Source organism: Pelobates fuscus, chromosome 12 (assembly GCF_036172605.1).
Source record: "Pelobates fuscus isolate aPelFus1 chromosome 12, aPelFus1.pri, whole genome shotgun sequence".
NCBI classification, from domain to species: domain Eukaryota; kingdom Metazoa; phylum Chordata; class Amphibia; order Anura; family Pelobatidae; genus Pelobates; species Pelobates fuscus.
In genome coordinates, this window is record NC_086328.1 from 121,167,378 (window position 1) to 121,239,466 (window position 72,089).

Sequence of the window (72,089 nt, forward strand, 5' to 3'; positions counted from 1 at the left end):
TATACTGTGCCAGTCTGTATTAATAATTCCCAGCATACTGTGCCAGTCTGTATTAATAACTCCCAGCATGCTGTGCCAGTCTGTATTAACTCCCAGCATGCTGTGCCAGTCTGTATTAATAACTCCCAGCATGCTGTGCCAGTCTGTATTAACTCCCAGTATACTGTGCCAGTCTGTATTAATAACTCCCAGCATGCTGTGCCAGTCTGTATTAATAACTCCCAGTATACAGTGCCAGTCTGTATTAATAACTCCCAGTATACAGTGCCAGTCTTAATTAATAACTCCCAGCATGCTGTGCCAGTCTGTATTAATAACTCCCAGCATGCTGTGCCAGTCTGTATTAATAACTCTCAGTATACAGTGCCAGTCTGTATTAATAACTCCCAGCATGCTGTGCCAGTCTGTATTAATAACTCCCAGCATGTTGTGCCAGTCTGTATTAATAACTCCCAGTATACAGTGCCAGTCTATATTAATAACTCCCAGCATGCTGTGCCAGTCTGTATTAATAACTCCCAGTATACAGTGCCAGTCTGTATTAATAACTCCCAGTATACAGTACCAGTCTGTATTAATAACTCCCAGTATACAGTGCCAGTCTATATTAATAACTCCCAGTATACAGTACCAGTCTGTATTAATAACTCCAAGTATACAGTGCCAGTCTATATAAATAACTCCCAGCATGCTGTGCCAGTCTGTATTAATAACTCCCAGCATGCTGTGCCAGTCTTTATTAATAACTCCCAGCATGTTGTGCCAGTCTGTATTAATAACTCCCAGCATGCTGTGCCAGTCTGTATTAACTCCCAGCATGTTGTGCCAGTCTGTATTAATAACTCCCAGCATGCTGTGCCAGTCTGTATTAATAACTCCCAGCCTGCTGTGTCAGTCTGTATTAATAACTCCCAGTATACAGTGCCAGTCTGTATTAATAACTCCCAGTATACAGTGCCAGTCTGTATTAACTCCCAGCATGCTGTGTCAGTCTATATTAATAACTCCCAGCATGCTCTGTCAGTCTGTATTAACTCCCAGCATGCTGTGCCAGTCTGTATTAATAACTCCCAGTATACAGTGCCAGTCTGTATTAATAACTCCCAGCATGCTGTGCCAGTCTATATTAATAACTCCCAGCATGCAGTGCCAGTCTGTATTAATAACTCCCAGCATCCTGTGCCAGTCTGCATTAATAACTCCCAGCATGCAGAGCCAGTCTGTATTAATAACTCCCAGCATGCTGTGCCAATCTGTATTAATAACTCCCAACATGCTGTGCCAGTCTGTATTAACTCCCAGCATGCAGTGCCAGTCTGTATAATAACTCCCAGCATCCTGTGCCAGTCTATATTAATAACTCCCAGCATACTGTGCCAGTCTGTATTAATAACTCCCAGCATGCAGTGCCAGTCTATATTAATAACTCCCAACATGCTGTGCCAGTCTGTATTAACTCCCAGCATGCAGTGCCAGTCTGTATAATAACTCCCAGCATGCTGTGCGGTGTCAGTCTGGGCTAAGGACTCCCAGCATGCTGTGCGATACCAGTCTGGACTAAGGACTCCCAGCATGCTGTGCGGTGTCAGTCTGGGCTAAGAACTCCCAGCATGCTGTGCGGTGTCAGTCTGAGCTATAGACTCCCACCAGAATTCACAGAAATGGAATGTTGGGTGGTAGCCACGCCCTTTGACTGCTTTGCACCAATCGCACTCGGCAGGGGCGGAGAAAGCATAAAGTGTCACTGTGGTCAGGTAGAGGGCGTGCTGCGTATGCGCACTGTGTCTCCACCAAGATGGCGGGGGCTGGAGAGCTCTGTCTGGGGGAGCTACCTACTGACCCTCTGCTGCTCATCCTGTCCTATCTCGACTTCCGGGATCTCATCAGGTACGGGCAGCACGGGCTGTGTGTGTGATATCCTCCTGGGAGAGAGCGGCATGGACGGTCCCCGGCTCGCTGTATACAAATAAAAACAATAACATGCGGGAAACTGCTGCAGTCCTAGCCACTAATATCCCCTTCACAACAACCTCCCCCCTGTCTGCAATATTACACCCCCTGTCTGATACCCTGCCCCCTGTCTGCAATATTACCCCCCCTGTTTGATACCCTGCCCCCTGTCTGCAATATTACCCCCCTCCCCCTGTCTGATACCCTGCCCCCTGTCTCCAATATTACCCCCCCTGTCTGCAATATTACCCCCCTGTCTGCAATATTACCCCCCTGTCTGCAATATTACCCCCCTGTCTGCAATATTACCCCCCCTGTCTGCAATATTACCCCCCCTGTCTGCAATATTACCCCCCCCTGTCTGCAATATTACCCCCCCTGTCTGCAATATTACCCCCCCTGTCTGCAATATTACCCCCCCTGTCTGCAATATTACCCCCCGTCTGCAATATTACCCCCCCTGTCTACAATATTACCCCCCTGTCTGCAATATTACCCCCCCCTGTCTGATACCTTGCCCCCCGTCTGATACCTTGCCCCCCGTCTGATACCTTGCCCCCCGTCTGATACCTTGCCCCCCGTCTGATACCTTGCCCCCCGTCTGATACCTTGCCCCCCCGTCTGATACCTTGCCCCCACCGTCTGATACCTTGCCCCCACCGTCTGATACCTTGCCCCCACCGTCTGATACTTGCCCCCCCGTCTGCAATATAACCCCCCCGTCTGCAATATAACCCCCCCCGTCTGCAATATAACCCCCCCCGTCTGCAATATAACCCCCCCCGTCTGCAATATAACCCCCCCGTCTGCAATATAACCCCACCGTCTGCAATATAACCCCCCCGTCTGCAATATAACCCCCCCGTCTGCAATATAACCCCCCCGTCTGCAATATTACCTTCCCTGCCTGATAACCTGCCTCCTGTCTGTAATATTACCCCCCCCCCGCATGCTAACCTGCCCCCTGTCTGCAATATTACCCTCCCTGCCTGATAACCTGCCCCCTTTCTGCAATACTACCCTCCCCGTCTGCAATACAAAAAGTAAAAAAAAGTGACGTTATCTTGCTTATTTTGAAGTAACAAGAGTGTGCTCTTCACTTTGGCTGACAACTGGATGATCTTAGTCAACGCCAATTCAGTTCCCATAGGAAAACATTGGGAGGCTATTGCGCATGTGTGGCAAAACGCTGCGCTTCAACTCACCAATCAGCATCTCCTCATAGAGAGGCATTGCAAATCCTGGATAAACATAACCAAGCAGCAATAATTCTATTATAATACCACTAACCATTAATTTAGACACGTGAAAGGTCTTGTAACATACTGCATAAATTGCATACACTGGCACAGTGCTTGGAGTGGGTAAAGAAGTCTGGATTAACTGGCTATACTAAGAAAAAATAAATAAATTGTACAGTGTTTGTGAGGAGAAGTCTAATTTTTAGAAGTGAACCAGGATAATTTCCCATGTTTTACCTCATCACATGCGAAAGGAGAGGGGTACAAAATGGGTAGGAGTCCCTGGAATACTCACAACAGCTGGAAGGTGCAGTGGACCTAGCATTAGGCATAATATTACAAATCAAATTGCTGTGCTTAGTGTTTTTGAGGAAAGTGTGAACTTTGTAAAAGTTTTATTAAATGTTGCAGTAAGCCCCCCTCTTCAAGTATTTAGTTATATTTGTTTTCCTGTTTCTTGTATTTCAGTTGCAGTTTCGTCAACAGACGGCTAAACCAGCTGTCCAGCCATGACCCTCTCTGGATGCGACATTGCCGGATTTATTGGCTGGTGGCCAAGTAAGTTTTTATTTATTTTTCGTTTGTTTGTTTTGTTTTTTTTAAGCTGGGTTTTGGAAAACTGTACATTTTCCATGAACTCAACAAATATGTTGCTACTCTTTAAAGGGGGGATTCTCACTTGTGGGGTCTCATCATTTTTCAGCCAAACGGTTAAAATCGCTATTGAGACAGAAAGGGGTATTTTTATGATACTCTACACACTTATTATCCCTTAATATGGTAAACGTAGGGTGTAGGGCTGCACTCCAACATGGCTGTGTAATACAAAAGCAAATGCAAACATTTATTGACAGAGCTGCCGCCCACTCCTTGTTTTAAGTGTGTAGGGATTCATAAAAATACATGTTTCTGTCACATTAGAGATGTTTAACTTTTAGCAGAAATAAACAAGGGGAATTGTTAGTGTAGGACTCACCTAAGAGGTTTTCCCTTGACGTGACAGGTGAGCTTACACTTGAATGGCCATTGGATTGATGCTAAACAACCTCCAGTTTTTTAAATGTGCATAGGGATTTAGGATAGAGCACAAGTCATTCTTTTGTTTCTGTATATAATGTTGCATCATTTGTCTACACTGATCAGCCACAACATTATAACCACCTGCCTAATATCGTGTAGGTCTAAACAGCTGTCATGTGTTGAGGCATGGACTCCACAAGACATCTGAATGTGTCATGTGGTATCTGGCATCAAGACATTAGCAGCAGATTCTTGAAGTCCTGCAAATTGCGAGTGGGACCTACATAAATCGTATTTGTTGTTCCAGCACAACCCATAGACTCCCAATTGGAACGAGATCTGGGGAATTTGGAGGCCAAGGCAACACCTTGAACTCTTTGTCAAGTTCTTCAAACATTCCTGAACAGTGTGTGCAGTGTGGCAGGTTGCAATAACCAGCAGAGAGTGGTCACTGCCATCATTGCAATGAAGAGATTGTGCAACAATCTCTAGGTAGGTGATATATGTCAAAGTAACATCCACATAAATGCCTGGACCCAAGGTCTCCCAGCAGAACATTGCTCAGAGCAGAACACTGCCTCCATGGGCCTGCCTTCTTCACATAGTGAATCCTGCTGCCACCTCTTCTAAACGATGCACACACCCCCAGCCATCCAACCCGATCTAAAAGAAAAGGTGATTCATCAGACCATGCAACATTCTTCCATTGTTTCATGGTCCATTTCTGACGCTTATGTCCCCATTGAATGCACTTTCAGGAGTGGACGGGTCATTATGGGCCCTCTAAATGGTCTGTGGCTATGCAGCCCAAACAATGCACTATGTGTTCTAAAACTTTTCGATCGTGGCCAGCATAAATTTATTTTTGTAATTTGAGCTACAGTAGCTCTTCTGTGTTTTCAGACAAGACAGACTAGCCTTCGCTACCTTGGGCAACCATTACCTTGACATCTGTTCACTGGATGTCCTTGCTTGCACCACTTTTGGTAGGCACTAACCCCTGCATACCGGGAACACATGTTCTGACCCTGTCATCTAGCCCATCACCATTTGGCTCTTGTCAAAGTCACTCAGATCTTTTTGCTTGCCCATTTTTCCTGCCTCCAGCACATGAAATTGAAGGCCTTGTTGTTCACTTGCTGCTCAATATATCCCACCACTTGACAAGTACCATTGTATGGGTATAATCCTTTCCCCTGTCAGTGGTTTTAATGGTATGGCTGATCAGTGTATGTAGCATGATGGACAGATACGTTGTGTTCTGAAGGGTCAGTAAAGCAGGTAGTCTTTCATGAGTGTTGGATTTCTCTTATAAGGAACAAGAAGGCACCAAAGTACCAAAAATGGAGGGCAACATTCATAGATTACTACAACAACCTGGGCCGATATATAAATCACTATGCCACGTTGAAGGCCGCGTGGGATTCGCTCAAGGGGTTTCTTACAGAAAGATGTCCACGGATGCTCAGCTCACTGAACGGTCTGTATGAAGTTACCTGGAGTGTGCATATCTGAATTGGTTGTATTGTAGGCTTATGTATGTATATATCTAATTCTTTTCATTATCTATAGATATCATTTTTAAATTTTGAGCCTGTAGAATAATTGGCAGATATGTTCATCCATCCAAATATGGATTTATTTTTTTTTACAAATTTCTCGAATATTTACAGAATAATTCACAAAAGCGAGAATTGTAAGACATTCACAGAGTTATTTACTGAAGTTAGAATTCAAAGTGAGTTTCACATTTTAAGTCCAGAGTAGGTGCACTGAAAGCAGAGCTGACGTAGAGAATTTGTGCAGTCTGGCTGCTTTTGCCTTTAAATTCCCTTTGTATTCTCGTTTTGGTAACCCTGACAGAGTGACTTTCAAATGTAAAGCCAGAGTAGCTGAATTGGTAGAATTGAATTCCCAACAACCGTGATCGGAATATAATCTCCTGTCCATTTAATTTAGAGGCTTAAAATGTATGTAATCTGATATCTTTAATTTAATTAACAGGGAAATAAGAAACCGAAGTATGGTTGTATTTTTTGAGCTTCTTGCACTTTTCCATTTCTGCGACTTTCTTGGCGCTGCTTACCTCTCAGCCTCCCGCGACATCACAGATGAGCAATGTCCTTCTCTAGTGTGGTCCTATCCAGTGCTCCTCATAGAGGACCTAACTCACGTGCGCCCATTCACATTCCCCATAGGAGAGCATTGAATCCATGCTCTCCTATAGGGCTTTCACGTCATGTGATAGTTTTCGCGCCTCTAGTGGCTGCCAACTGACTTAACCCTTTTGAATTTGGTTTTGAAAAAAACTGCAGTCTTTTACATTGTAGGGTTAACAGGACAGGGAAATGTCACCCAGAGCACTTCATTGAGTTAAAGTGATTTGGATGACTCAAGTGACACTTTGCGTTTTTAATCCAATTCTTTCTAAAGACATTTAAGTTGGAGGAAGATGAATAATCACATCCTGAAATGTTGTTTTTCTTCTGATACTTTTTTTGGCAAGTCTGTATGTGAGTGAGAACGTGGGCGTTTATTGGGTTGTGTAATATTATAAAATCTAAACCACTGTGTGCATAAACAGATGAGTCAGGCTTAGACTTGGCCAAAATAGAAATGTAGAATATGAGCAGATTGAAATCTTCACTTTGGGGGAGTGTCTCTATCCATGGGCGTCTTTGCTTCTGGTGTATGAGAGATAAGACCCAATATAAGGTTTTGTAGAATGTTTCTTGGTGTTTCTGTACGAGACGTGCACACCTAAAGCAATTCATTAAGAATTAGTTTGCGTTTTTGGGACTTTGAAATAGATGAAATAATCTTCTTTCTTCTGTCTCATTTATAATTGTAAAGTTCCGTATCATGCCAGTTTCTGATGCTTGATATGATCTGTTTTTCTTTTTGTTTTTTCATCTCTATGTGAATGTATAAAAAACGGAAATGTATAGTGTAATTCAATTGTGCTTATGGATAGGTAAAGTGGAAACATTATTTATTTTTATATAATGTTGTCACTTTGCCCCTCTGGCTATATGCAGATGGTTTCTTCATTGTAGCTCGTTGGTTGAGCCAGCACTTGTAAAATAATTTTCCCTCTAGTTTTATATACACTTGTATTTTATTTATTTATGATGCTGTACAGTCATTCACACAGTTAAGTGACTGAGTCCCTTGAAATATCTACCTCTGTGATAAAGCAGGATTAGTCCCGTCATAGAAACCAAGTTTGTTTGGATCCCTTTTACGTACGAAGCTGAGACCGGAAACGGTTGCCTATCTGTACGTTAGGTGTTCCTATAGCACTTGTGATGAAGTCTCTTATTTGTATAGTGGGATTGGTGCAGCTATTACACTCGTGATTACGCAGTAGTAATTACTTCTATCGATAGTTTATCCTCCTTACCTGTAACAAAGCTAATATGTTCTTGCTTTTGCTTAGATGGAGTGAGTGACGAAGATCTAGATGCAGTGGAAAACCGAATAGGCTGCAAACTCCCAGAGGATTATCGGTGTTCTTTGCGGATTCACAACGGACAGAAGCTTATGGTTCCTGGGTGAGACCTAAGAGTTCATATCTGTCCTTGTTTTGAGGCTACTCTTGATTATATTGGACTTCTCTAGAGTTGCACTTCTTCTGGAATTTTCCTCCTATTCCCTATGCTTTAGTTCTTTTAGAAATACTGATAACCAAAACAAAAAACCTTTCTCTCGAAGACATATCACCTAACCAGTTAACATCCTTTCCCTGCCACATCTCCTGTTTGTCTTACTAATCCCAGCCCATCAAACATACAGTTTATATAATCGAGTATATGTAAATATGTGTAAATTTAAGATACTGTGGGTAATTCCTGCTTCCTTTTCTGTTGAAAACACTTCTTGTTCCTGTAAGTCAAATTTGTCTGGTTGAATATACTTGTATTTTGTTCACCCAATGTACAGCGCTCTTGGCACTTTTTGAATAATAAAATATTGACTGCACACTGGTCTAATACAATATTGTTTTGTGTTGTTCTCACAGGCTAATGGGCAGTATGGCTCTGTCAAATCACTATCGATCTGAGAACTTGCTGGACATAGACACTGCTGAAAACGGATTCCAGCGCAAGATGGGCCTTGCTTACTGTCTACCGATAACCATCTGCATCCACACTGTGATCAGTCAGTACATGGCTTTGGCAAATACTGAAGGAAGACATCGCGATGAGATCTTCTATCAGTGCCCAGTAAGGAGGATTAGTATAGTGACGTATTAGAAATCTTACTGAAATTAAAATAAATAACAATCCACTAATCAGCCACAACATTAAAACTGGTGAAGTGAATAACATTAATTGTATCGTTACAATGGTACCTGCAAAGGGGTAGGATATATTAGGCAGCAAGTGAACAGTCCATTCCTAAAAGTGGGCAAGCAAAACGATTGAAGTGACTTTGACAAAGGCCAAATAGTGATGATTCGATGACTGGGTCAGAGCATCTCCAAAATGGCAGTGGTTAGTACCTACCAAAGATGGTGCAAGGAAGGTGAACTAGCGTCAGCGTCATGGGCGCCCAAAATTAAAGTTCCATAAGGAACCAGGATATTTGGAGTGACAATAATGGATAGAGCTAAGCCGGATAACAGTGGAAGAACATGCCTATACAAATAAGTGTACAAAGTGCCGAGTGAAAAGAATATTCAATTAGATACACCTTCGCAGGCCAATGCTAAAATAGTGGTCTGTGACCGTTAATATATTGCTTGGAATACCATGCGTGGTGTATCTACTAAATGGTTAAAAGGAGAGGAGGAGCGTCCTAAGAGATAATCGTAAGGATAGATGTATAATCTGAACCACCTCCTGACTATCTCACATAGTGCTCCACTTAAGTAAACTATGTGTGGAGAAAATGTAGGACTTTATCTATTGAATAATATAACGATGAAACTCAGAGTACCGCTACACACACTAGGATTCTGCTTGAAGACAGATTGACAGCCTATATTAGCCAATAAAATAGACTAAGTCCAACTCTGGAGTGCAAGGACGCAACCTGATACTTTAATAGTATAGAAAAAAGTATCAGGTAAGCCTCAAGCTAGTCGGTAATGATCGAAGGATAGTTTGTAACTCATATTATTAAATGTAGCAAAATACCACAAGAAAATAATTGCGTACAAATCTGCCTGGTGATAGAAAAAGGAAACCGGATTACAATAAAACAGATATGCTGTCTAGATCTCCTTGGTGGGTCTAATTGCTAAACAGATGGAGCTATAGTGCACTGTTGACCCTCAGTAAATCCAAAATCAGTAAATAGATCTATGGTACATTATTGCCGTCGATTGATCTAAATATTAAATAAATAGATCAGAAGCACAAATTGGAATCTCTCAGAGCTCCCTATCTAAAGTGCCAGCTGAGTGAGCGCGAACTGTGAAATTGATTCTAAACAAACTTAAGAGCTAGGTCTAATGGTACCTATAACCAAAATAAACTGAAAATCAAAATAAGCGTTTTATTTAGATTTCTAGTTTATTTTGGTTATTTATTTTGGACTTTTTGAATATGGTGTTTTAGTGTAAATTTTATTTTGGTAGAGGAGCAGCTTCAACTTAGGATTCTGGGCTCAGACCTTCCTACCCTTGGGGGGTCTGGGCCTCGGACAGTGTTTCCTGGGTATCCTTAGCTCTTACGTTGACCAGTGATATATTTATTGGGGCGCATATTGGTACAATTTAGTAGATACACCACGCATGGTATTCCAAGCAATATATTAACGGTCACAGACCACTATTTTAGCATTGGCCTGCGAAGGTGTATCTAATTGAGTATTCTTTTCACTTGGCACTTTGTACACTTGTTTGTATGGGCATGTTCTTCCACTGTTATCCGGCTTAGCTCTATCCATTAAAGTCACTCCAAGTTAGGGATCGTCCGATTATCGGTTTTACCGATATTATCGACCGATATTCTGTATTTTCGTCAATATCGGTATCGGCCAATAGAGATACCGATATTGCCGAAAATACATACCAGGACCGCCGGGCTTGTAATGGACCTGGGGTGGCCCGCAGCAAGCTGTTACTTACCTCCCTTCAGCTCCCTGTGTAAATCTCGCGAGTCGAGGTGGCCGCAGAGCGTTGCCACTGGTCACCATGGCAATGCTCCGCGCAGCACGCTGGCCGCGAGATTTACACAGGGAGCTGCTGGGAGGTAACAGCTTGCTACGGTCCACCCCACTGCCCAGTACATGCCACTGGACCACCAGGGAATGCCATAGCCCTCCTCCCTGGCCAGGTAACAAGCGGAGAGGGTGGACAAAAAATAATATTAAAACCTATAAATATTAAAAATTTAAATTAAAAAATGGCCCCCTCCTCCCGCCCATTTCACACATTCCATCCCTTCACAAACACAAACACACACACACTCTGCATTATATACACACTACATACACACTACACAAACTCACTGCATTCACTTTATGCACACTACATTCACTATACACACTACACAAACACGCACACTCTGCATTCACTATATACACACACTACACAAACACACCCTGCATTCATTATGTACACACTACACAAACACACTCAGCTCCCCTGTCTAAACACACTGCATCCACTACATGTGGCATGTATATTTAGTGCATTTTAGGGATCGACCGATTATCGGTTTTACCGATATAATCGGCCGATATTCGGTATTTTCGGCAATATCGGTATCGGCCAATAGGGATACCGATATTGCCGATAATACCTCCCAGTACCGCCGGGCTCATTACAAGCCCGGCGGTCCTGGGGGGGCGGGCAGCAAGCGTTTACTCACCTCCCAGCAGCTCCTCCAGCTCCCCAGTGTAAATCTCGCGAGACCCGCGGCCAGCTCTGACGGCCGCGGGTCTCGCGAGATTTACACTGGGGAGCTGGAGGAGCTGCTGGGAGGTGAGTAAACGCTTGCTGCCCACCCCACCCCCCCTCCCCTCCCCCAGCTAAGCCAATGCCACTGGACCACCAGGGATTAACATATCCCCCCTCCCTGGCAAGGAAACAAGCAGGGAGGAAGGGACAACAAAAAAGAAATAATAATTAAATATATATTAAAAAAAAAAAATGTTTTTTAAAAAAATGCCCCCTCACACATACACTATTATTATACACATACACTACACGAACACACTGTGTATATAATTCAGTGTGTTTGTATAGTGTGTGTGTATATATAATGCAGTGTGTTTGTATAGTGTGTGTATATAATGCACACTACACAAACACACTGTATTATATACACACACACTATACAAACACACACTACATTATATACACACACACTGCATTATATATACACACACTATACAAACACACTGCATTATATACACACACTGCATTATATACACACACTGCATTATATACACACACTGCATTATATACACACACTGCATTATATACACACACTGCATTATATACACACACTGCATTATATACACACACTGCATTATATACACACAATGCATTATATACACACACTGCATTATATACACACACTGCATTATATACACACACTGCATTATATACACACACTGCATTATATACACACACTGCATTATATACACACACTGCATTATATACACACACTGCATTATATACACACACTAACTATACAAACACACACACTACATAAACACACACACACTATACAAACACACTGCATTATATACACACACACACTACACAAACACACTGCATTATATAAACACTACACAAACACACTGCATTATATAAACATTACACAAACACACTGCATTATATACACAGTGTGTTTGTGTAGTGTTTATATAATGCAGTGTGTTTGTGTAGTGTGTTTATATAATGCACACTACACACACACTCTGCATTATATACACACACTATACAAACACACACTCTGCATTATATAAACACACTACATTCACTATACACACAACACAAATACACACACTCTGCATTCCTTATATGCACACACTACACAAACACACACACTTTGCATTTAGTATATACAGCATTCACTTTACACACACTGCATTCACTTTACGCACACTACCCGCACACTACACAGACACGCTGCTTTCATTATATACACACTAGACAAATACACACTGCATCCACTACACAAACACACACTGCATCCACACCACTCACACTACACAAACACACACTGCATCCGCTACACACACACTGCATCCGCTACACACACACTGCATCCACTACACAAACACACACTGCATCCACACCACTCACACTACACAAACACACACTGCATCCGCTACACACACACTGCATCCGCTACACACACACTGCATCCGCTACACACACACTGCATCCACTACACGTGGCATGTATATTTTGTGCATTTACCTTTAGAAATAGTTTTTTATTTTCCAAAATGGTAAATGTACAGAATATCGGCAAATTATATCGGCTATCGGCCTGAACGTTCACAGAATATCGGTATCGGTATCAGCTCTAAAAAATCAATATCGGTCGATCCCTAGTGCATTTACCTTTTTAGAAAGTTTATTTTTTCAAAATGGTAAATGTACGTTATCGGCTATCGGCCTGAAAGTTCACAGATTATCAGTATCGGCTCTAAAAAACCCAATATCAGTCGATCCCTACTCCAAATACCCTGGTTCCTTATGTAACTTTACTTTTGTTGGATTCATATAGGGTTAGGCCCTCATAATTTGGAGGACATATAGAGACTTTACTTCCTTTTATTTTTTTTTTCTCATGGGTGCCCAAGCCTTATTGCTGCACATAAAGACAAAGGCTGGTCTTTCTGGTTCGATCACACAGAAGAGCTACTGTAACTCCAATGGTTGAAAAACTTAATGCTGGCCATAGTATGAAGGTTTCAGAATACACAACATATAGATGTTGTTGTCTGTGCATGGGGTTGCAGACTGGTAATGGTGCTCATGATGACCCCTGTCCACTGCTGAAAATGCCTTCAGTGAGTACGTGTGCATCAGAAATGGACCATGGAGCAATAGAAGAAGGTTGCCTGGTATGATGCATCATATTTTCTTTTATCAGGTGGATAGTTGGGTGTGTGTACGTCATATACCTGGGAAAGAGATGGCAGCAGGAGGAACTATGGGAAGAAGGCAGGCCAGCAGAGGCAGTGTTATGCTGTGGGCAATGTTCGGCTGGAAAACCTTTGGTCCTGGCATTTATATGGATGTTACTTTGACACGTACCACCTACCTATAGATTGTTGCATTGTTTGCACCTCTTCATGGTGTTCCCTGATGGCAGTGGCATCATCAAGCAGGATAATGCACCCTGCCACACTGCACAAATTGTACAAGAATGGTTTGATGAACATGACAAAGAGTTCAGGGTGTTGCCTTGGCCTCCAAATTCCTCAAATCTTAATCCGATTGAGCATCTGTGGGATGTGCTGGAACAACAATCCAATCCAAGGAGACCTCACCTTGCAACTTGCAGGACTTAAAGGATCTACTGCTAATGTCTTGGTGCCAGATGCCACAGGACACATTCAGTATGCCTCGATTAAGCAGAGTTGTTTTTGCAGCATGGGGCGGATATTACTAAACAATATTAGGCAGGTGCTTTTAATGTTCTAATGATCTATGGATTAGATTTTTAGATAACAGAAATTTAGACCCATGCAGGTGGCTCGCAAGCCAGTGACATTTCACAGATCCAGAAATTCAGCCAAAACTGTGGGAACAAGATGAGTGGAGTGCCAACTAGCCTATATAATGAAACCAGAAACAAAAACATACAATGCAAAACAGACATCCATGTGTCAAAGGTGAAGTGGTGGGTGGGGGTATAGAACTGCTGTGTACTGGCTACTTTGCAAGGGAGGCAGACCGTCCCGTGAACCATGGGGTCAGTTCTAAAGAATCTTTGATCTGCTGTTGGAGAGACGAGTCCAGTGTTAAGATGTAAGGTTTCCAACTCTGAACACCCTTTTTGGCCCTTGGATGTTAATCCAGCCCATTTTGAATGCAGGAAATTGTTTCTTTGAACAAGTAGAGGGATAGGTTGCTTCGACTTTGTGTAAGGTTCTCCTAGCCACCGCTGCTAGAAGTCAAAATAAGTTTTGCTGGGTAAAATAAGAAATATCCAAAATTCTGGTGTCAGTGGGAATTGTGGGAGTAAATGACGATGACAGTTTCTGACCATAGTGTTAAAATATATTGTGAAGTGTCTTTTTTTTTTTTTCTCGTTTTTTTTTCATGTTTAATATGTAAATTTTGTCACGCTTTTAGACGTTCAGTTTTTCAACCCTCCAGACTGCCTGTAATTGCAATTTGGTAAATCTGATTGTAATGCGAGATAAAATTTGGATTTGTAATAAATATTTTTTGTTCTTTGTTTAGGATCAGACAGCACACAGCCCTCATGTCATTGACTTGTTCATTACAGGTAGGGTACATTTAATGTATTTTTTGTATATTTCAGCAGATTGTTTGTCTGTAATGGGTGGTTTTCATAGTGTTTTCTGGTCTCACATTTCCAAATTCCCGTTTTTTATCTAACTGGGCTGAAAAGAATGTGGCCCTACGATGGTACTAACATTTCTCATTTAACTGAAACCATGTCTTCTCTGTTCTGTTAGGTACTTCATATTCCCAGTGGTTCACATCCTATGTGGAACGTGTTGTCTCAGGTTACTATCCAATCATCAGGGACCAGGTCTTCAGGTAGTGTGAACTGAACACCTCCTTTAAACAGCTTCTTTGTATCTGTTTCTGGAAGGGAATCTTCAGGCTGCCTGGTGGAATCTGGCTCTAGAGCTGCAGTGTTAATTACTCAAGGACTAAATGTCGCTCTCACAAGTTATCACAATCTAATGCAGAAAGATGTTTGGTCGTCATGGAAAAGAATACTTAAAGGAGAGATTGCTATGGTAGCACAAACTATCACTGGTCCTTAAAGGTTAGGACCATCATTTTAAAATGGGTTGAAACTTAGAGACAAGACTTTCCATTGTTTACCTACAGATTTGTGGGCATCTGGTGGTGTATGCTAGCAGGGCCATACGTAAAATTGTGGATAATTACTCACTCACACATGCTGTAATAAAGACTTAAATGGACACTATAGTCACCAGAACAACTACAGCTTATTGAATTTGTTCTGGTGAGTGAAATCATCCCCTTCTGGCTTTTTGCTGTGAACACTGACTTTTCAGAGAAAATGCAGTGTTTACATTACAGCCTAGTAATAACTTGACTGGCCACTCCTTAGATGGCTGCTAAAGCTGCTTCCTTGGGCAGTGCTGCAGAGTAAGCAGTACTGCCATTCAGTATCTCCTCCCTCTGCATGCAGACACTGAACTTTCCTCATAGAGATTCATTGATTCAATTCATCTCTATGAGGAGATGCTGATTGGTCAGGGTTGTATTTGACAAGTGCTGTCTCTGCCCCTGATCTGCCTCCTTGACAATCTCAGCCAATCTTATGGGGAAGCATTGTGATTGGCTCAGACCACCACTTCTGCTGATGACGGCAAACCGGGGCAGGTCAGAGGCAGAGCCAGCAGTTACTGACTTGAATACAAGTAAAATTTTACTATATTTAGGTAGGCAAAGGGGGCTTAAGGGAGCGGCTAGGTTGTGGCTTTAACACTGTAGAGTCAGGAATACATGTTCTGTTCCTGGCCCTATAGTGCTCTTAACACTCCTATCCCCTAAAACCGAGTGGCTGAGCGTGTTGTTCGGAGACTCCTACGTAGCTGGCTTGGACCAGAGCCATTGCAATTTAGTATTATTTTCCATATTGCATTGTGGAAATATCTTTTATTTTTATCTTCCAGTACGCTTGGAGAGCACACTATTCACGCAAGTGAAATAGATGTTCTACCTGAAAATATAACCGTATCACTAAAGTGTAACAAATAAATCTACTCCTGTAAATGTAACAAACAAAGAATCAAATTCCTCATGTGAATAGTAGTACTAGCCTTATAAGGCTTCTCCAACACCTAAGTAGAGTTATCAAATAGAATAAAGATGACTGGAATAGAGACCAGTAAGCACTATTATAGAATAGACAAAATCAGGTTAAGCTTTATTACAAATGGCCAGTTGACGAACCTTGATCTCATTTCTTTTTTGACATGGAATTTAGGATGTTCTGTAGCTATGAAACATTAAAGTGCTTTGTTGTGGTTTCACTAAAAACAACTAAATACTATAGTAGGAGAGATATTGTGCCGCAATTTACAAATGTACGTATTTATAAAATAATTGCCACTTCTCCATCATAAAAAAAACACACGATATATCAAGGGGATTTATTTAAGCAGATTTTTATTTGATTATTTTCAAAACAGTGTTTTTTGGGGGGGGGAAGGGGGGAGAAGAGTTTGCAGGTTTCTTTTTTTTTTTTTTTTATTAGTGTAAAAGAAATCTGCAGAGGGAAAATAATAAATTGCAAGTTTAAGCCCTCCTGGAAAGTGGCGATGGTGCACAACACCCTTTATAGAAGGACCGGTCGCTGTCCAGACGTCCTTGGCTGAGAATTGCTGGCATATGAGCCATTGACTCTTCCTAATTTAAACTTCTTAATATCGGTTTAACATACTAGGTTGGGTTTGTTCGCATGCCCCTGTAGTCTGCTGCCTAATTTTCTGTGTGCAGGAGATGCTTCTTACACACATGTGCTCGTCTTCCAGGTATGAACATGAGAGAGACTGTGTGGCAGTTACTGATGAGATCTCTGTGTCGGTGTCTACATCTTTCCTCCCCGAACTGAGCTCCATACACCCGCCGCATTACTTCTTTACTTACAGAATCAGGTGAGTAGAAAGACTGACATCCTGCATGTAATCATGCCATGTGAGTGTACTCAAGGTGACCATTCAAATGCCAGTGGTCAGATCAACAAGATACACTTATCAGAGCACTATTCAGACATCCACTGTTAATGGGAGACTATAAGCAAAATACACATAACTGCTTATTGTAGCTTTAGGTGCAAGAAAGCTTTAGGTGCAGTTCCTCCATGTGTTTTCTAGATAATTTTCAGGCAGTTGGAGGAAACAGGGTAAATGTGAGACAACTTCTGCTGTGTACTAATACATGATGGGAAGTGCGGTCTACAGTACCTAGAACGATTGGTGTAAGAAAAACTTTGGCATTTAATTTACTGTAAACCGTAGAACCCATCCGTCATGATCCACATCAAAGGTGCACACTGCTACTTAATTTCTTCCTATATTTACTTTTGTATAGTGGTACATTAAATGGAGTGCACTTACCCATGTACTCTCCTTATTCAACTACAAAAATCTGAATTTGTTATGGGAGATATCCCAGTTTCTCATGGTCTTTGCAAATAAACCTGTGCGTTTCCATCTAAAAGCAGAAAAGTTAGATTTCAATCTATAATTAGGATTTGATTAATAGTGTTTACTTTAAAAAACAGAAGCATTGATTTAACTACTGAAACTTACTTTTTTCCCTTCAGATTAGAGGCAGTGCTTATACCACAGGGGATATCCAATCTGGAGGGAAAAAACAGGCAGGCAAATCTCCAAACATTTAAACCCTCCCCTAATTACCTCCTTTCCCATAAGTAGCAGCTCCTCCTGATCATACCCAGTTCTTTGCCTGCCTCCGGCAGGGGAGGTTAGACAGGAGGTTCTCCAGGAAGCAGGTGAGAAGGGCTGAGGCTCTGGGGGCACTGCTTCCTTCATGTCCGGGTAAGTAGCCTTTAACACGCCGGACGGCGTGGTCCCTCAAGTTTTATGTTGCCGTCTAATGCCGTGCCAGGTGCCGGTCTGACGAAGGACGCAGGCGTGCGTCGGCTGGGAAGTCCTGCGGTGGAACGCACACACAGGTTGCGTTGCGTTCCACTAGGGAGTCGCGGAGCGCTATGCGCATGCGCAATGCGAACCTTGATTCAGGCGCCAAATTTGAACTGGGCGTTCTTTGGTTTCAGGACTTATATGAGCATTTACCAGCAGCAACCTCTGTTTGCCAGGAGCTCTCAGATCGGTTGTAAAGAGTGTTATCTCACCTGCCCTCCAACACACTCTCAGGCCATTTAAGGTAAGACTGATTAAGTTTTTAATTAAATGGGTCCTAGCCTGAATCGATAAGGAGAAAAATTTGATTGTTTTCCCTTTTTTGTTTTCTCTTTTCAGTATGTCTAATCCGGAAAATTTGGATAAAGTTGCTGAAAAGGGGAAATGTTCATCTAAAGCCAAGCATTTAATCTGCTCTGTGTGTAGCCAACCTATGCCAGATGGTTATAAAAAGAAACTTTGCTCAGTGTGTTCTAAAGAAGCTTCAGAGGAAGCAAAAAGAACAGAAATGTCTACTTTCCTCAGCTGGTTGCAACATAGTATGCAGCAAACATTTGTGGATATGCAGTCGGCTGCATTACAGTCAGTCCAGGCCTCGGTTGCCCAAGATTCGCAAGTTGTAAAACATGCTAAGAAAAGACTGAGATCTTGGGAAGCTTCTGATACTAGTTCAGTAACTAGTGGTTCTGAGTATGAGGAAATTTCAGGTGGTGATTCTTCAGATGAGGAGTTTGCCTTCCCAGATGAAGCAATTGGGAAATTGATTAAAGAAGTGCAGTGCATTTTTGGAATTGAGGAAACAGGGAAAAAGTCCAAAGTGTTTCCTTTTCTCCCACAGATTAAGGAATTGATTTTAAAAGAGTGGAAATTCCCTAGTCACAAGCCGTTTCTGTCTAGACATTTTAAAACTCTTTTTTCCTTAGCATCGGAACAAGACTGTAAGCTGGATACGGTCCCTGTAGTGGACGTTCCTATTGCTCAAATCTCTAAGAAAACTACTTTACCGATTGGAGACACAAGCGGGCTCAAGGATGTCATGGACAAACGCATTGACTCCTCCTTAAAAAAGTTGTTCATATCTTCTGCAGCCCAAGCTAAAGCTTTGATTACGGGGTCATCTGTTGCCAAGGCCCAAAGACTTTGGTTGGAAGAACTAGAAAAAGTTTATACGGGAGAAACTAAGGAAGACCCGGTAAAGCTATTAAAGAATATCAGGATGGCATCTGATTTTTTTGGTAGATGCGTCTGCAGAAAGCCTAAAAATTTCGGCCAAGAGTATAGGTACTTCAACAGTCGCCAGAAGAGCGCTTTGGCTCAAAAATTGGTCAGCAGATACAGCATCTAAGAATTCACTGTGTGACCTATCCTTTGAACCAGGAAGACTTTTTGGTTCAAAACTGGATGAATTGTTAAAACAGATGAAGGAAGGAAGGAAAGCTTTACCGGAATCATTTAAGAAGCAGTTTAGAAGACGTAAAGCGGAGTCGCTTCCCTCATTTAGAAGTTCCTTTCGTAGAAACTATTTCAGGGGTCAGCATAAAAAAGCCTTTGATTATAGGAAGAAGGAAAGATTTTCTGACAGAAGAAATAAAAAGTTATGACGCCAGGCCTGTGGGTGGAAGGCTGAGTCACTTCCTAGAGCACTGGAAAGGAACAACATCAGATCGCTGGGTTCTCACAGTGATAAAACACGGATACGCTCTAGAATTATCACAAGCCCCAATGGAAATGTTTCTATGTTCCGAGGTTCATTCTCTAGAGATGGAACTCTCTCTGATGCGAGAAGTATCGACTCTATTACTGAAAAGAGTGGTGGAAGAAGTTCCTCTCAAGGAAAGTTTTCGGGGCACCTATTCAAGACTTTTCTTGGTTCCAAAGCCAGATGGTTCGTTCAGACCCATTTTAGATCTAAAAGCCGTAAACAGGTGGATTATCAAAAAGAAGTTCCTCATGGAAACAATAAAGTCCGCTACTCTGCTTATTCATCCAAAAAGTTGGTTTGCGTCCCTGGATTTAAAAGATGCCTATCTTCATGTGCCCATAGCAGAATCCAGCAAAAGTCTTCTAGGTTCGCTGTGTGCTGCCGATCAGTAATCAAACATTACCAGTTCAGAGCATTACCTTTCGGCCTGTCATCAGCACCCAGGGTATTCACAAAGCTGCTAGTAGTCGTTTCAGCTTTTCTAAGAGGTATGGGCATCTCTGTCATTCCGTATTTGGACGACTGGCTGTTGATTGCAGAGTCCCAAGGTCAACTACAGCTAGACCTGGGGACAGCGATAGAATCGCTAGAAAAGCATGGCTGGCTAATAAATTTCAACAAATCGGAACTAGTGCCAGTTCAAAGGATCCAGTTCCTGGGTCTGATTTTGGATTCTATCGCAATGAAGATATTCCTGCCAGAAGAGAAGTAACTAAAAATCAAGCGATTAATTCGGAATCTCAGAAGAAAAATTGTGTTTTCAATCAGAGAAGCCATGGGCTTACTGGGTCTGTTTACAGCCTCAATCCCGGCAGTCGGTTGGGCAAAATCCAGAATGAGACCTCTACAAAGAAACATTCTGCAAGTCTGGAATCGACAGGAACTCGGCCTGGATGGGCTTATGAGGTTCAACAAGCTAACTTTGAGAAGTCTGCAGTGGTGGACATCTTCTCGATTCCTGCACGAGGGTCTGTCATTCCGGATGAAGTCCTTCACTATAATTACGACAGACGCCTCTGCCCATGGCTGGGGGGCCCATCTGGGAGACATCAAGAAGCAGGGGTCCTGGCAAGAGAAGGATATGAAAAATTCCTCGAACTTCAGGGAATTAAAGGCCGTGTGGATGGCACTCTTGGCATTTCAGATGCTTATCAAAGATCGACATATTCAAATCCGCTCAGACAATCGAACGACAGTGGCATATTTGAACAGACAGGGAGGTACGAGATCAACAAAGTTAGAAAGCCTTTGTTCAATGATCATGCTGTGGCCAGAAGTGCACCTGATGTCAATTTCAGCAGTTCACATTTCAGGGAAATTCAATGTGGTGGCAGATGCCCTGAGCAGGCATCATTTGAAACAAGCAGATTGGTCCCTGTCATGCAGAACTTTCAAGTTCATCACAGACCGCTTCGGTGTTCCGGAGATAGATCTGATGGCTTCCAGAATGAACAGGAAGACAGGACGTTTTGCATCCCTAAATCCAACAGACAGGCCGGATATCATAGATGCCCTGTCAGTTCCATGGAAGTTCAACCTGGCTTATGCCTTTCCGCCAGTAGTGCTTATTCCCAGAATACTTCAAAAAGTAAGACTGGAAAGTGTACGTATTATCCTTATCCTTCCATGGTGGCCAAGAAGAAGTTGGTTCTCGGTTCTCCTGAATTTTCCAGGGGCCACATTTTGGAAGCTCCCACTTTCAAGAGAAATACTAGAGGACGCCATGGTGCCTCTGCCGACCCTTCGAAGATTCCATTTGACGGCCTGGTTTCTGAACGCCAGATTCTAGAGAGCAACGGTCTGGATACTGAAGTGATAAAGATCCTGTTGGCAACTAACAAGGAATCTACTTCAAAGATCTACGCTAGAATTTGGAAGATATTCTGTCAGTGGTGTTGTAGATTTAAAGTCAACCCTGTTTCCGCATCCATCCAGAAGATTCTAAGTTTCCTTCAGATGGGATTTGCTAAAGGTCTTAAACCTGCTTCATTGAAATTGCAGGTTTCTGCTATCAGTTTCTTCTCCCTCAGATGCTTGGCCTCTAATATTCTGATTTCGAGGTTCTTCAGAGCTCTAACTCGTTTGGTGCCCTATGTTAGGGAAACCTATCCTCCCTGGGATCTTAACTTGGTTCTTTCAGCGCTTTGTGAGCCGCCCTTTGAACCATTGGAGGAAGCTTCCCTGAAGATTATTTCGTTAAAAACTGTCTTTTTGGTGGCTATTACATCAGCTAAAAGAATTTGTGAGATTCAAGCTCTTCGGGCGAATTTTCCTTTTTTAGTTTTCCATCAGGACAAGGTGGTTCTAAAGCTCGATCCTTCTTTTATACCTAAAGTTTTTCGGTTTCGAACGTCAACCAGGAAGTGGTCTTACCGACTTTTTGTCAGAATCCATCTAATGCCTTGGAAAGCAAATTTCACTGCCTAGACGTAAAGAGATGTCTTTTACAATACCTAAAATCTACGGAATCCTTCAGGAAGGATAATAGTCTTTTTGTCCTATTCAGAGGCACTAGGAAAGGCATGAAGGTTTCGAAGAGTTCTCTGGCTAGATGGCTGAAGGATTGTATTCTGTTGGCTTATTCCAAGAATGGCATGGAACATCCAGGCCCTATAAAGGCCCACTCTACTAGAGCGGTTTCGACGTCTTGGGCTCTCCGAGCAGCTGCATCTCCCTCTCAGATTTGTTCGGCTGCTACTTGGTCCTCTCTCCATACTTTCTCAAGACACTACAAGTTGGACATACTGGCCTCGGAGGATGCTGCTTTTGGGCGCAAGGTGCTTCAAGCTGTAGTGAAATGAACCCGCCCTCAGGATCTGCTTTATTATATCCCTGTGGTATAAGCACTGCCTCTAATCTGAAGGGAAAAACATAAATTTTACTTACCGTAAATTTCTTTTTCCTGAAGATTAGAGGCAGTGCTACATTCCCGCCCCTTTTTTCTAATAAACTCAGTAATTTTGCAGCTATTTGGCTTATGTATTTTCTGGGTATGATCAGGAGGAGCTGCTACTTATGGGAAAGGAGGTAATTAGGGGAGGGTTTAAATGTTTGGAGATTTGCCTGCCTGTTTTTTCCCTCCAGATTGGATATCCCCTGTGGTATAAGCACTGCCTCTAATCTTCAGGAAAAAGAAATTTACGGTAAGTAAAATTTATGTTTTTTTTTTCTTTAAACGGTAGCTAACTTACCTAGGCCCTCTTTCCTTCTAAATGACGGTCTTTTATCTACTAGTTTCAAGCTAAAGGAACTGTATCCTCATTATTGTAATTCCTTTTTCTGGAATGCCAGTCTCCTTCCTTGTAATTTACCTCTTCTTCATTCCGCCTGCCTGGTTAATGTTAAATTAATGTTGCGAATAACTGTAGGGTTACCGTTTTTTTTTTTTCCCTCTCTATTATATTCAATTTAGAAGTTCCTTTTACCTGTTAAAAAAAAAAAAAAAAAAAAAAAAAATGTTTTATGTCTGGTAGGCTTGAAATGTCCGCAGATGCATTGCCTGAAAAAGCGTGTCAACTTGACAGCCGCTACTGGAGAATAACAAATGCCAAGGGGGATGTTGAAGAGGTCCGAGGTCCAGGAGTAGTAGGTAATGATGGCTTCATACATGTCGAATACAAAATACGATTTCAGGCCTAGAGGTAAAATATGAAGAAAAAAAAATCATGTTCTGCCACTACTCTGTTTTGGCCTATATTTAAAATGTTGCTTATCAAATAACCACTATATCCTGTTTAGAGTAATGGTCTCATTGGGAATACATGATATAGATATATATAGATTGATTGATTTATTTCCAAAAATAAGGCTGCCCTCACGGTCTTCATAAAATCCAAAAATGCTAAATAAAATCCACGTTTCAGTCCACATGTAGGACTTAACTCAGGATCAAAAGAGTGTGTGTGTGTATATATATATATATATATATATATATATATATATATATTTATATTGCTTCAGCCGGTGTTATCTGTGCTGTGTTTTGAAAGTAATCTGTAGAGCTTACAAATTGCTAATTACGAGTTGTGTACACCACACCGGTGTGCAGCACAGTGGTTTAAAGACAGTGCTCTAGCGGACAATGTAATTTTCTCCAAGTTAATTCTAAATACACATATTGCAGTTTAAAGACACATTGCTGTGAGTTTATGGTTGAGAAACTCTGCTATATGTCCGAGCACAATAAATATTTTTGAGTTATCAGATGAGAGGAACAGACTGATTTGGGCCCAAAACATCCCCTTTGTAAAGATAGAGATTTAGTAGGTCTGTGCTACTATTGCGTAACCCATTAAGCTTTGTGTGGCACCTTGGTAGTAATAATTTCCTCTGTAATTGTGCTATTTCAGGGGATTACCCCGAGCTCAGAGCAGGCCGTGTTTATGAATATACAAGCTGCACCACCTTCTCCACAACGTCTGGCTACATGGAGGGATACTATACATTCCACCGCGTGCATAAGAAATCAGAAGTCTTCACTGTTGCCATTCCCCGGTTCCACATGAAGTGCCCTGCTTTCAAAGTGTCTACTATTACAACTGTAAGTATCATGATGGATTCACTAGTTGTTCCTTTTTAATTCAGGACGCGCTGGTAAATCTGATGGCGAGCGCACTACCATCAACTTTTCAGTTTACCGTTTTTTGTTTTGTTTTTATCATGTTAAAGTGTTTGGTGTACTTTGGCTCTGATCCACCCTCTGGAAACAAAGAAGGGTGAGGAAAAAAAAACTCAAAAAGGAAGTGGCTGGTAGCTACCATCTGATTCTGGTTCTCCTATAGAAATAAGTGGGAGATGGACTACCACCACTAATAGTGCACGCAGACATTGGGCAAGGCTTTCACTGTTGTATTCTTTGAAAGACAGTTGAGGAGAACTTTCCCATTGAACATCTACACTGACATAGCAATGCTATTAAGTGCCACACACTGAAACCAATCTGGCTGTTTATGCACATGCAGTATTGTTGAAGTACAGCTGTATGCTCACTACTATTACAGCCAAATAAATGTCAGTGATGCCGGTAGGTGTATACTAGCAGCTATATATCCTCCTCCTAGTTTTACTAGCATGTAAAATAACCTGCAGTAGAACAGTGGCTTGTTCTGAAAAGTCGGCAAAGAGGTGTAAGGTGTGGAGTCACCAATGGAATGTGTCTGTGGGTACCACTGGTTTCCATGGTGATGGACTCGCTCTTAGTACTTTGCACCATATTTCAGAACATGGCATTTTGATAAATCACACCCTTTCATTTTATCATTACAGGCATGGCCACACTGATTGCACAGAGATATAAGCTGTCTGTCTGGTGAGATTACATGCTGTCTACTTAGTTCTCTTTAGAGACTGTTGAATTGTCTTAATTATTCCTACTACTAACTTGGAATCGCCATGAAAACTAGTCTAGAAAAATGCAAATATTGACACTATAAAATATATATTTTTGCGTAAATATTTTTATTAGGAGTAAGAGTCAAGTACAACTTATTTTATGTCCCACATCCGTGGCATATCATTTACAGGCAATTCAATTCTGCAAAACAGGAAAAACATTTACAGATGTCCCTACGTTACCATCCAGCTCCAATAAGGGTCAAAGGAAAAAGAGAAGCATTTGACATTAGAGCAGTCCTTAATGTCAACCTTCCAAATATCCATTATTTCTCCACCTGAACAATCTAAAGCCATTAATGGCATCAAATTTTAATTGTATTAAAAAAGAAATCCGTAATCTAAATTTTTTTCAAAATTTTTTTTTTAATGTATCGATGGAGAGGGGTGGGTTCTGAAAGATGTAGTAATAACTTGTGTAACAACAAAAAAAAAAATCATTATACTCATTAAAAAAAAAAAAAAAAAAGTCATACAGGTAGACATTTCTAATTATACATAATCACCACTGTCTGAAACTATAGGATTTTAAGTTTGTCAAGAAAGTCTGACACGGGATACGCTCTGTGCAGCACCTGTAGGTACCACGCTTTATTCATGAGTTGCCTGCTTCCTATTTCATTTCGTAGTCAACTCTTCCATGTCATGTATAAATGTGAGTTTAGCTTGGAGATTCTCACTGTCCATTCCCTCCCCCCCCCCCCCCCCCCCAGTAGATTTTTTTCTGCATTACAAATCTTATATAATTTACGTGTAATTGGATACAAGTTGAAATGATTAGTATAAAGGTGTTTGACAGGCAACATATGGCTTTGTTTTATCTTAAATCTTAAAGGGACCCTATAGTTACCAGAACAACTACAGCTTAATGTAGTTGTTATGGTGTCTGTCTGTGCCTGAAGGCTTTTTAATGTAAACACTGCCTTTTCAAGGAAAATATAGTGTTTCTATTACTGCCTAGGAACAACTTCAGTGGCAGTCACTCAGATGGCCACTAGAGGTCCTTCCTGGGTCAGTGCTGCACAATGTGCAGCACTGAAGTTCAGTATCTCCATGCACTTCATGGAGACGCTGAATGTTCCTCACACAAATGCATTGATTCAATGCATCTCTATGACAAGATGCTGATCGGTGCAGCATGCAATCGACTCCCAATGCTTTCCTATGGGCAAGCATTGAATTGGCTGAGATTATCAAATTTGATGATCTCAGGCAAGAAGGCTTTAGTGGGGGCTGGGTCAGTCGCGAGGAGACCCAAACGGCGCTGGAAAGAAAGGTGAGTAAACCAACCTTTTTAATGGAGGTTTAGGGGAGCTGTAAATGTAATCACAAATAAAAGTACCTTTTTCTTATAAGTCGGCAACCAGCTCACAATCCCACCACATGAGTTACATCCTCAGAAACCACCTCTGTCTCTGTCGAGGTCATTTTCCCGAAGTTGTAAAAATGCTCTTTATGAGACTATTTTGATGTCTTTTGGTTTAACTTTTTTTTGAAGAATAGTGTTTTTTAGAGAAGACTATGCTTTAGTGTTCACCGATCTATCTATTATTATCAGTAATTAGCCGTGACAGATTAAACTACAAATATATATTTGCCCAGAGATGATTTGGCAGCAAGTTACAGCTAAATACTGGCATGTAGTTCACTTAGAACTCCATGCAACTTTTCACTCTTTGCTTGGAGACAGATTTTTTTTTTTTTTTCAATTTGACAATTTTTATTTTGTCATAGAACGTGTTTGGGGTACAGAAAGGAAAAAGGGGGAGGGTAAGCAGTTGAGGTACATCGATCTTATACATATCTTATACATTTAGGAGCAAAGCCCGTTGTTCATACTTGTGGGAGTTCCTTCCCTAACCTTTAGACCTTGGTCGTGCTCCTTGTCAGGTTTGTCTTTCCCTCACAACCGTGGGTTTAGTACGGGGTGGGGGAGGGGGAAAACATGGGGATCGGGCAACTAGGGAAGAAAGGGGGAAGTAAAGGGGGAAATAGACCACGGAAGCCCCATGTCTCTCTGTTTCGCTTGGAGACAGATTTTTAAGCATTATCTTGAAAGTTAGATTTGGATGAAATTGTATGATTTCAAAGCTGGCAAACCTATTGAATGTCTTTGTTTTAGGGTTATTTGATATAGTGAGAATTCAAAGTGTATTTCAAATAAAATTGCTAAATTGGAAATATTCTCCAAGTCGGCTAAGCTTCCAACTTTATTTAAAGAAACACTATACGGTTAGGAAAACAAACATGTATTCCTGACTCTAGTGTTGAAACAACATTTAGGTGACTTGCCCTCCCCTCCCACTCCCTGCCCACTTAGAAAGGGTTCAAACTTAACTTATTTCCAGGCCTCCACAGATCTGCAGGTGTTGGCCCCGCCCCCTATCTGCCACTGTTACTGACATAAACAGTATTAATATCAGCCAATCCAGTGCTTTCCCACAATAAGATGCATTGATCCAATGCAGAGCGTGGAGATGCTGAATGTGCAGCACTGCCCCAGGAAGCACCTCCAAGGCTTTAATGTAAACACTGCATTTTCTCTGAAAAGACAATGTTTACAACAAAAAGCCTGCAGGGCCTGACTACACTCACCAAAACTACTACATTAAGCTGTAGTTATGGTGATTATATTGTCCCTTTACGTCTAAAATGTGACTTTTTTTTTTCACATTGAATTTGCAACAATTCTCACTTGAGTGAATATACAAGAATGTTCGCATCTGTTTTACTCCATGCCAAGTGCTGTATTTGTGACCATGTAATTTAGAAGTGCTTTTTAAACATTCCTCTTTAAGTTGTCTATTTTATAGTAAGAGTAACCTACTGCTTTTTCTTTTGGATTTTGTTTCAGGAAGAAAACTACAACCATTGCTTTCTACATGACGATGATTCTACTGACACAGATGACTATGAGGATAGGCGGAGGGTTTTCGATATGCCCAATCCACCTGTCCACTGTCCACGTTTTACATGAGCAATTCCCTCTTTAATGTGGGTGACATTGAATACAAAAAGCATACTTTGCAGCATTTTGTGCAGTATTCTTGTGCTTTTTTTTTTTTTTTTTTTTCCCGTTTCTTTTCTAACTTTCCTTTCTCTGGTGGGTTTGCTGTTCAGAGTTGGATCGTCTTGTGACATCATCATTGCTCTGCGCTTCTGAAAAAAAAACGCTGTCATTGCCCAGGATAACAGCTGGCCGCACTGCTTTTTAATCCATTTGTTTAGACGTGGTAGATTATGTGAAATGATCTCCTTTTAATTTAATTATAATTTCCGCTAATAAATTTAAGGAGATGCAGTTTTCTGTGTGGGGGAGGGGGGGAGTTTTCTCATATCATTGTTGATATTTACAGGGATCGTCTAATGGATTCAAATGAATGCAGACTTTTAACGTCTGTCTGCAGTGCACCATTATAGTGAAAACTAATATTGCATTTATAGGTTTATACTTCTAATCGTGAGATAAGCAGGTCTTCTGTAATACAGCAATGTCCCAAATGTGCATTTAATGCCTTTCAGCAATTATATAGGCATGGCTAAAAACATCATACTAGGCTGAAAATGTAAAAATAAAAAAACAAAAAACAAACTGACTTGTACTTTGTGCGTAACAGTGGATGAATATTAACATTTACTATTCAGTCCTCTTTTTCCCAGAATATGAAACGTGTAAAGACATTTGTCTGCGCAATTCAAAATAGACCCTTTTTGCATAGCTTTTAAAGGTGTCTGAACTTGGGATGTAATAAAGTTCACATAACAACATGTAAGTTCTGATGGCTGGGTGACTGCGTGACCGCTCACACAGAAATGTAGTATGCAGTCTTACACTGCCTGTAAGAAAGGAAGTAATTCTTGAAAACAAAAGTATTTCAAAACGTAGGCCTCGATGTACTATTTTGGATAAGCTTTTTAAATGATTTCTTTTCTCAAATAATAAACTAAACAAAAATATATATATTAAAATACCAAAATGTTGCCTTTTAATTTTGCCTTCTCTTGTCTGAAAATGCAATCTTTTAGGCACATACACAGGTTGTCTCACTTCTCCCTTCAAAGTTGTAACCACCCCTACTGTACATTGGTGTCTTAACCCCTTAAGGACACAACTTCTGGAATAAAAGGGAATCTTGATGGAATATTTCCGTCATGTGTCCTTAAGGGGGTTAAGTAAATATTTCTGTTTATAAACACTCTCTTCTACTCTGGTAAAGGGACATTATAGTCACTAAATAAATTTTAGCGTAATGAAGCAGTTTTGGTGTATGGTTCATACCCCCGTAGTCTCACTGCTTCATTTTCTGCCATTTAGGAGTTAAATCACTTTGTTTATGCAGCCCTAGCCACACCTCCAAGCATGTGACATGTGCATCCTTCCTAAACACTTCCTGTAAAGACATCTAATGTTTACACTTTTATTTCACAGTCTGTCTAATATAGAATTTCTCATCTCATGCTCTGTTAATAGATTGCTAGACTCAACAGGAACCTCCTGCATGTAATTAAAGTTAACTTTACAGAGCAAGAAATAAAAACTTGTTAAGTAAGTGAAGTTCTGAAAATTAAACTACATATTTTTTTCATGTTGATTGTGTGAATCACAGCCAGAAAAGGTGTGGCTAGGGCTGCAGAGAATTAAGCAGTGAGAATGCAGTGTCATGATCTATTCACCAAAACTACTTCATTAAGCTACAATTGTATTGGTGACTATAATGTTCTTCTAAGAGAAATTATTCTAAATTATCTTATTTTTTTTTTTTTTCCTATTGCAATTTACAATTTTTTCCTTCTTATATAATAGTAACTGTCATTCCAAAGGTCTAAAGTTGAAATACCACATTTTTGAACTTGTATTGTTCATGTGACAATGATCTCTTGCCTTTAAAAAAAAAAAAAAAAAATTATATATTTTGTGTGTGTGTTTTGACTTATTTAACCCGCATTTGAGGTATTCATCAAGGTGAAATTTGCAGCAAAAATATATAGTTAAGTTAGGTGGCAACATAAACTACTTAGCAAGCAAAGCCATCTTATTTATGATCTGTGTGTTCTTATCATTCTTTTTGTGAGTTTAGTTTTGCAGTGATTTGTATGAAATTGTGAGGAGCCATCTTACCGGTACACCATACGTCAATTGCCTGCAACCAGAGTAGAATTTAACCGTAAGGTGAACCAAAGTGGCTGCCTAGGGCCCATTGGTTAGACAGGGGGGCTGTCATTAATTCCTATATGAAGAATGAATCAGGGGAAGGGGGCTGATAACCTGTTTAGGGTCACGTACGTCCTTCTTTCCCTGCAATTTAGGTTTACATATTTACCAACATTACGTCCCCACTGACATCAAAACCACAACTTCACACTCTGCATTGCAGGCAAATTGGTGCAGGTAGTACTTGAAAGTCTAGTACTGTCCATTTCAATACAGAGTCACTGCTGGCAAACTGCTATCTTTCCACTGGATTATTTCATGTTTATGGGGAACAAAATGAATAGCTGCGCCTGAGATTGCCTGTATCTAATTATTTCCCCAAAAAGTTCTTAAATTGAAATTAATTGAAAATGCATTTATTTTTTATTTTATTTTTTCTGGATCTTTAAACTGTTGTTTTCTTGTGTGGTTATTGAAAAAGTTAAACTGTCACTTTCTCTAAAGCTTTTGGGTTGTTTTTCTTTTTTTTTTTTTTTTTTTTTTGTTGTATTAATTGGTAAATAGTATTGATTATATATATTTTTTTTTTACAAGACATTTAAATTAAATAACACTGGAGGGGAAAAAAACAAAAACTTGTTTTGTCATTCTGATTCCTTTTTGAGAACCAAACGCACTTGAAAATCTAGCAGTGGAATTCATCCTTAGGGGATGTGACAGGAGCACTAAATTCATGTGATTTGTGGTCATTTATCTGCTTGTCTCCTTTATCCTGAGCTGTGGTATGGCTGTACGTCAGCCTTCGCAAACTATTCTCTCTCTACTTTCCTTCGAGTGTTTCCCTTTCACCTGTTAGAGTACAGCTTGACTTCCAATATGAAACATCAATGGACTTATAGCCTGCTTCTCTGTCTCTCAATCCTTCGATCTTTGTGTTCCTTAGACCTCTTACAAGGTAAGTTGACTAACTTTATTAGCGCATTGCCTCCCGTTTACTGCTCTGCTAGAAACCAGAAGCCTTTTTTTATAGTATAATTTGTATAGACATTCACCTGTATGACTGCACAAAATCCAGTAATTTATTGGCGTGAGCTTGTGTTTTGTTCTAAAGCCAGGAGCTGCTTGCTGCTGTTTGCCACTGATGCAGGGGTTTAAAGAGCCTTTAATTCTAAAGCCTGTTATACAGGTGAACAAGGGAGAATACAATTTGGCAATATGGAACATGCAGAGTGCGTTCGGGGAAATTAAAAGGTGATTCATTGTGTACTTAGTAACTGAGTACAGGCAAGTGGTATGAAAAAAACGGTCTATGGCTGATGGGAATAAATGGACTATGCGGTATTGAGGAACTAAGGTAACCTGAAAGTCACTTAGAATGTATACAGCCCCCACTTTAGACATTGTTTTAGGTCACCAGTCAGAAGCCAATTTTTACCGGAAGCCTAACTGTGCCAATACCGATAAGAATTTGCATCCTTATTGTGCAAATTGACAGATTCTACACACCAGAGTCCTCTAGTAACTGAACTGCTGGGCAAATCTTTTTAACCCCTTAAGGACCAAACTTCTGGAATGAAATGGAATTATGACATGTCATGTGTCCTTAAGGGGTTAAATGAAAACCCCATGTGTATAAGATGACCTGTAGCAGTTTATTTTTAATTTTAGTAGTTCATAAAAGAGGTAATACAACAAAAATTCATATAAAATTCATAGATTTCTTGTATGTTTCTTTTATATGCGTGATACTTAAACTTAAAACTGAAGTTATGTCAACTCAGGATTTCAGAGCAGGTTACTTTTTTTTTTTTTTTAAACTTCCCCTCTTTCTCCTTCCCCTTCTATTTCAACTTTGTATGATCTGTATATTTAACTTAATAGTTGGAAGTTATTAGCTCAGGTGAAAACAAACGCAATCATTTAAGTTTGATTGTAAATCCTCCAGTAATTTTAGTGTTCTATAGTTCTCTCTGTTTGCGTATCTGTATCTCACACTGAGCTGTGTTTATGTTCACCAACAATTCAAACTGCGAAGATCAGATCGAGTTGGCATTTGCATTCATCACTTCTGACAGATCCTCTTAAATGAACTTTATGACAACCATCGATCATGTCTGCAGTAATTCATTGTTTGTAGCACAGAAACAATAGAACCACCATTTAAAAAAATAAAATTAAAAAAAATTAAGTGTTTTTTACAGGGTCTAGAACTGCCTAAACAGGGTTGGAATGATCTGAATTGGAGACATTTTGCATTTATATGAATTCTGATGAACTCTGTTACAGTCAAGTACTGTTTCTATTGGAAGAATTGTGTGGCCTGCATCTTTAAATCTGTGCACGTTTTTCTGGGTAAAATCAGTCCTCCGTCAATTACAACTAAAACTAAATTATGTTGCTCACATGATCCAGCACGATTAATAGAGAATAGCAATTGTTATTAAACCTAAATGAGCTTGTCAATAAGGCCTATCACAGTCATTTCTTGACAGGCTTATTTTGTACCTAAAGACATTTTATAAATAATAGCAAGCTACAGGAGCAATGCGTATCTGCAAACTAAACGTAATCTGATCAGACGGTCATGACCTTTACCGCGCCATTTTATTCATTTACTTGTTTTTCCTTGCTTTAGAATCCAACTTATGGTGTTCATAAAGCACAAGTGCATGTTTAAATGCTAGGTGATTCCCAGGATTCATCTAAACCACACTATGTTTCTCTGGCTCCTACAATCGGGTTATCAAGGTAGAAGATGTTAAGGTACATTATTACTGTTAATTCAGGATCAACCGAACTATCAGTCTTTTCTCCAAACTGCATTTACTGAAGAGTCTGTTCTGACAAATATGTCATTGTCAAGATGCCTGCCTATAGCAAGGTATGCATTTTGGGATTAACTTTACTTATAGCCCTTAATGCCCCTACCCCTTAATACCCCTGCCCCATGTCATTAATGCCCCTACCCCTAATCCTTATTACCCCTACACACAGTGTTAATAACCCCTAGTTCTTAATACCCCTACCCCTATGGTGTTAATACCCTTACCCCTACAGTATTAATACCCCTGTGCTGGGGTAGGGGTATTAAGGACTATGTGTGCTGGGATAGGGGTATTAACACTGTGTGTGTAGGGGTATTAAGGATTAGGGGTAGGGGCGTTTATGACATGGGGTAGGGGTATTAAGGAGTAGAGGCATTAAGGGCTATAAGTGCCCCAAGTCCTTCACTTACCTTTAGTGAGATGGGCTTTCCAAGTGTTCTTCACTTGCTTCAGTAGAGCAGCGACCAGTCCAAGATGGCTGTCGCATTTCTCGCCGCTCAGCACAGAATGCGGCGTCCACGTATTCTATGTCTATGGGCAACACTGTGCGCCCCCCAGGCAACAGCCCAGCATGCCCGTGAGGAAAGACGGCCCTGCATATACCCACTCCTGACAATTAATTCATGTCCTATACAGACCCTCCGACAGGCTGAATCGCAAGGGGCATACAAATTTAAAAACAAAAGCTAGAGTAGCCTAGACAGGGCATGAGCTTATGAGATCTGTAACGGTAGGTACATGGCCCCCTTGAGCCCAAGATAGCCTCCTACCTGGATGAAGGCTCTAATCTGTCCGATGACCTGACTCTGTAACCGGAGGACTCATACTTACCGGCTCCCCTTGTGCTGGCGCCGCCTCAGCCGGACTTGTCCCTGTTCACAAAGGCTGTTATGCAAGACCTACTGACAGATCTCAGGCGAAATATGCAGACCAATGTGGCTGACATGCGGAAGGATATACAAGGCCTGACAGGCCACATTGGAACAGGAATCCTGGGACAGCACTAGTCAAGTTTTACAACTACATCAGGAATGGAAGGCTCAGAAACAACAGAACCTGGCATTTAAAAAAAGTTTACGGCATTGGAAGACTCATGGCGAAGCAGGAATTTTAAGATCCCAGGATCAGGTTTCAGATAATGTTCCAGACACAGAGCTGCTACACTTCCTGCTGTGCCTGATCTTGAGGTTTCAGAATGGAAGGCATAAAGCAGTGGCAATGGACGTTATTCGGGGTCTCGCCCCATACATCTTTGAAGGCATGACCCTAACCTTCTACACCGATCTCTAAGGAGGGCCCATGGCATGGCGTAGATCACTCCAGCAATTTACCTCCCTCCGCAAGCACAACATTCAATACCGGTGACGCACCTGTTACTATGGAGAAGCCACATACCCCATCAAGGATCTACAGGAGGCGAAAGGCTCTTCTGATAACACTTCATCTCACACAGGACTCTCTAACGCTGCCTCAATCAAGTAAAATAAGTAAATGATCACTTATCAATCAGCAAGATTTCCGGTTCGCAGGTGTCTTTTATACAGGGGCTGAGATTAGGAGCACTCTCTTAAAGGGAGTGCTCATAATCTCAGCTTGTTACCTGTATAAAAGACACCTGTCCACAGAAGAAATCAATCAGATTCCGAACTCTCCACCATGGCCAAGACCAAAGAGCTGTCTAAGGACGTCAGGGACAAGATTGTAGACCTACACAAGGGTGGAATGGGCTCAAGACCATCGCCAAGAATCAAGGTGAGAAGGTGACAACAGTTGGTGTGATTATTCGCAAATGGAAAAAAAACAAAGTAACTGTCAGTCTCCCTCAGTATGGTGCTTCATGCAAGATCTCACCTCGTGGAGTTTCAATGTTCATGAGAACGGTGAGAAAACAGCCCAGAACTACACGGTAGGATCTTGTTAATGATCTCAAAGCAGCTGGGACCAAAGTCACCAAGAAAACAACTGGTAAAATACGCTGTGAAGGTCTGAAATCCTGCAGTGTCCGCAAGGTCCCCTTGCTCAACAAAGCACATGCCCATCTGAAGTTTGCCAATGAACATCTGAATGATTCAGAGGAGAACTGGGTTAAAGTGTTGTGGTCAGATGAGACCAAAATCAAGCTCTTTGGCATCAATACAACTCGTCGTGTTTGGAGGAGGAGGAATGCTGCCTATGACCCCAAGAACACCATCCACACCATCAAACATGGAGGTGGAAACATTATGCTTTGGGGGTGTTTTCTGCTAAGGGGACAGGACAGCTGCTCCGCATGGGACCATGTACCATCAAATCTTGGGTGAAAACCTCTTTCCCTCTGCCAGGGCATTAAAAATGGGTCATGGATGGGTATTCCAGCATGACAATGACCCAAAATACACAGCCAAGGAAGCAAAGGAGTGGCTCAAGAAGAAGCACATTAAGGTCCTGCAGTGGCCTAGCCAGTCTCCAGACTATAATCCCATAGAAAATCTGTGGAAGGAGCTGAAGGTTCGAGTTGCCAAATGTCAGCCTCAAAACCTTAATGACTTGGAGAAGATCTGCAAAGAGGAGTGGGACAAAATCCCTCCTGAGATTTTGTGCAAACCTGGTGGCCAACTACAAGAAATGTCTGACCTCTGTGATTGCCAACAAGGGTTTTGCCACCAATTACTAAGTACTTACTCCACTCATTGACATGCAAATCAATTAATAACTTTATTGCCATGCTTTTTTCTGAATTTTTTGTTTAATTATTCTGTCTCTCACTGTTAAAATACACCTACCATTAAAATTATAGACTGATCATTTCTTTGTCAGTGGGCAAACATTTAAAATCAGCAAGGGGTCAAATACTTTTTTGCCTCACTTTTTTTGCCAAACTGAAAATGGAATTAAAATGGATTTTTTTTTTTTTTTTTTTTTTAATTCAAAATTTTGGCCTAGTGCTTGAAATTCACTTTGAATGGCATGTGTATGTTTTATTGATATTTACACATTTCCATTTGAGCCCTCCGGGATGTCAACGCATTGTAATAATATGGCAGTTACTGTAATGTAGACTAGAGGAATGTGGAAAGGAATCTCGTTCAACATATCTCAAAATTTACACTAAGATCGTGTGCTTTAGCAGGCTGTACAGTCACAGCATAATCTCGGGAAAAAAATCTAGATAATACGTTTTTATTGGTGCCTTCGAGCGGAGCTAAAAATTATTTTCTGGGGGGCGGAGCCTGCTACCAGACCTGAATGGACGCCATTTAGTTTAGCTCCCAAATTCCCAAACTCAGTCCAGACAAAATCACCTTTTCCAGCGCCCATCCAGCCTTGCCACTTACCGCACGGGCACAAGCATAGTCAGCTGTACCACCCGATGCCTTTTTTTCAGCCGCAACGGCTACAGAAGAGGAGACGCAAAATCGGGGCCTACCTCACGCCATCGAGCCCCGGCCTCGCGGAAATCCTACGCGGACACCCGGTGGAACTCGGGGACTCCGACTATTCGTGGGAACTACCCTCCATACCTGCGCACACACCAGCCATGGGACGCCGATCCCAAAAACCGCAAGGTACGCCTGGGGACAGGGATATTGGGACCATGCTACAACGGCCCACTACCTCTAAGCCACCCACCATGCCAGACAGGTCAGACCTCGCCCGGGCGCCCGACACAGCCCATCAGAGCCCCAATCTCACTGGCCTGTCCCAGAAAAGACAGCCGGACAAGGCACCCAGCATGAGACAGCCTGATCCTGCCTCCCCTGAGCTCCTCCAGACACCACCACCTGCAAGGCCCCAAATCCCAGACAGCCTGGACTCTGACTCCCAGGTACACTCCCAGCCCCTGCAGCAGCTAAGTGCAAACAGTATAATATTGCACAGACCAGACTCCCCAGGGCCTTCACAAGTGCCACAAACACATCCACTGGAGCCCACAGATGATTCAGCTCCAACCACCAAACGAGACCTCAAAGTTCTCCTGGCAGAGATCCACAAACTCCTGGCAGCTGACTCAGCCACCCTCAAGACTGAATTACGCACAGTCGCAGAACGGGTTAAAACCACGGAGGAAGAAGTGGTGACAGTGCACACTCACATGAACCAAATGGAAGACAACATCAGACAAATTCAGCAACAACAAACCTACCTGACAATTAAAATGTCAACAATAGAAGACCGGCAACGCCGTTCCCATATTAAAATCAGGGGCATACCCATGGTGATTTCTGCCAACGAGCTACCACACTATGTCAGGCGCCTCTTGAATACAGTGTTACCACACTCACTCGCAAGGAAAATCGTGACCGACGGGGTATACCGCTTACCTAGCGCCCCACACATAAAAACTCCACCGGCCAGAGATGTCATCTTCAAATGTGTCTCTGTACAAGATAAAATACAAATAATGGCGGGGCTGAAAGGCAAGACACCACTGCTATTTGAAAACTCCTCATTAACATTCTTCCAGGACCTGTCAAAAGCTACCCTCCTGTGGCGCAAATCCTACGGACCGATCACCACGCAGCTACGCTCTGCGAATATAGCCTACAGGTGGGGCGCTAACGGAACTTTGGAGATAACACACAATAAAACCACTCATGTACTGACCTCAGTAGAAGGAGCAACACCCCTCCTGGATACCCTGGGACTGTCTAGACCTGTGAACGCTACACGGCACAGACCTCAGACGACGGCCGGGGACCCAGCGAACATCGCCCTGTCCGAGCCAGAACTCAACGGATTACAACACCCCGTCCCGTGACCGGTGTGGACTGACACCACCAGTCTTCCCAACCCAACAGTGGCAAACCCTTCCTGTTTGGACATTAATGTTTATTGCGTTTGATATTGCTATTTGCCCTTTTTTTTTTTTTTTTTATATTTTCCCTTTTTTTTTTTCCTCTCTCTTTTTCTTTTCTTTTGTTTTATAATACACTTCCTACAAACGTTTTACGCTACACTCAAGCTTCACCACCATGGGTCCAAGGCTCACTAACCCCACACTAGAGGGCCACAAAATGGTTAGCACCACAAGAATCAACACAACCTGTGCCCGCACACTTGGCGTCCACACACTCAAACCTCCCCTCCCCCCGCTGCCCCCTTGGTTAGGGGTACTCAATCGATGCGAAAGCACCACCTGCGACTGACTCCCTCACTAAGCTCCACACAAAGAGCTAGACTCACGAACACGGCCTAGGCGCAACACAGGCACATCATAACTACACCAACTCACCATTGTCCACACGGAGCGCCAACACCAACAGACCCGCAATCCGCAAGTACTGCCACCAAACATCCAGCTTCACCCTACTCACGAGGGTATACAAAACATACGGACACACCTAGATAGTACAGCATACACAGTTCCATATGTTGATGTTATTTCTGATTACGTTATTGCTTGACCCAAAATTTGGTGCAAAATTTAAACTATATTCTTTCAAAATGTTATTGGAGCACTCACGTGCACATCTGTCTGTGAAACTCAAATATCCTGCACCACAAACGAAAAAAAAAAATTTAAAAAAAAAAAAAATAAAAATTATTTGCTGTCTATTGGCAGATGATTAATATGCAAAAATGGAAGATTTGTTAAAGTGTCAAAAGTTTTATGGTGTATTTTTGGCACAATTTATTAAATCTGTCTGATATTTAATCAGTTGCTTTTTTTTTTGTGCCCAAACAGTCATTTTTGAATAGACACAATTTGTTTTCTAAAAATGTGGGGGGTTTTGTGGCAAAGCAACAGATTTATTTTTTTTAACATGGCATATGTAACTTTTCTGAAATGGAAATTGCTGGTGAAACTGGCAGAATTTACCATTTAAAAAAAAAAAAAAAAGTCCGTTTTTAGTGATCAAAATAATGACAAAATTTTACTTTTTAGAATGCTTTGGCCACGATTCCATACTTGAAATGAAACTGATTTAATTTCCTTTTTTTGTCTACATAATATTTTTTTTTCTCAGTTCCTTTGAGAGGAGTTAAACATCACTGCTGTCTATTATATTAAAATAAAAACACACCCTAATACAATAGACACCACCTCTAATAACACCAAATCACCGGTTTAACTCCCAAAACACCATATTCAAAATAAAACAAATGGTGTGGTGTATAGAACATGCAATATAGGATCAAAAGTCCTCGTCATGGTTTAAGTGAGGAGACCAATGGAGCTAAAATGGTAAGTAATCCTTATATGCAATGCCAATCAAATGATGATATAGCAGAGATATCGACACATATAGTGTGAAACCATTTACGATGGGTGTAATGAATAATACACTCACAAACACCAAGCCACCAAAGTGGCTGAAATAGTTCGTAGATAGGTCCCAAAGACAAGTTCCAATGGCGGGGACTGTGTCCTAGAGGTTCCTCACCAGCCTGATGCAGGTCCTGATTCCTGGCATAAGGTGCTATTCCTCACTGGTACAGTCCCAAGCCTGAAGTATGGAAGCTTAATGTCCGACTGGTTTCGCCTTTTTACTGTATATTATTGGCCGATGAGTAATATGCAAGGGGGAAGATTTATTAAATTGTCGCAATGGTTTTATGGTGCATTTTAGTGTAATTTATTCAATCTGTCTGATATTTTATCAGTTGTTTTTTTGTTTTTTTTTTCTGCCCAAACAGTCGTTTTTGAATAGATACCATTTAAAAAAAAAAAAAAAAAAAATTGGTGACGCAACAGATTTATGAATTTTCTTAGGATTTCTTTTGAACCGGGCATATGTAACTTTTCTAAAATGAAAATTGCTGTGAAAATGGGCAGAGTTTACTATTAAAAAAAAAAAAAAATCAGTTTTTAAAGTACTTTAAAAAAAAAACAAAAAACTATCAAAATAATGACCAGACTTAAGCTATCACTTTGATCAAGATTCCATATTTGCAGTGAAATTGATTTAATTTACTTTATTTATTGTAGATACTTCCTATGAAGTAGTTATAACAACAGAAAACAATCTGACTTTTAAAGATGCCACAACCATCTGTGACAGCTATGATAAAGCAGCCCTGGCCAGTATGGTACAAGTCAGCACGGCGTATCTTAATGGACTTGAGGTTTGCAAGTAAGATTCACTGACGTGGATGTAAAATCATTTCTGCTACTAAAGGCTCCATATCTGTCTACTAAATGTATGTTTGAGAGCTAATCTAGGGATTGCCATGACTCGTATTAAAGTAAATATCACTCACTGCACTAGAAACGTCCCCTATCCAAAATCCATACATTTCCCAAATTATGTTTTGCCCTATGTGTGCTTAGATACTGTGATGGGAACATTGTAGCTACACTGGCCAAAATTATAAACGCAACACTTTTGTTTTTGCCCCCATTTTTCATGAGCTGAGGTCAAAGATCTAGGACTTTTTCTATGTGCACAAAAGGCCCATGTCTCTCAAATATTGTTCACAAATCTGTCTAAATCTGTGTTAGTGAGCACTTCTCCTTTGCCGAGATTATCCATCCACCTCACAGGTGTGGCATAGCAAGATGCTGATTAGACAGCATGATTATTGCACAGGTGTGCCTTCGGCTGGTCACAATAAAAGGCCGCTCTAAAATGTGCGGTTTTACTGTATTGGAGGGTTCCAGGGGGTGAGGGGTACGAAAAACCAGTCTTTATCAGTGTCCCCACCATTTGCCTCACGCAGTGCAATACATCTCCTTCACATAGAGTTGATTGTGGTCTGTGGAATTTTGGTCCACTTCAATGGCTGTGCGAAGTTGCTGGATATTGGCAGGACCTGGAACACGCTGTCGTATACGCCGATCAAGAGCATCCCAAAAATGCTCAATAGGTGATATGTCCGGTGAGTATGCTGGCCATGCAAGAACTGGGATGTTTTCAGCTTCCAGGAATTGTGTACAGATCCTTGCAACATGGGGCCGTGCATTATCATACTGCAACATGAGGTGATGGTCGTGGATAAATGGCACAACAATGGGCCTCAGGAGTCGTCACGGTATCTCTGTGCATTCAAAATGCCATCAATAAAATGCATCTTTGTTCGTTGTCCATAACATACGCCTGCCCATAACATAACCCCACTGCCATTATGGGCCACTCGATCAACAACGTTGACCTCAGCAAACCGCTCACCCACACGACTCCATACACACTGTCTGCTATCTGCCCTGTACAGTGAAAACCTGGAACACCTCTCCAAAGTGCCAGACATCATCGAATGTGAGCATTTGCCCACTCAAGTCGGTTACGACGACGAACTGCAGTCAGGTCGGGACCCCGATGGATTATCTCGGCAAAGGATAAGTGCTCACTAACACAGATTTAGACAGATTTGTGAACAATATTTGAGAAATAGGCCTTTTGTGAGATCAGCTCATGAAAAATAGGGGAAAAAAAAAAAAAAAGGATTGTGTTTATAATGTTATCATGTATATCAGCCATTGATTATCTAGCCATTTCTCTTTACTGGTATTGCAATATGTCCATTCATTTTTTTTTCTTCCATGAATGGGGATACATGCCACCAAGTAGACACTCCATCATAAAGGTGTTTATCAGAGAATATGACGGAACTTGCTATGGCATATACCAGGGGTAGGCAACCTTTTTAGCAGCACTGTGCCGATATAGGATTGTGATGTCCCGTAGCGTGCCGGTCCTATTTTTTAAAATCGGGGTGTGTATGCTGCTGTATTCTGCTTGTGCTATTTTTACTGTAATTGCTTTGTATCTTTATATTTGTGCGTATATGAGCTATTATATTGTATATGTTCATGAGTAGTTTGTGGTATCGTGTACCTATGAATGTGGGCTGTGTATGGGGGTTGCTTGTGGAATTGTGTGTGTGGATGGATATGAGACGTGTGTTTGGTGGTGTGTATATGTGTGGGGGCTGTTTGGAGTATTGCATGTGAGAGGCTTCATGTGGGGTTGTGTGCATGTGTGTGGATTGTTAGCGGGTTACGTTTGTGCGGATTGTGTGTATGTTTGTTTGTGGGCTGTTCGTATTATTTGCATGAGGGGAGGGTTATTGTGCATTTCTGTGTATATCTAGCAGTGTGGGTGGCTTCCCTAGGTTCCAGTGGAGACCAGGCTGGCCAGGTACAGGTGAAGGGCAGGAGCTGCAATATCTGCTGTGGGCTGCTCTACCACAGTGTGGATTCCCTTTCACAAGTTCTGTGAGGAAGTGATCTGAGGTCACTTCCTCTACGTGCTGCAATATATAAATTGAGGATTGTCCTTCACCACCTTTTCGTATTAGCAGATATCTGAAGTTTCACTGGGACTCCTGATAGGCCAGAGCCTGTTTGGCTCTAGCAGCCTTGAGTGCTGGGCAAAGACACCTTGAGTGCCGTGCATGGCACTAGTGCCGTAGGTCGCCTACCCCTGGCATATACCCACCTTGCAGATTTATACCATACAAGATCTTGTATGCATGTGAGTTGCATGGCTGCCCCCTTGATGTATTTGAGAGAAGGGGTGGGCTGATAGCTGCAGAGGGTTTTGTAAATCCTTGCAGTTATAAGCAACTCAATAGGAGCAGAGGAGCACCTTACACCATGTATGCTGTGCAAAGAGCACAGGTTCTAGTGTGGTTTTCAGATACCCTTTTAATTAAAACCAGTAGTAGTAAAGAAACTAAAGTAAACTACTTTTTATCTCCAGACCTAGTGATGTATTCCAGCAGTATAGTGTTCCCTTAAAGAGACCCGTTTTCCTTGCACTATAGCCTCCTGTAGTGCCCCCTTCCATCGCGCCCCCACTCCCGTGGTGCTGAAGGGGTTAAAACTTCCCTGAATCCAGCGCCGATGTCAGGCCCTGCCCATGCTCCTCCCCCACCGACGTCAGACCTAGTGTGCATGTGTGGCAGTTGTCGCATTAGGATTTCCCCATACGAAAGTATTATTCAATGCTTTCCTATGGGGAAAAATCTGACGCTGGAGGTCCTCATGCAGAGCAAAAGGTCCGTTTCGATTCCGGAAGTCCCTCTAGTGGCTGTCTGGTAATTATTGCAGTTTCTCAAAAAGGGACATGATACATTGCACCAGACTACTTCAATGAGCTGAATTGGTCTGGGTGCCTACAGTGTCCCTTTAAGAGGAGAAATAGAAACATAGTTTAATTTCTCCTCTTCTCTGTATGCTCTCTCTATGCTGACTGACCGCTGCTAAGAACAGAACTTATAACAATGGCCATCAGGGAGCTAAGATGGAGGCAACCACATGTAGAATAACAAATAGTGGATTTCTGCATTTAATTCCACATTTCCATTTCATATATTTGTTAAAGGAACTCTATAGGGTCAAAATCACTAACATGTGTTAAAAACATACTTTAAGTGGCTGGTCCTCCCTTTCTCTCCTTAGAAAGGTAATAAACATACTTTTATTCCAGCACCACTCGCGTCTGCAGGAGCTGGCCCGGCCACCTCCATGCAAAGCCCAAGGAAGCACATATATGTCTGTCTGATGAGTGGCCACTAGGGGTATTACTAGGCTGTAATGTAAATACTAGCTTTTCCCTGAAAAGGCAGAGTTTACATTAAAATGCATGCAGGGACATACTATACTTACCATAACAACTACATTAAGCTTTAGTTTTTCTGGCGACTATAGTGTCCCTTTAATATAGAGATAAGTAAATGTAACGAATCACCTGGTAACCCGACCGGTTATCTCCGCTGATTCCCTTCCTTCAGCTGATCAGGAACCATTAAGGAACTGGACAAAACACAGCTCTGGAGGTTACAACACTGACCATCTTTTTTTGGAACACACAGCTTTTATGCACAGTCACCCGCAGGGGGTCTCCATTCAGTACAACACAACCCCGGGCATGAGGGGGCCTGCTCTGGAAGATACCTACCAACAACACATAGGGACACACATTAAAACACATTACATACAGGGGGATAAGCATTGGGGCTTGGTGCCCTGGGAAGGGGTCACACAGATAAAACCTATACAACTAGATAGCCCCGGACCCATCTGGGATCCCTGCAAATAGCGGGGTGATCGGATGTACAGAGCCCGAGAAATCATCTAAAGTCTGGGGCTCGAGGCTCTGTACATCCCCGAAATTAGTTCCATTGAGTTGCTTGGTTTAGTCCGGCAAATTTAAACTTTGCGCCTAAGCCAAGCAACAGCCAATCAGCTGAAAGGTGACAAACCAAATCGCGCCAATCAGCACGCAGGGAGCAGAGGAGTTTCACTGTCCAATCAGGCGAAAGGGCGTGAAACTCGGTTACACCAATCGGCGCTCGGGCAGGAGAGGGGATTAGCCGCTCAAACAGGAGAAAGGACACAAACCTCATTTGAAAGAGCGCTCCTCCTCTGATTGGTCGCCTGCGGCCTGCAGCACCCAATCAGCACCCATTCGTGCCAATCTATCAGGAGAATGGCGCAAACCCAGTTTGAATGGGCGCGCCCTCTCCCATTGGTTGACACGGACTTCCATGCGGCCAGCGAGACCCCTGTGGCTGTGTAGCCAACTCACAGCTCCTGGGATGCCGCTGGGGCTCACGACCTCCACTCAGGTAGCACCAGAGAGAGCAATGGCTTGGGCAGCTATGAACCCGTCCTCGTAGCTCGGGTTGAACAGTGATTATAGCTACATAAGGAGCAGGTAGAGTGATACCCGACACGGTGACCTAAAACAGTGTGAGCAGGCTGGTTCGGGATACGAATGCTGTCCCTGGTTGGCGTTCAGTTATACAAACCACCGGCCTCCCAGGGGAAGCATGCGCCGCTTGTTTCCCTTGTGGTTTGTGGTTTTCACACCTCGTTACAAGGTGTGAACGTTCTATACTAACATTCTAATTGAGGTATCGGGGTGGTCCCCATTCGGGAGACAAACGGACCCCGTTCGTATGTGCTCTCCCGAACGGGAAGCAGGTAAAACACACACACACATCACAATTACATGAGGTTTTTTGAAGTTGCAAATCTTCCACCATAATCAAGTAACATCACTTTAAGTTTCCAGATCTATTTTCATTTACCCTTTCCTCATCCAGCTGCACCAGAGAAATTACTTCTCATTTAGCCTTAAACTTACAATCCCCTTGTCATTTCTTCACAGATTCCAATTTGGTGAATAAATCCCTCTGCAATTTAAGTAAACTATTTTGACAGATAAAAGTTGATTTGTTTTTTACCTGTCTCTATTCGTAGGTGGGGCTGGGTGAGAGAGGAGGAGATAGTGATGCTCCGTCAGACACCCCTCCAACTGTGCGGGAACTCCAGTGTGGGTATTCTGTTAAAAGACTGCTCAGATATGGTATCCGAATACGCGTTTTGTATTACACAAAATGGTGAGTTTACTAGAATCCCTGAGACTCAAGTGTCTGTTTTGTTTGCACCTTATTTCATTGTTCAAAAGAAGTTTGTGGAGAGTCATAACTAGGTTTTGCAAGTCTTCCATTAGAATATAAATTCCATGTTTAGTGGCACTTGCGAGAGGTCTTTGCATATTTTCTGAACTCCCCCTTTCCCAGAGGGTGATATGCCTGCTGGAACTTCTGTGGCCTGGAGGCAATGGTAAAGGGAGGGATTCCTCCATTAAAGGGACACTAGGCAGCAGAACCTCTACATCTTAATGTAGTGGTTCTTGGGCATGTTGCGTGTCCCTGCAGGTGACAGGGTCAGCAGTGTTTACACAGCTGCCTAATGCAACTTCTAGGGGCTGTCACTCTGACAGTCACTAGAGGGACTTCCTGGGTTCGGTCCTGCAAAGATTGCAGGAGCGATGTTTAGGGGCTCCATGCTCTGCATGTAGACACTGAGCGCTACCCAAAAAGATGCATTGAAGCAATCTTAGGAGGGGTAGCAGCATGAAGACCGCCGCAACTGGGGAATATATGTAAGGTAATTAGCCTTTTTTTAATGCACGTGGAAAGAGCGAGTCAATATTCTATAGCGTTGGGAGTACATGTTTGAATTCCTAGCAGTATATAGTTCCTTTAAGCTCTTCCTTGTGTGATCCCATAATTTTCCTGGGGTCTGATGAAGCTTGCAAGCCAATGACTACTTTCATACCTTGGTCCCTCACTTGGTTTTGAATTACATGTCCCATGATGCTTAGCCAACACTCAGACTCACTGAGTTTTATGTGTAATGTAGTTTAAAAAAAAAAATTGGAGTGATATAGTTAGACATCACTACGCTGGGAGCAAAGCATGATCGAAAAGAGGACTAAACGAGAAAATTAATAATCATACAAAAAATCCATTTAAAAAACGACTTGATCCCAGGATGGATACAACAGGGCAGAAGACTAGTAATCTGTGACAAATTGCAGTGCCTCTATTACTTACAATTATATGTAAAAAAAACAGGGAAACACTCAAAGCACTATAACCACTGCAGCATGCTCCCACCCCTGCCCCAGTGTAATTCGTCAAACCATGTGATAACGGTTTCACTTCTAACGTGAGGTCCACCAGATACCCATTACTTCCTCCATATCGACGAAAAGCTCCTGTGTGGAGCTCCCGTTAGTTCTCCTGAGCTAATCTTGCTGATTGGCTGAAAGTGTCAGCTGATCTCTCTATACAATGAGCTAAGCCCTGCACCGCAAGGCTAAGTTCAATATAGAGATCTTCCGGCTCTCATACAGTTTAAGACCGGTAGCCAGCAGAGCCAAGGTAAGTTGTCAAAATGTGATCAAACCGTGCTGGAGTGCTTATGGTGCTTGCTTGTGGTTTTCCTTTAAATGATAAATAATTGTAACTTCGAAAGTCCTATCCATAATGAGACAACTAATCGTGTGCCCTCAAGTGGGAGTTCACGTGTGTCCGGTCTTAGAGCTCCACTAAGAATATACGACTAAGAAAAGGAGGCTTGGAATGCGATGTACTCCTGGAAAGAGAGGAGATTGCTGACACCTGAATCCAACTATCCAGCTGATGAAGTCAAAGGGCAAACATGTTCTGGACTGGACTACTATATATATATATATATATATATATATATATTGAATTTTGTAAAGGATTTCCTTGTATTTACCTGTACCCATTCGGTTATTTCCTCTCCCTGCTAGTTAAGTGACTGTAAAGTATTCATTGTTATTTCTGTGTTCGGGACATTTATTCGTTCTACCGAACGGAGACCACCCTGGGTAGCAATCAGAACTTAGAACACCAAGTAACCACGAAAACCGCAAGGTAATTGAGTGCTTCTAGGTGGCCGCCATTCGGCATACGAACACGTGGCGAGAACAAAGGATGGCGGCCATCTTAGATCTCCCGAACTTGGTCAGCGGGACTTACTCGTGGATTGCCTGAAACCATTTTCGGCATGACAAACACACGAACACCCGGTCTCTATGGAAGTCCCGTCTGATTTCCACTTACAGTATCAAACTGGCGTTCGGGAGTTTCAATCAACCGAATGAGGGGAGCATTCATATGGAACCAGATGCTGTATAACTGTGGTAGTTTTCATGTAATTCCGCACGAATGGAGACCGGCTCTTGCTACCAATTTCATGGAACTCTAACTCGGATACAACCACATGGCGAGCCGGTCAAACTTCCACATGATGCGACACGAAAACTACCAAACGGATTTTCATGAAATTTGGATATGTTACTCCTAGTATCCTCAGCTACCCAGGGATTTTTATATTTCTATGACATGTAGAAAGTATATTTTGAAAAATGTGGAAAATTGTTAATGTTTCTGGCCAGCAGATAATTGAGTTTAGTATGTTGCTGAAACTCTATTATCTAGCCTGGCCCAGAGGAGGAGCTTGTATTGTATAAATTAAATTCCGGTTGCTTCCAGTAAATCAGCCTTGTTCCAGCATTAAGCTTTGGCTCATGTGTGGATTATTTGGCGATACCAGCGTTATTTTACCCTGTGGATTATTGTTGTTATTCTGCTATTGGGAAAAAGGGAATACTGGACGGTGATACAGATTACTACCGTCACAACTTTTAAATAGAATTTTAACTGTTTTATGTAGAATAGATGTTTGCACTCAGTGCATATATCCTACATTTTGGTTCCTTATTTTAAACAAAGAATTTGGTGTGACTCTCAGCCACACAAACGCAGAAATTGAGCCCAATTTAGAGGATCCTCATTTGTGAGTACCCTGTTTTATACTTTATATGTATATAATCGCATTGCAATACTACTCTATGTGTATACCCCTTTGAGTTACATCATCTGATTATCCGTGAAACTACCAAGGAGGTAGAGACAAGAGCTTGGTGCATTAGCTCTTAAATGTGTGAGTGTCCCTTTGTGATTTTTATACATAATTATTGTTAAAAAAAGGTTTTACACTATCAAGTTTTTATCTCTCCTACTCTGAGGACATTGGGAGATTTGAAAAAAACAAAACCTTACACTATACTAATAAGGTATAAAGTGAAATATTTTCATATTCACCAGATCACGTAAATAAGCACTGCACTATATATTTACGTGATCTGGTGAATATGAAAATCAAACAGGGCACATAATCATGTGCCCTGTTTGATCCTTTGGGCTCAAGTAATTTAAAATGTGTTTTTTGTAAGATTATTATTTTTCTCTCTTGGCCCCGTTTTGAGGGATGCAGTGGTTATGGGGCTTGGGGTTGTACATCAAAAGTGAAAATCAGGTGAAAAATAGAAAAAGGAAATACGATTTCAGGTTGTAGGGCCGAAGCTCGCAGGTACAAATGCTCAGGTGAATTCCAAGGTCTGGTTAGGGCCTCTTACTTTTCTTAAGGCAAATACCTGCATGTCTTTACAAACTTTAATGAGCAAATAGTGTTCGACTTTCGGTGAGCAATGTAGCAAAGTCTCTTGCTAAAACAATTACTCTGTAAAGGCAGGATACTTTTTTTTTTTTTCATTTTCTGAGTTTAGATTGCATGTATTAACGGGGGCTGTATTAACACCTTGCTGTGTATGATGTTATTACATGAAGTGGAGCACTTTGATCCATGCATTAACTTGATAGAAGCATGGTTGGGGGGGTTTAACAGTTTGGTAAAAGAGGTTCTAAACATGATGCAGAAGATCATCTATCAGTTTGCACAGGTCTCTGCTCCCAAACTTGCTGTTTATTGAATAGGTCCCACAATAGCAATCATCACTGACACCTTATTGTAAAGTAATTGAGGTATTCAGTCATTATATTGTGTATTTATGGAGTCTTGTCTTAGGGATCAAAGGGTTGGATTACAGTAGATATCCACACAAATACCTGTATATCTCATGCACAGAGAGATTGAAACACTCTTCATATTGTTGTGTGAGGCAGGGCCGTATTAAAACAATGGGGGATTGCCAGAATATTCTTACAGATTCAGCCCAGACAAGGAAATCGATGTTCTTTCTCTCTTAAGCTTTTTTTTTTTTTTTGTTCTTCTATCCACCAGTCATTTAGTGTCCTCTCTCCACCTCCATCTCCTCCTTCTAGAGTAACTGAATATTGGTGTCCACTGGAACAAGTGACTTTAGATTTAATACTTTTTTTATTAGGATAACTTCCTTTTTTTTTTTTTACAGTACAATGACAAAAAAAAAAACATTCATAAATATGCATATATCACTACATACATATACATTCGCCTGAGAATATTAATGACACGACAGGGCTCCCTCCCCCTTGCAGTCCGTACGCCTTACGGTCTACGTCATCACGGCTCCTCCTCCTCTGGAACAAGTGACTTTATATTAGGGTATCGCATGCTAGGTGTTTAAATGGTCTGTTTTTATAACTGAATTATATACAAGGGACTTGCCTGGTTAACCTATATTGTTAGGAGTCTGTTACATGTGGCTTAATCACAGCCATCACTAAGAGGTGCGGACCACACGGATTGACACCATTGGGGGGGTAAAACCAACAGGGCTGGCGCTACCTTAAGGTAATATGGGTGTTGCCTATGTAGAGGGTGTTGAGTCCCTTCATGGGCCAGTGCTGTGTCTCTTCATGGGCCGGTGCTGTGTCCCCTCATGGATTGGTGAAGTATATCAAAGATCTCTCTCACCGGGTTAATGCACCCATGGTTCGGGAGGTCAGAGAGCTTCTTGTCTGCACCTTCTAGGGTGCAGACCATGCATATCCCTCTCGTGAGCTTCAGCACGATCACTTATAGTATTGGAGTGTTGCTATGGTAACACGCAACAACACTCTGACACTATCAGTGAGCTAGCCGAAGGTGCAGGCCAGAAAATCTTATATGGTCTGATATGGCCTGAGGTCCACCGGGGGGGAAAGTGACACCATGAGTCCCTGCATCCCCGCACTGGTTGACATTAACCCTGATGCTCCTCAATTATTTTCCAGCCTTTTTCTTTGCTGCGTTTTCTGCATAATGCCAGTTGTTTGGTAATTTTATTTTTATTTTTTAACCAATAGGCACCAGTTGTCTGTCTCTCTCACACATCTATAAAACCAATGCATTATATATGCATTTTTGGAAGTCTAAATTAATTTTGTTATGTGCTATTTTCCTCCCATGCATTCAGGAACGTCCAATGTGCTGTACGATATTTCCCTTGGACCCCTAAGCTCGTCTTATGAAAACGCAAGCATTATTTGCTTACTAAATAGAAGTCACATTGCTACGCAGGCGGAGATCGAAACAAGTATCCACAGATTAACATATAATAAGTAAGGGCCAACTTTTCATTTCTAAGTCTGCGTATTGTATTAATTGTACATAAATCTATTACCTGTTTCTTTTCCAAATTTTAATAGTAATAATAATAATAATAATAATAGTAATGATTTAAATAGACTGTGTTTCTTCTTATATGATTCCTTATCATGGCTACTTTTTTGTTTTTTTTTATTTATTTTCTCAAATTTATTTATTTTTTAGAATTTTTATTTACTATCTTAATTTTTTTAAACTTAGTACGAGAACAATCTAAAAAGAAAAAAAAAACATATATTGGTATAGTAATTGCATTGTGGGAGATGGTGGTACATATGAAGATGGCACTTGTAGTAACAGAATACAGATAAATGAGAAAATGTTCATTGAAGAGATACTCAGAGTGGTCATAACTAACGATAAACATTAAAGAACCACTATAGGCACCCGGACCACTATAGGTCCCTTAGTTTCAACCCTCCAGCTAAAAACAGCAGTTTCAAAGAAATTGCTATGTTTACATTGCAGGGTTAATCCAGCCTTTAGTGGCTGTCTCCCTGACAGCCACTAGAGGCCGCTTTCGTCATTCTCAGTGAGTAAATCGCACTGAAATGACGCTGGACGTCCTCACGGAGTCCAGCGTCACATAAGATCCCCATTGGAAAGCATTGAGTAATTACTGTCTGCGGCTGCCTCTGTGTGTATTACTGTGTGTATGACTGCCTCTGTGTGTCTGTGTGTATGACTGTCTACCTGTGTGTGTCTGTGTGTATGACTGTCTGCCTGTGTGTGTCTGTGTGTATGACTGTCTGCCTGTCTGTGTGTATGACTGTCTGCCTGTGTGTGTGTATGACTGTCTGCCTGTGTGTGTGTATGACTGTCTGCCTGTGTGTGTGTATGTGTGTATGACTGTGTGTGTGTCTGTGTGTATTACTGTCTGTGTCTGTGTGTATGATTGTGTGTCTGTGTGTATGACTGACTGTGTGTGTGTGTGTGACTGTCTGCCTTCGTGTGTCTGTGTGTGTGTGTATGACTGTCTGCCTGTGTGTGTGTCTTCCTGTGTGTGTGTGTGTGTGTGTCTTCCTGTGTGTATGGCCGTCTGACTCTGTGTGTGTGTGTGTGTGTGTCACATACAACCAATACACGCATATCACACACTGTTCATACACCCATTACAAATATCACACATAGCATACATATCACACACAGTCATCACACCTACTATCACATACACAGACAACACAAACATTACAGCATACATGGATGGCGGGGGGGGGCGCTGTGAAGATTTTTCGCACAGGGCGTCTAAATGCCTAAGGCAGGCCCTGCGCGCGCCTCTGGCTGTGCATGCGCATTCGGCTCCACTCGGGAGCTGACGTCAAACTTCAAGTCTCCATACAGAGATCTGAGTTTCTGACCAAGCGACATTAGGAATCATCAGAGACTTTCGTTAAAAAGTCATTCATCAGCCTGACCTTGTGGATGCTTTATTTTTATTTTTTTTATTTTTTTTGTGGTTAGGGTCCATTGGGATATTGTAAAAGACACGAAGAGTCTGTCCAATATTCTTGGTTGGTCTGTTCATACTAGGTGCTATACTATGTATACTAGGGGTAGGCATCCTTCGACACTCCAGATATTGTGGACTTCATCTACCATCATGCTCTTACAGTCATAATCCTGGCAAAGCATCAGGGTATGATCCACTATATCTGCCGTGTCGAAGGCTGTATACATTTGATATGTACGTATATGTAAATACTACTACATATACTATACATACTATCTATAACTACCCATGTTTTGCATTTCATATATTCATTGAACCCCTGACCAGTTTGCTCAATTTTCTGTTTCTATTAGACCTGCTTGGTACAACTGGGGAGTTGGTACCCTCACAACAAATGGGACATTTACAGGTCAACCATGTCGAGATCCAACGAGAAGAGCATCTGCCTACTGCTACAAGTCAAGTAAGTGCCTCGACTTTAACAGTTTTACTCGTATGACAAAAATGTATTTCTTTTGCCCGCCATTTACCCACTCCTGGCTAAATCACCAGTAATAAGTTGCCATCGGCCTGTCTGTACAGTATCGCAATATAAATTTTATATACACATTCCCACTTGATGTGGTATAAATCCGTAATCAGAGGTATATTATATTATTCTATTTCAGTTTTTTTTTTCTCTCTTGCTGCTCATATCCTTAAAGGGACACTATAGTCACCAGAACAACTACAGCTTATTGAATTTGTTCTGGTGAGTAGAATCATTACCTTCAGGCTTTTTGCTGTAAACACCGTCTTTTCAGAGAAAATGCAGTGTTTACATTACAGCCTAATGATAACTTCACTGGCCACTCCTCAGAAGGCTGTTAGAGATCCTTCCTGGGTCATGGCTGCCTAAAATGCATCCAAACATTCAGTGTCTCCTGACTGCTGAGAGGCATAAACAGGCAAGTGAGCACTATACTGTAAAACGAAGTCTAAAAACATCACAAGAAATTGGGAGACAGTGCTTTGCGTAAAAAAAATACAATTGTAAACATGAATATCACCTCCATATAGTGTCACCTCCATAGAGTATTTTAGAAATATTTTTAATTTTGTAGAGCTGAGAGCGATTATGAAACATCTTTTTTTTTTTTTGTCCATGTAATAGTAATAACATTTAACAAAACTTCACATTGTGTGTGGCTTTTACTAACTCCAGCAAAGAATTAAAATTTAAAGAGGGAGAAATTATTATTTTTATTATTATAGCCCTTATTAGCCTTAGGATGGGACATACAGTCTTGTTATTTAAAGAAAAAACACGTGGAAGAAAAAAGATGTAAGGAAGAGGGACACTTTTTTTTTTTTTTTGAACCCAGCTTATTTAGAACCCGTTTGCCTTCAGCCTATGAGCTTAATATTTTCGGGGAGCAGATATAAGCTTCTCACTGATGCAGCATTCACGCTTGTTCAGTAATTTACTCGGCAATGATGGCTTATGAGAGCTGGGGCAGTTTTGGCCAGCGCCCACTTCCAATTCTAGCCATCTAAAGTTGGACAGAGTTTTATGGATTTTGCAGAAACTACGCTTGCACATACTTTGAGTGACAGGCAATTAACCAGGTTTTAGGTGCCCCTCGAAATTTTTTTTTTTTTTTTTTATATATATAATGTTAAACCACCCACATTTATAGTGGCATAAAAACAAGGTTGCATGTGATGTCAGCTGCTTGAACAGCCAATCAGAATTTGGAATCCTCGATTTCTACAGTCTAGGGAAAAGTATGAACTAGAATGATTTTATTGTAATTATTTAAAACACTCAACACATCTTAAATAATATCTGTAACTTTACAAAATATATTTCCAAGTGCATCATTTATTGTTCATTACATAATTAATATGCTCATAACTGCTTACAAATAATGATGGTTTTTTTTGTTTGTTTTTTTTTATCTCCCGTTTGTCTGCCTTTTTGGAACCAGAACCCACCAGCCAAGGTAATTAAATGAGAAACACCTTAATCAGCCAATAGCATCACAAAGACTGGGGGCTATTTTCTGTAGTAGAGGAATGACTATGAGGCCCACAAAAATTTGGTGATCTACCCAACTACACATATCATTGTGAGGTCACGTCCCACTTTTCATGTAGGACGTTGCATGTAGTTGTAGAACTCATGCATGTTCTTGCTGAAGCCAGGATCTCTGTCTATTGTCCTGGAGAATTGAATGCAGTAGCGTAGGTGTACCCAAAAGGTAGTTCCCCAGATGTTTTGAAACTATAACTTCCATGATGCTTTGTAATCCTAAAAGCATGCAAAGCATCCATGGACGTTGTAGAACTGCAACATCTGGGGATCTACCTATTGGACAGCCCTGCAGTATAGAGTATAGAGTAGATTAGAGCTTGCTAGGATTTAACTTCATAACTTTGTGTCCTGAGCCGCACATTGCATGCAGTGCCAGACCACAATGGGGCATAGATTTACATTCACTTGTGATTTGGGGACTTGAGGTTTACATTGTATGAATATGGGGGTCACCACACGTTTAAAGGGCTATTTGTAGGATGCTCTCACAACAAACGTGCAAACCAGAGGAACAAGTTTATCACTTTAGGTTCACTCTAAATTCTTTTTACACAGATTGCACGTCTACGCTTATTACATCTATAGTTGCCTCGTCATGCTCTTCCACACTGTTTACCGGTATATTAGTGAACAGGTAAGCAGTATATGACAACATTTTGCATGTATTTGAAGTCACAACGATCTTGTACGATCCCTGATGTATTTTAGTATATATGCATTTCCAATTGAGTGTGGTTTGGTAGATGGTTAGAAATTCACTCAATATTTTTTTTAAAAAGTGTTTAAATCCACTTGGAACTCATCTGTATTGAATGCTGGTTAACTTTGAAAATTGGTGGTGTGTATGTGAAGACAAGTAGTAATACAATGAAAATGTAATTCTGATTGTGACTGATGTTGGGTTGGGTTGGGTTGGGTTGGATTGGTTAAAGAGACTTGAAATTCGCTCTTTGGCCTCTCTTTTAGGAAAAAGTTGGTATCGCTTTTCAAGAAAAAAAAACAAGCAGACACTACAGATGCAGCTTCCACCAGTGAATCTACAACAACCACGCAGTCCACCACACCTACCTACCAAGCCACCAGTGAGCAGAAAGACCTAGAGAACATCATAGCATCAACACAGTATACCTACACTCAGAATAAATCTGATGCGGTAGTTGAGAAACGTGGCCAAGTCGTCTACATCGAGAAGAAGGTCTACAAATCTCACGTCTACAAAAACCAGACCATTAATGGTGAGAACGAATGAGGAGCAAAGAACAATGATAAAATGGACTCTAATGAAGAACACCTAGACAGCAACACAAGACTGGTCACCGGTGACCGCAATCCTTTGGATTTCGGCAAGCACTTGTATCCCACTTTGAGTGTTGAAAAGGAACATAAGCCTTTCTGTGGGTTGGATCCATATACGATCCTACATTAAAGTCAAAGGAATCATTACTTTAAATAATAAGTTAATAGAAAATGTAAGCTCCGTGAATTAAACTTAAAAAGTAACCTTGGAGGGAAAAAAACAAATGAGCCGTCTGTTAAAAATAATCGACCTGATTCTACTTTAAAGTGTTATTTAAATATGTGTACACGTTCTCTTTTCAACACTTTAATAAAAAATAAATGTAATTAATCATAAGATGTTGTTTTAGCAACTGCCCTACATTCTGTGAAAATAGATGGCACTGTGTTAACATAATAATAACAGAAAAAATGGTTGTTACTGTATTATAAAATGAAATATAAAAAGAAAAAACATATTTAAGAAAACTAGTAAATTATTATGACATTGTGAATGCTTATTTACAGGGGCACTCCATGCTAAGGTTGATCCCCCATTTTTGTTAATCAATAATAATAATAATAATCACAAGTAATACAAAATATATATTTGAATTTACTGCAAACCCTTAGGATTTGCATCTTCTACAATAACCTCACCCAAACCAGGAAGCGGTCCATACAGTTTTGTTGTTCTACTAACTTTTTATGGCAGTGGTAATCCCATTTTACTCTGAGAATCTTCCCCCTCTCCAGGGCCGGACTGGGTATGAAAACCAGCCCTGGAAAAAATTACATACCAGCCCCATAGCATTGCGGAGTCATCAGAATTCAGCTTAACAGCCCATTAAAATGCGGACGGCATATAACGCCGTAACAGCGTTGAAGGGACTCTATAGTCACCCAGACCACTTCAGCTCAAAGAAGTGGCCTGGGTGCAATGTCCCTCAGGTTTTAATCCTTCACATGTAAACATAGCAGTTTCAGAGAAACTGCTATGTTTACATTTGCGGTTAATCCAGCCTCAGTGGCTGTCTTCCGGAGAGACACTAGAGGCGCATCTGCGACGCTGGAGGCACATTTCGCCTCCATCGCGCAGAGCGTCCATAGGAAAGCATTAAGAAATGCTTTCCTATGGACACTTTGAATGCGTGCGCAGCCATGCGCATTCAGCTCCAGTGACGTCGGACGGGGAGCTGACGTCAGACAGGGAGGAGAGGTCACCAGCGCCGAGGAAGCCTGGCGCTGGATTAAGATAAGTAACTGAAGGGATTTTAACCCCTTCAGCACCACGGGAGGGGGACCCTGAGGGTGTGGGCACCCTCAGGGCACTAAAGTGTCAGGAAAACCGCTTTGTTTTCCTGACACTATAGTGATCCTTTAAGAGTTTAAGGGGTTATTTTGGCCTGGGGTAGCCAAATGGTTATACACCTATGCTCTAAACCAGGAGTAGACACCCTTTGCCACTCCAGATGTTGTGGACTACACCTCCCATGATGCTTTGCAAGCCTTAATGGAGATGTAGTAAAAAAACAAAGGGAGTGTCGAAGGTTACCTACCCCTGCACTAAACGAAAAATATATAATACAGTTCCTGCCCCATAAATATAATATTTAATGCTATAATATTTAATGCTATAATATTTAATGCTCTCATCCAACCCCCTTCCCTCCACAGTTCCTAATAAATATATTACAAATATAATTCCCTCACCCCTGTAGCCCCCTCTATTTACATTTCCTTCTACACACACACACACACACACACATATATATATAATATTCATTGGGCCACAAATATAAATGTCACAAACATAATCATTGCCTCATCTCAAATTCCCTAGTCAGATCTTTCCCGTCCCCCCTATCTAATACACTGCTGACCCCCCTCCCCCTAATATACTGCTGTCACCCCCTCCTCTAATATACTGCTGACCCCTCCTCCCCTAATACATTACTGACTCCCTCCCCAATACATTACAGACCCCCCTCCCCTCCCCCATACATTACTGAGCCCCCCTCCCTTCCCCAATACATTAATGACCACCACCCCTCCCCAATACATTAATGACCACCCCCTCCCCAATACATTAATGACCACCCCCTCCCCAATACATTACTGACCCCCTCCCCCAATACATTACAGACCCCCCTCCCCTCCCCATACATTACTAAGCCCCCCTCCCTTCCCCAATACATTAATGACCCCCCTCCCCTCCCCCAATACATTAATGACCAGCACCCTCCCCAATACATTAATGACCACCACCCCTCCCCAATACATTAATGACCACCACCCCTCCCCTCCCCAATACATTAATGACCACCACCCCTCCCCTCCCCAATACATTAATGACCACCCCCTTCCCTCCCCAATACATTAATGACCACACCCCTCCCCTCCCCCATACATTAATGACCCCCCTCCCCTCCCCCATACATTACTGACCCCCCCTCCCCTCCCCAATACATTAATGACCACCCCCCTCCCCAATACATTAATGGACCCCCACCCTCCCCCATACATTAATGACCCCCCTCCCCTCCCCATACATTAATGACCCCCCTCCCCTCCCCCATACATTAATGACCCCCCTCCCCTCCCCCATACATTAATGACCCCCCTCCATTACTGACCACCCCCCCTCCCCAATACATTAATGACCCCCCTCCCCAATACATTACTGACCCCCCTCCCCCATACATTACTGACCACCCCCCCTCCCCAATACATTACTGACCCCCCCTCCCCTCCCCAATACATTACTGACCCCCCCTCCCCTCCCCAATACATTAATGACCACCCCCCCTCCCCAATACATTAATGACCCCCCCTCCCCTCCCCCATACATTAATGACCCCCCTCCCCCATACATTAATGACCCCCCCTCCCCTCCCCCATACATTAATGACCCCCCTCCCCCATACATTAATGACCCCCCTCCCCATACATTACTGACCACCCCACCTCCCCAATACATTAATGACCCCCCCTCCCCAATACATTAATGACCCCCCCTCCCCAATACATTAATGACCCCCCCTCCCCAATACATTAATGACCCCCCCCTCCCAATATATTAATGACCACCCCTCCCCTCCCCAATACATTAATGACCACCCCCCTCCAACTCCCCAATACATTAATGACCACCCCCCATACATTACTGACCCCCCTCCCCTCCCCCATACATTACTGACCCCCCTCCCCTCCCCCATACATTACTGACCCCCCCTCCCCTCCCCCATACATTACTGACCACCCCCCCTCCCCAATACATTAATGACCCCCCCTCCCCTCCCCAATACATTAATGACTTACCTTTACAAGTTCCAACAGCTCAGGGAAAAAAGGCCGCGATGCAGTTTCAGTAGAGCCGCCGCCGCGCAGCCGCCGGATGTGACGTCATGTCGTCATTTGCCGCTCACATCCAGCGGCTGACAGGAAGCAGCAGCGGCCGGCTCAGGTGTGGCTGCGGCCGCACGGCCGCATAGGGTAACAGAAATGTTAAAGCGGCCCCAGGGCAGCCAAATGTTAAAGCGGCCCCAGGGCAGCCAAATGTTAAAGCGGCCTACCGGGAAATTTCCCGGTATCCCGGTAGGCCAGTCCGGCCCTGCCCCTCTCCAAGACCTTGATAATATTCCTTTTTAGGCCTTACGTAGCTCCCAAATGTGCCTATGTAGGAGGGACAGTCTCTGTTTTGACCACAAATGATCTGTCCGTCATTTCTATCTTAATGCCCCTAATTCTTGCACCTTAAAGGGGAACATCGGAATGAAGGTGTTATGATGTGAGTGGTCCTGGGCACAGTCTACCAGAAGCAGTTAAACCATTAACAAACTGTTTAACCCCAAAGTCTTCAAGCTGGTGCTAGATTACTCCGGCTCTGAACTTCCGCTGCACATCCGAGGCTTCAGTAGCTCCCCACTTTAAAAAGTGAGTGAATAAGATATCAGCAGCGCCCAGTCCGAGGCTTCCTGATTGAAGTCTCAGACTTGGCACTGGCTTGAAGACTTTGAGATTAACATGTTTGTTAATGGTTTAAGCCCTTCCGGTAAGCCAACATCTGGGACCTCTTCACACTTTAACAACATAATTTTTATGAAGTTGTTATGGTGCCCAGAAAAGTCCTGTAAGATTTTTCTATGTGACTAAGTGTATATGTGCAAAAGCTAATCAGCTCCGGTTAGATAATGGTGGAGTCGGGGGGACGTGATGACGTGAACGCACGCACACATGTGCACGTCGAGTGGAAGAGGAATCACTGACTGAAGGAATACTTAGTATGCATCCTGAGTATCGACGATCTTGGAAAAAGGCAAATTAACCTATCAATACTAATAAGAAGAGTTTTGAGACACTGAGCACAAAGCTGGCGCTAAAGTAAACAAAACGAAACAAAACTTCAAACTCTCAGAACGACTCCAGAAGAACGCCGAAATGGAAAACACAAGCAGCTTCTATTACACAACGGAGGAGATCTGGCCGATTACTAAGGCTGGGAAATAGGTCTGCTTTTTCTTTTGGCAATTTAAACTAATGAAATGATTACTCCCTATTCTAATATACTCAATACATAAAAATGTACTAAAACCCGTTTAAGTTAAGAGAGCTGATGCCTGTTTGTTTCTTGGATTTAATCTACACTTAACAGAAAGGAAAGAAGGAGAAAGAGAAAAGAAGAGAAAAAAGTGTGTGGGGGGAAGGAAAAAAAGGAAAAAAAAGAGAAATAGCAATAGAAAGAAAGAAGGTGAGAAGATAAGGGGAAGGGAGAAGAAAAGGGGGGAAAGGAAAAAGAAGAGAGAAGGAGAAATAAAAAACCTTGCAGCAATTAATGTGAAAAGGAGAGGAAGAAAATCAAAGGTGTGCAATAAATTCAAATCTCTCTAAAATCTATCTAAAATGGCAGCTAGGAAAACAACAGATAAAGAACGAAAAAAGGAGAGAAAAGACACTTTACCAGAAAAAAATCTATCAGGGTTTTTCTCCCCCACCTCGTTAAAGGATCAAGCAGAGAAAACAAGAATTGAAACAGCTGGTATGCAAGACAGTTATCAAGAAAGTGGCTGTCAATCAGAACATTCGTCTTTAACACAAGAATTCTTAAAACAATGTTTAGACAAGTTGACTTCAATTCTTAAAGGAGAAATTACGCAGAGTTCGGCAGAAATTAAAAAAAAGATTTAAAAATGTCTGACCGGGTCTTTTCACTAGAAGAGAGTATTGGTAATATCAAGACTAAATATAATGAATTAAAAGAAGACATCAAACAAACATCCATCAAAATAGGAAGTTTAGAAACTAAAATAAGAGATCCAATATTCGAATCAGAAATATCCCAGAAAGTGTCCCCCAAGAGAAATTGAGACTTTTTGACAGAATTATTATTTATTATTATTTTATTATTAATATAGCGCCATCAGATTCCGTAGCGCTGTACAATGGGTGGACTAACATACATGTAATTGTAGCCAGACAACTGGACGTACAGGATCAGAGGGGTGGAGGGCCCTGCTCCATGAGCTTACATTCTAGAGGGAGTATGAGTATTTTACCAGATGCAGATACTCATGAATTAAAAATGGAAAGAGTCCACAGACTATATAAACCACATAATATCAAAAGAAGTCATGATCATTTTCCATTCATATCTCTTTAAAGAAAAAATAATGAGAGCTTTCAAAAACAACCCTCCTACAGAAGAAAAATTGAAAGATATACAAATTTTTCATGACTTGTCTTTCAACACAAGACAATGGTGCAGAACGTTTAACCCTATGCTGATGCAATTAAGAGAGAGATAAATAAGATACCGATGGGGCTACCCAGAAAATATAAAAATATTCTGGAATAATCAACAAGAATTGTTTGGGACTCCAATAGAATTAAGCAGATGGATGCAACTTGTGAAAATGGATAACCCAGTCATAATAGACAAGAACCACAATTAATGATAACCAACGTAATTTAAGGGACAAAGTACAAGATAATATTCCAACGATGAAAAACGAACAGACGAAGAGTAGAGAAACCAGATTTCCATCGAATTTAAAAAAAAAAGGAAAAAAAAAGGGGGGGGGGGGGTGGGGGGAAGAAGAGAAACACAAATTTAATTCAAGACAAAGAAGAAGAAATACACAAAAAATAACATGACACTCAAATATATATATAAAGAAAATAAACTAAGAAGAAGGAGAGATTAGGAAGAAAAAGAAGAGAGAGACTAATCATTATAAGCAATTTACATTTTTTGTATTTTTTTTTCATTAGAATTTTTATATAGTTACATAGCTGAAAAGAGATTTGCGTCCATCAAGTTCAGCCTTCCTCACATATGTTTTTTGCTGTTCCAAAAGAAGGCAAAAAAAAAACCAGTTTGAAGCACAATTTTGCAACAAGCTAAGAAAAAATTCCTTCTTGACCCCAGAACGGCAGTCAGATTTATCCTCGGATCAAGCAGTTATTACCCTACATTGAAAGATTATATCCTTGAATATTCTGTTTTTGCAAGTATGCATCCAGTAGCTGCCTTCCTCCACTCCTCCGGAACACCACCTGAAAGAAAAGAATCTTGAAAGATTAAAAACAGAGGCTGACTTATTTCTACACTTAGTTCCTTAAGTACACGTGGATGGATACCGTCAGGCCCTGGAGCTTTGTTTATATTAACTTTCTTTAGTTGCTGCAGCACCTTTTCTTGAGTTAACCGATTACAATTATTCTGCAAGTTTTTAGTAGCAATCATTTGCACATCTATTGCCATGGGTTCTTCCTTAATATATACACTTTATTTGGGTTTAAAGATTAATAAAAACAATTAATTCACTAATAATAACTAATAAGATAAAGAGGAAAGAGACATAAAACTAAACAAAGAACGGGTGGAGGGATTGAGAAGGAAAAGAAATGAAAGGGAAAATTCACGACTACAATTATAATTGAAAATACGTAATATTATTTTAAGAGAAGTAGATGAGATGGAAAAACATAAAACACCAGGCCCAGATGGTTTCAGCAATATGGTCTACAAAGCATTTAAGGAACAGTTACTAGAACAGCTATTGGCGACATTTGATTACATTGTAATACAAGGGTCTTTCCCTCCAGAAATGCTGCAAGCCAACTTGCTACTATTCTCAAACAAGGCAAAAACCCTACAATAGTAAAAAATTACCGACCTCTCATTACTAAATGGAGATGTTAAAATATTTTCAGCAATATTAGCCCCCAGACTAAAATCCATATTAAAGGTTATAATCCATCCAGTTCAAATTGAGTTTGTTCCACTAAGATGTCCCTCTTATAACACAAGAAGAATGATTAATATTATAGATTCAGCTACAAGGAAAAACATACCCATACTGACCCTGTCCATAGTTGCTGAGAAAGATTTCAACAGGGCTAGTTGGGACTTTATGAGTCATACATTACATCACTATGGGATTCAGAGCTGGATGCATTGCGCTATTATGGCATTATATACACTTCCCTTACCAAGAATAGTCAGCCCTAACTTATGCTCTAGTTGGTTTACTCTTAGCAATGGGATCAGCAGTGGTGTATCCTGGTTTTGTGCTGCCCTAGGCAGGACAAAACTCAGGCGCCCCCCCCCCTTCCACGCCACCCCTTTCCCCCTGCCCCGCCTTCTAAATATACACACACACACACACATTCACTGACAGATACCCATACACTAACAGAAACACACACTCACTAACAGACACTCACTAACAGACACACACACACACACTAACAGACACACACACACACACTAACAGACACACACACACTAACAGACACACACACACTAACACACACACACACACTAACATACACACACTAACAGACACACACACACACATTAACAGACACACACACACACTAACAGACAAACACTGACACACACACACACATTAACAGACACACACACACACACTAACAGACACACACTAACAGACACACACACACTAACAGACACACACACTAACAGACACACACACTAACAGACACACACACACTAACAGACACACACTAACAGACACATACTCACACACTAACACACTCACACTCACTAACAGACACACACTCACTCACATTAACACTTTTTTTTTTACTTTAACCCCCCCAGCCTCCTTACCTTTGGGAATGCTGGGGGGGTCATCTTTCTCCCTGGTGGTCCAGTGGCTGCTGGGCGGTCGGGCGGCGCTGGCGGGGGGCTGGCGAGGGAGCACTTCCTCTGAGCTGTCTGCTCAGCTCCCTCGCGCGCCGCAGAGTGAGGCTGGGAGGCGGAGCTGGAATATGACATCATATTCCAGCTCACAGCCTCACTCTGCGGCGCACGAGGGAGCTGAGCAGACAGCTCAGAGGAAGTGCTCCCTCGCCAGCCGCCCGCCAGCGCTGCCCGACCGCCCAGCAGCCCGCCGGCATGTCTGTTAGCCGCAAGGCTAAAACGTCCCTGGGGATCAGACAGGGTTGCCCTCTATCTCCACTGCTCTATATTATGACCATTGAACCCTTTGCAAATAAAATGTTAAAAAATGCGGATATTAAAGGATTCAGTTGTAAGGGAAATTAATTAAAAATCAATTTATATGCGGACGACATTCTAATAACAATTTTAGATCCAATCAATTCATTACAAGATTTGATGAAAGAAATAAGGGAATACTCACAAGTAGCAAACTACAAGATCAATATAGACAAAACCACAATTATGGTTTTAAACATAGAAACATAGAATGTGACGGTAGATAAGAACCATTCGGCCCATCTAGTCTGCCCAATGTTTTAAACATTGATAAAACAACAAAATAAATTATTAAAGCAAAATATAATTTCACCTGGATAAGTAAAGAAAGGCCGTATTTAGGTACCAAACTAGCAAGAGATATAAATTAAATAAGAGAAATCAACTTTTTATCACTCCTACGCAATGCTAATTACCTATCAAAAAATTGGTGAACTATAGAAACATCGTGGATGGGAATAACTAACATAGTAAATGCATATATTCTCCTTAAATGGCATTATATGTTTAAGATGATCCCTTTAAAATTCTCAGATTAGCTCCCAAAAGTCTCATCATTTTTATATGGGAAGGAAAAAAAAACAAGACTAACCCAAAAGGTACTAGCCCAAAAACAGTCAAATGGAGGAGAAAATCTCCCTCTAATTAAAAATTCTTACATGGCTAATATGTTATATCATACATACAATACTCCACTAAATCATGTAAAAAAAAATAAGGTTGGTATCAAATAGAGACTGAGACTTGCCATGTGAAAGATCTGAGTTCTTTATTATGCTACCCAGGAAAAAATCAAAAACATTTAAAGATGCTAGAAGTGATAATACTATTTTAGATTAGATTTTGGGGTTCTGGACAGGACTAAAAAATAAATGAGGCATAAAAGATCAGATTCCAGAATTGGTCCCTGTAAACTCGTTGTAACGATACATTTTGGACATTGGTCTAGAGCGGTGGAGACGGAGGGGTATCCTCGCTATAAACCAAATTATAATAAAATATGAAGTAAAATCTTTCCCCCAATTAAGACAAATATTTCAGCTACCAGACTCAGCAATCTTCAATTATTTAAGGATACATTTTTTTATAACTAAAAACTTAATAAAACAAAAAACAATTATAATAGATAAACTTCTCAATATTATCAAATACGAACCAGTAAAAAGAGTAATATCAAAAGGAATGGATGTCTTGATCTCACTAGATAAATTAACAAAAATTTCCGTTTTCCAAGTATGGCAAAAGGATATAAAATCTAAAATAGACATCGAAAGCTGGAACACAGTCTGGGCAAGGTGTGGGAAGGTTATGCATTGTATAAACTGGCTGGAAACCCAATTTAAAGTGATGTATAGGTGGTATCTTGTACCATAACTAGCAAAAATGTACCATAACTAATCACCACTATGCTGGAGATGTAACAAATCTAATGGTTCATTTATCCACATATGGTGGAGCTGTTGTGAAATTATTAATATTTGGGGAAAAAATAGTTTATTACATAAAAAGAAATACAAATATTGAAATGAATTCTACTCTAGAAACTACCCTTCTCCACTTAAATTGGCCAAGCATGAATAATAAAAACTACTACCTAATTCTACATTGCTTCCTTGCGGTTAGAATTATAATAGCACGTAATTGGAAGACTCCCTTAAGCCCTAGATGGAAGGAGGTTATGAACCAATTACAGTTTCAAATAAGAATGGAGAGGAATATTAGTATTACAAATCTTATCAAATTTGGGGTTTTTGGATACAAAAATTAGAGCTATAATAACCAATCTAGTCTTGCACTAAAAGAAGACTGGCCATCTAAATTATCTCAGAAGATGTTACTATACTGGACAAAATCCGCGGTTGTGTTGGACAATTTTCACATTTTTGTTTTCTTTTTCTTCTGATTTTTGTTTTGTTTTCTATTTTATGTTGTTTTTGAAAATCCAATATCCCTAAGAAATAACACTTTTAGGCTTTTTTAACGATATTTCAATAACCAAGGTAACTTAGGAAAAATCTAAAGTTAATAAGCAGGGAAGTGGTCAAAAATCAGATCAATCAATCTGCTCTTATGGTAAAGGGATTTTTCACCGCCCAGACAAACCTGGAGGGATAATATAAGATACGGGAGTTTTGGTGCCACAGAGTTATAGAAGAACCAGAAGATATACATAGTTGGACACCATCTTCATAATATAATTGCCGACGACGGCTAAATAGGTGAAGGCGTGGGTGGGAGATGGGTTAATATTTTTATATATTTTCTGTTTTGTCTGTATTCATTTTCTTTATATTTTTGATTATGTTTGATAATGCAGCAGCATGATGACATATACAGACACTATGTGTGCTGTCTGAAAACTAAAAAAAAAAAAACTACATCTGCTATTATGGGTTCATCTTTCAGCTTGCATTCTACTTCTCCTCCTCTAGAGGGCCTCAAACATCATTACATTACTAGTGCTTCAGTGGTATTTGGCACAGAGATTCTTAACGTTTCTTTTTTTTTGTTCTTTTTTTCTTTTTTGTTCGAGAACCAAATTAAGGATATTCTTTAGCTTCGTAACTCGTTATTAAAGAGATACTCTAAGCACCATTACCACTGTAGTGGTTATGGTGCCACGAGTCCCCCCCCAAGTGCTGTACCAGAGGATTCCTGTCAAGGGCACAAGTGGCCTTTCTGGTCTGTCCAGCTATGCTAAAGTAGAAGTTCATACTTCAATATTAGCATATTATTATTATTTTATTATTTATATGGCGCCATCAGATTCCGTAGCGCTGTACAATATCAATACATATTAATCTTAGGGGGTAATGGGGTACCATGCCCAATGTACCTGGTATGGTATGGTATGTTAACTGCTTAAATGGAAACAGGTGAGATTTCTAAAAAACTAACCTAGTTATTCAGTTATGCCAAAATCTCACATGTGGCCTTTAGATTCAGTAATATAGAGTTAGTATTGAAATATATTTAGAAAATCCCCTTTATTAGACTTTTCCCAGTCAGAGTGCTCTCCGCGGCCATGCTGTTACACTAGCCAGTTTGTTACGGACAGTTGTCTGGGGACTAATCAATATAATGTATTTGTTCCAGCCTGTTAAGGCATTATCACATCCCCAGCCAAGGGTTAATAATCACTGATTTATCTATTTGTACTGTAATGCCAGTGTTATTATTAGATAAAATATTGTGACAGTTTTCTTTTTTTTTATTATTTAATTGCAGCACTTAAAGGGACACTATAGGCACCCAGACCACTTCAGCTCATTGAAGTGGTCTGGGTGCACTGACCCTGCTCACCGCGCATGCACATTAGGTCCCTGACGTCAGGGAAGAGGGGGCCAAGGGACATCGGTGCTGGATTCAGGTAAGTGACAAAAGGTCTTTGCTCTGCGGGGAGCGGGCCACTATAGGGAGCTATGGAGCTAGGAATACAGGTTTTTATTCCTTGCCTACAGTTTCCCTTTAATGCATCAGAACAGAGATATCTCTTTTTGTCCCCAAACCATTATATCACCCTATATTTTTTTCTAAATGCCTCAAACTCAATGGTGTGTATTTAAAGAGACTCTATATGCACTTAGATCACTTCATCTCGAATAAATGGTCTGGGTTCCAAGTCCCTGAAATTTTGTCCCTGTAGTCTAAAACATTGCCAGGTTTAAATGCCTCTAGTGTGGTTGTCACTCTGACAGCCGCTAGAGGTTCGTCCTCCGAAATAACCAAATAAAACGTGGCTATTTCTATCAGATGGCTTCATAAAGACCATCTGATTGGCTGAGATCATCAATATCTATTATATCAGCCAAGGAGGCAAGATGGCAGTGTGGAGACCAGCACCGCAGTGGAAAAAAGGTTCGTTAAACTATTTTTTATGGGACCTAAACATTTAACAGGGCACTATAGCGTTAGGAACACACATTTGTTTATTACACTGGAGACTAGAAACTATTACACTGGAGACTAGCCGGTGTCAAATTGCGACCCCAACCTAGATCTGTCTTAGACTACAACTCACATAATTCTCTGCCACCCAGAGCTTGGAAGAGAAACATGGGGACCGGAACCCCTAACTGGCACCTAAAATGCTCCTGACCCTGTTAGTCTATTATTCTTTTCATGTAATATGTATCCTGGTATTTCATGTCTTTAACAATTTATGTTTGTTTTCAAACACATATAAAGTTTATTGAATTGATAGGAAGGCTTAAAACAATACTGAAGTGCTTATGCTATTCAAATAAAATGTAAAAAAAAAAGTAATTTGAGAAAAATATAAACAAGCATTATCAAATCAGAATTTGTGCATGGGCATTCCTTCCTTGGCGTTTATGCATGGAATCATGGGAGTACAAATTATTTGAATTGCATGCCAGGCTGTGCCTTGATAGTCCCAAGCTGGCCCAGTCTCATATGAGGTAAACACAAATATAGTTTTGTTTGCTTTCTATAATTTTCAGTACTGCTTAAATGAATCTAAAACAACACAAAGTGATCGGTGTATATATCAGAATGCATGTATTGAGGCACCTTCTCACACAGTGAGTGGCATAGTTACGTTGGCGTGGGTACTGGGAAAGTTTACATAAATCATCTGCAAGCAGTGAGCTCTGGTTAAACCAGGCGGGTGTTTATTCAACGGGTGCTCTAACAGTATGACCATTAGTTGTGCAACAAAATGCCATGTACCACCAAAACCCAACCTTAATTCTAAGTCACGCCTGACCAAAAAAACATCAGAAAAAATCCCTCTTATGTATCATTCATTAAGGATGATACGGTCTTATAAAAAGAGTGAATTTGTTTTCATTAGAGGGCCACCATCTTAATGAACTGGTCTGGTTGCAATGGTTCTGTTATTTTAACCTTTCAATGTAAAACATTGTAGTTTTGTACATGGAAGAGTTAAATACACATCTAGTGTATTCCTGGCAAACACTAGGGGAGCTTCCTGCTCCAGGACAGAGCAAAACTAGGTCTTCCAGCCTAATGCTGCTGATAGCAACATTTGATTTAACCCCTTAAGGATCAAACTTCTGGAATAAAAGGGAATCATGACATGTCACACATGCCATGTGTCCTTAAGGGGTTAAAAAGGGTGATGTTGGGCCACGCATGTCTAGTTCCAATCCATTCATTTTCTATGAGAAGCATTGCATTGGACATTATCTCAGATGACATCAGCATCATCAGAGGAGGAGCTGGAGTCTGCAGTAGAGGAGTCCCGGCACTGAAATGGTATTGAGTAATCATTTTGTAACTCTAATATTCTAATGCCAAAAGGGGGTGGACAGAAGGGAAGCTATAATCCCAAATAATACCAAACAACTTTTAAGAAAACAAAACTATAGGTTCCATTTAAGGAAGCTCTGTCACCCCTCTTCCCACTCCCCCTCAAAAATGTACATCTTATGAAATATTTAAATTTTTTACAAAAAATTCCAACCCAGTCAATAGATATACTTAAATACTTAATCTCAGTAGTTTTCCTACAGATATACTGTGAATATTAACAAGTAGTGGACATTTAGAAAGTTCTGTGAGTGCCAGTGAAACATCATAGAATACTGGGCCAACATTTTTGATGCCCCTTGACTTTTTGAATTTCAAAAATGTCCTCCTATACACCACTCCCCTGCCCAATTCAAAGCACAAGAAATCAATCCAGAGACATTTACTGAACGCAGCTAAGTCATTGTGCCTGCCTCCCTGGATATGCCCCGATGCCCCTAACAAAAAAAAAAGTGGTTCTATGCTTTAAGACATTATAGTGGTAAAAAGGGGAACCGGCTGCGGTTCCTTTAGGGTAGAAGAAATGAAACCTTACTTGCAATCATCTCTTATACCAGCACAAAGCATTCTGAACAATGATACCCATGGGACGTTTACATTTACAGACACAGAGGTGGTTAGTTGATGGAGGGCCACTTGTTGGAAAGGCAATCAGGATGGGGAGTAAACCTCTAGTGCTCCCAATACTTATTTGGGAGATCCTTGATGATGGGGAGAAGTTTTTGGTGCTTCACTCTTTTACTTATCACTCATTTATTTTCTCATCAAACTCTTCCATGAAACGTCTGGTGGCAGAAGTGACATCACACGAGGAGAGGAGTGAGGTGGGCGCTAATGACATTGTTTGAGAAAGTCATAAAAGTCCTAACTACACAGAGCCCTTTTGAAGACTGAAGATGTTAATCTCTACTCAATAGAAATTATATTACGCTATTTGAAATGATCCGGATGGATCTTCTTATTCTTATCTTCTTACATTGAAAACCTTAAAATGATGATTGTAAAAAAAGCATATTTGGTCAAAACTCCAACCTTTCACTTCAAATCACCCTGATTTACTGTACATGCGGATGATGCAGTGTTTTGCTGTTCCAAAACATAGTCTGTTGAATGAAAACAAGTACTTGCTTCGCTAGTTTCGAGTTTAGTTGGTGTGTCAGGGTGCAGAGGTCATTGCACAGAGATTGTGTTGTTCAAAACAGGCCCTTGAGGCGTCATGAGTATGTAATGTTCACAACGTCAAGTCAGGGTTGGACTGTACATTCTCCCAGGGTGTGACTGTATGACACTGAACACAGACATAAAAGGACAGTATAATTATCACAAATAAGGAATGGGCACGAATGCACGGTTCACCAACGTACACCATGGGAGCCCTGGTCTGCTTGAATTAGTCAGCAGCTGTGGCCATTTAATATAGCGATCTCCTTATCTTTCACAGTCATACACTATCCCTAACAGTTAGACTATTGCAACTATTAACCTCTGCACCCTAACACAATACTCATAACACTTAACTCCTACACTACCCAAACACACTACCTCTAACCCTTAAACCCTAAACTCCCCAAATATACTACCTCTAACCCTTAAACCCTAAACTACCCAAATATACTACCTCTAACCCTTAACTCCTACACTACCCTTACACATTACCGATATCCTTAACCCATAAATTACCTTTACACAATACCTCTAACCCTTAACTCCTACATTACCCAAACACACTACCTCTAACCCTTAAACCCTAAACTCCCCAAATATACTACCTCTAACCCTTAACTCCTACACTACCCTTACACATTACCGATATCCTTAACCCATACATCACCCTTACACACTACCAATATCCTTAACCCATACAATACCCTTACACACTACCGATATCCTTAACCCATACACTACCCTTATACACTACCTCTAACCCTTTATTTCTACACTACCGATATCCTTAACCCATACATTACCCTTACACACTACCTCTAACCCTTTATTCCTACACTACCCTAACACACTACCGATATCCTTAACCCATAGATTACCCTTACACTACCTCTAACCCTTAACTCCTACACTACCCTTACACACTACCGATATCCTTAACCCATAGATTACCCTTACACACTACCTCTAACCCTTACTCCTACACTACCCGTTAACAGAGTCCCTATTGGACTGCTTACCCCCTAGACTACCCTAACCCACTACCCCCAACTCTTAACCAGTGGCCGCTGGTGAGTGGTGACGTTTTAAGCTAGTGGGGCCAGAATCCTCCCCCAGTATTTTAATCCTCCCAATACAGTACAGAGATACAATACAAAGACCTGAACATAATCTGAATGTTATTTGATGACTATAATCCTCTAAAATTCAAGAAGAGGTGATGATGGGTTTTGTGAGTTGACTAGAGGCTATCAAGAGAGAACTTTTTTTTAAAGAAAATTAAAGGAACACTATAGTCACCTAAATAACTTTAGCTAAATAAAGCAGTTTTAGTGTATAGATCGTTCCCCTGCAATCTCACTGCTCAATTCACTGTCATTTAGGAGTTAAATCACTTTGTTTCTGTTTATGCAGCCCTAGCCACACCTCCCCTGGCTATGATTGACAGAGCCTGCATGAAAAAAAAATGGTTTCACTTTCAAACAGATGTAATTTACCTTAAATAATTGTATCTCAATCTCTAAACTAAACTTTAATCACATACAGGAGGCTCTTGCAGGGTCTAGCAATCTATTAACATAGCA

General features: G+C 41.2%; 2 protein-coding genes across 5 annotated transcripts; both read left to right on the forward strand.

The window, feature by feature from the left end:
• Positions 1-1,757: 1,757 nt before the first annotated feature.
• On the forward strand, positions 1,758-28,892 carry FBXO3 (F-box protein 3). 3 transcript variants are annotated; one of them, XM_063437393.1, is made up of 12 exons: positions 1,758-1,887; positions 3,660-3,749; positions 5,528-5,691; positions 7,651-7,765; positions 8,233-8,437; positions 14,595-14,640; positions 14,834-14,918; positions 16,895-17,017; positions 23,204-23,319; positions 24,080-24,270; positions 24,996-25,038; positions 27,976-28,063. In XM_063437393.1, exons 1-11 carry the CDS (start codon positions 1,796-1,798, stop codon positions 25,008-25,010), a joined length of 1,242 nt encoding a protein of 413 aa, XP_063293463.1. In that variant the 5' UTR covers positions 1,758-1,795; the 3' UTR covers positions 25,011-25,038; positions 27,976-28,063. The 3 variants fall into 3 exon arrangements, with proteins under 3 accessions (XP_063293463.1, XP_063293462.1, XP_063293464.1); XM_063437392.1 differs by lacking the exon at positions 24,996-25,038 and having other exon boundaries at positions 27,976-28,892; XM_063437394.1 differs by lacking the exon at positions 27,976-28,063 and having other exon boundaries at positions 24,996-25,039.
• A 2,144-nt stretch (positions 28,893-31,036) lies between these two features.
• LOC134578288 (uncharacterized) lies at positions 31,037-55,872 on the forward strand. 2 transcript variants are annotated; one of them, XM_063437264.1, is made up of 7 exons: positions 31,037-31,228; positions 40,009-40,153; positions 45,229-45,368; positions 50,528-50,672; positions 52,522-52,644; positions 54,799-54,879; positions 55,212-55,872. In XM_063437264.1, the coding sequence occupies exons 1-7, from the start codon at positions 31,150-31,152 to the stop codon at positions 55,492-55,494; spliced, it is 996 nt and encodes a 331-aa protein (XP_063293334.1). In that variant the 5' UTR covers positions 31,037-31,149; the 3' UTR covers positions 55,495-55,872. The 2 variants fall into 2 exon arrangements, with proteins under 2 accessions (XP_063293334.1, XP_063293335.1); XM_063437265.1 differs by having other exon boundaries at positions 31,138-31,228; positions 40,009-40,145.
• Positions 55,873-72,089: the final 16,217 nt, after the last annotated feature.

What these genes read in the sequence shown, in the direction of transcription:
- LOC134578288 (XM_063437264.1), top strand. Translation starts at nt 31,150, where the DNA reads ATGAAACATCAATGGACTTATAGCCTGCTTCTCTGTCTCTCAATCCTT. An exon ending in GTTTTGTATTACACAAAATG is followed by an intron (nt 45,369 to 50,527) that starts GTGAGTTTACTA and finishes CCATGCATTCAG; the next exon opens with GAACGTCCAATGTGCTGTAC. An exon ending in CACAGATTAACATATAATAA is followed by an intron (nt 50,673 to 52,521) that starts GTAAGGGCCAAC and finishes TGTTTCTATTAG; the next exon opens with ACCTGCTTGGTACAACTGGG.
- FBXO3 (XM_063437392.1), top strand. Translation starts at nt 1,796, where the DNA reads ATGGCGGGGGCTGGAGAGCTCTGTCTGGGGGAGCTACCTACTGACCCT. An exon ending in CAGAAGCTTATGGTTCCTGG is followed by an intron (nt 7,766 to 8,232) that starts GTGAGACCTAAG and finishes TTGTTCTCACAG; the next exon opens with GCTAATGGGCAGTATGGCTC. An exon ending in CCGAGGTCCAGGAGTAGTAG is followed by an intron (nt 23,320 to 24,079) that starts GTAATGATGGCT and finishes GTGCTATTTCAG; the next exon opens with GGGATTACCCCGAGCTCAGA.